The 72,089-nt window shown below is 44.0% G+C and overlaps 2 protein-coding genes and 2 pseudogenes across 3 annotated transcripts; 1 reads left to right on the forward strand and 3 right to left on the reverse strand.

Annotated features, from left to right (window-relative positions):
- Nucleotides 1–5,403: 5,403 nt before the first annotated feature.
- On the reverse strand, nt 5,404–19,391 carry LOC129670088 (zinc finger protein OZF-like). Of its 2 annotated transcripts, XM_055598511.1 has the most exons (5): nt 19,248–19,391; nt 12,981–13,107; nt 10,562–10,654; nt 8,987–9,096; nt 5,404–8,247 (listed from the first exon to the last, which is right to left on the reverse strand). In XM_055598511.1, exons 1-5 carry the CDS (start codon nt 19,248–19,250, stop codon nt 6,874–6,876), a joined length of 1,707 nt encoding a protein of 568 aa, XP_055454486.1. In that variant the 5' UTR covers nt 19,251–19,391; the 3' UTR covers nt 5,404–6,873. The 2 variants fall into 2 exon arrangements, with proteins under 2 accessions (XP_055454486.1, XP_055454487.1); XM_055598512.1 differs by lacking the exons at nt 10,562–10,654; nt 12,981–13,107; nt 19,248–19,391 and having other exon boundaries at nt 5,404–8,243; nt 8,987–9,045.
- Nucleotides 19,392–24,016: 4,625 nt separating this feature from the next.
- Nucleotides 24,017–24,624, reverse strand: LOC129670109 (cbp/p300-interacting transactivator 1-like; annotated as a pseudogene).
- A 2,111-nt stretch (nt 24,625–26,735) lies between these two features.
- Nucleotides 26,736–28,361, forward strand: LOC129670110 (olfactory receptor 7A17-like; annotated as a pseudogene).
- Nucleotides 28,362–44,389: 16,028 nt separating this feature from the next.
- On the reverse strand, nt 44,390–53,966 carry Anhx (anomalous homeobox). The gene is made up of 8 exons (XM_055598546.1): nt 53,718–53,966; nt 52,764–52,891; nt 50,692–50,815; nt 49,807–50,009; nt 48,347–48,537; nt 46,603–46,717; nt 44,754–44,834; nt 44,390–44,513 (listed from the first exon to the last, which is right to left on the reverse strand). Exons 1-8 carry the CDS (start codon nt 53,964–53,966, stop codon nt 44,390–44,392), a joined length of 1,215 nt encoding a protein of 404 aa, XP_055454521.1.
- Nucleotides 53,967–72,089: the final 18,123 nt, after the last annotated feature.

Genomic DNA, 72,089 nt, shown 5'->3' on the forward strand with positions numbered 1-72,089 from the left:
GTGCTAACTTCTCTGGGGGGATAGATCTTTCAGTTGTTCCAAGTATGTTAGAATTTTGTTTACATGTCCTTAGATCAATAGAGACTTTTAAAAAAATGATAAAGGAATGGATCTTTGTCACAAGATAGATGGGAGATACACAATTTGTGTACTCCAATTAGCAATTACCAGTTAAAGGAAACTCACTCCAATTCCAGTTAGGCATCAACTCACCCTGTAAAATACCCCATCAGATCTGTACAGGAGTAAAGGTCAATTTTGACCACTGTCTTATTACTAGTTTATTCTGAGGGAACACTGGAATTACACGACTGGCAAGAGATCTGGTACAAGGGAGTTTACTGTAGAAAGGGGAGGGAGAAAGGAAGAGACAGACAGTGCCAGAGAGCATAAGAGAGAAGAGAATGTCTGTGTTTTGGATGGTGGAAGTCAACCTGAAAATCAGAAAGAGAGGCAGGGAGAGAAAGGGGGAGAGAGACAACGGGGTGGCAGGTGGTTCTATCCTGAGCACCTGGTGCAGGTGATGACATAAAACACAGGTGGTGACATAGGACGTGGACAGGACTGCACACCAACGTAACACATATCTCTACTATGTTAACCATAGGTGATCATTAGTTCTGTCCCTACCAATCTCTATAGTCACAGCATGAAGATCATGAGTACAAACTAAACAGCTTTTAAGAATCTGTAACTTAATGGAGAAGTGTTCAAATACAGTGATGCATACCGAGGCAATTAAAACACTGAGATACTCCTGTACAATCACCATAATATAAAACCAATGTCCTCAAAGGTAAAATAAAACTAACAGATGAACAGCCACAATATTATGGTATTGGAACTATCAAATGACTGAGCTGCTGTAGAAAGCAGTTAGTTAGATCTATGCAGGCATCAATCTATGAGCCATCAATTTTTATTGGCAAATCAGAAATGCCCAAAAAGATGGTATCAGAATGTCTTATCATTATTACCTAGAAAATAAAATTGTTACCATTATGGAGAAGAATACAGACACAATATTGATGCTGAAAACCTATTAAAGTGTTTTCTGAATTGCAGTGAATTTTCAGCTTCTTGAAATAGGGTGTTAATTATATCATGTGTTCCTTTGTCCTATTTCATTGATCTATATAACTGTCACTTGTCCAACTTACTTGTTGGCATAAAGACAGTGAACTAGTACTGAAGTGCATGAAGGATTCTAAAAAGCTACTAGAAAAGTTTAGTGTGATGTATGTGTTAATTATATTGAGTGGCACTGACAACATATATAAAAATATAGAATATATAGATACTATGTTAAGTACAACTCCATAAATTTTAAAAAGCTGAATGCATATAAAGTAGCAGCAAACATATCAGTCTTTAATAGGTGAAATAAAAAATAAAATAATTCATTAGTTAATCATTAGTCTTAATAATTTAGACAAGAATTTCTTATAAAAATGAAATACAGTAAAGATAATCAATTTAAACAGCAAAATTTAATAAAATTGAAAATAAGCACATCACAAAAATAATCAGCAATACCAAATGTTGGTTAAGCAAATAATAGAACAGAAAGGGCTGTGATAAAGACAATTTTAAAATCTCACAGGATACTAAATAAGTGGAATGCATCCATGTAGATAAACACTCATGTTTTATGACATGAGTGCCCTATGAAAGAAACAGCCAACATAGTCATGACACCGTGAAAACATATTATTCGTATAGAAACCTGGATGGTGCAGTGCACTGTGCCTACATGCTAGGAGTTAAAATCCCGCCATATATGGAGTCCAGTGCTATCATATGAGCACGTTACGATGCTTTAACAACCTGCACAACCTTATTAAGATTTGAATTAATATATATCCTTACCTTTCACATAGAAAAATGAGGAGGGAGGGGATGCTGAGGCTAGAATGCACAACAGTTTGTTCCCTTTCAAAATGAAAATGCTGAGTCAATGGAGGATACTTGTGGCTAAAGTGTTGACCCTTCTTTACTTTTATAAAATGTATGTGAAGATAAATGAAAACTATAAAAATTGTTATGAAGATTTTCTTCCAAACTTGCCTAAAGCCATTATTAAAAAAAAAAAGTATTTAAAATGTAATAATATTAAAACTATTCATTAGATTATATAATTCACAATTCACAGGAAAAAGAGATTACACATCAGGAGAAACCACTTAGATTAATGACTGTGTTTTGTTTTATTCTCTATATAGTCCTGGCTGTTCTAGAACTCACTTTGTAGACCAGGCTGGACTGAAAATTACAGAGATCTGCCTGCCTCTGTCTCCTAAATGCTGGGATTAAAACACGGGCTACCATGCCCTTTCAATTACTTTGAAAATAAAAGGAAATACTAGACAGCCCAGAACAAAAAAATACGACAGAGATTTGAATGGCCACATGATAGAACACATTCATAGATAAGTGTTCAATATCGTAAGTTATACTCAACCTGTTTAGAGAAACAAAATCAGTGCAGCAGTACAAATTAACTAGAGGCATGGGCTGGAGAGATGGCTCAGTTAAGAGTGCTTGTTCCTGCACAAGAGCTAGGCTCCGTTCTTAGCATCCATGTTACTCACAACCATCTGAACTCTAGTTCCATGGGATCCAACATCTTCTGGTATCTGCAGGTAGCAAACACGTATGTGGTGTATGCACATAACGGCAAACAAAAAACACACACACACACACACATTTTATGATCTTTTCTAAAAGGATAGTATCAACAGACATACTAACGGGGTGGGGTGATTCTCACAGGTCCCAATTTTGGACAGAGGATGACAGATAACTAAGAAATGCTGAGAACAGGAGAAATAGTCTTCCCTAATGAGAACGTACCAATTGGTTATTTAATGCCCTGAAATCACACTCCTACACGTAACGCTACGCAGACTGAACAGGTTGTATTTATGTATTTAGGAATATATTCACATACATCAACAGCAAAAATTAAGGAAAAAGAGACCATGAATTTTGGAGAGCAAGGAGTACATGGGAAGGGCTGGAGGCAGGAAAGGGAAGAGAGAAAATAATGTAATATTTTAACTTGGAAAATATCTTTAAAAACCCTACTTGAAAAGTTCGAGTAACTGAATATTCATGAATAAAAAATTAAATATAAAAATATTATCCATTTAGTAAAATTTGTGGATGAATAAATTTGATATTCTCTTACTACTGACACAACACATAAATTAGTATCCATGTGCATGATTATAATACAAGAGAATACAACAATGTTGGTTCAAAAAGTTAGAACCCCAGGAGTACAGAAAAAAAGTCACAAAATAAGTTCATGTTGATGATCCCAGGTATACACTGGCAGTGTTCAATGGAACATTTCAGTTTATTTACAAATTGTTCAACTAGACTGTAGGAATCAGTCCCACTTATCTACAATGTATTTCTTTCCAAGAGTTCCACCACAACTGCAAACTCCTCTCCCTGCAATTAAAATACCCGTGATTAAAATACTTCCCAACTGGAGTAGTTTGTACAGTCTGATATTTGGAGAAGAGCCAAAATCCTGCTTGTTACCTAACTCAGCACCTTCCAATACTTCTTTAATGGGTATGTCAGACAGATATGCTAATTTCTGATCATCTATCTATTCTGACTTTTTCAGAATACTGGTCCTTATTTAAAATTTGGAATAACATCCAGCACACTCATTTAAGTGGGTATTTGTTTAAAAATTCAGTTTTTAGTCACTTCAGTAAGTAGTGAGGTTTTTGTTCTCTGGGTAAGATAAGTGAATGCTTAATTTCAAAAGACCGTCTAAATATTTTGCGCATATCCTTGACTCTTATTAATCCTATGGGACTCACAGACTAACTAACTCTAATTCGCCTATCATAAAATTATTTTCGTTTCTACTTCATGCCTGTATTTTGCTGTTATGAACTGGAATATAAATATCTGTATTTTCCAATGGTCTTAGGAGTCCCCGTGAAAGGGTCATTCTATTTCTTTAAGTATAGCCTGCAATTTCCCTTTTAAGGCTCCGAGTTTGTTTACTCATGGCCCATGAGAATGTTACAGGACACACATGGATGGCAGGTGAATGGTGATGCTCTCTCAGAATTCTTGTTAAACCGAGCCAACTTCTTTCTTTAGTACAGATGTAAACCATGTTTAGTCTTGAGTTTACAGTGTGTGCACACAAAAACACACACCCACACATAATTGTCCATTCTTCTAGTCCCATCCAAAACCCTCTTCTGACCCAGATGTGTAATGTCTGCATCTTTGAAAACCTAAGAAGTCAACAGTGCAAGCTGTAGCGTAATGCAGTTCTAGCCCTGGGAGACAGTGACTCCTACCTCCCCATTCCTACTCTAAACTACATCAGTCTATCAAAACCCCCCTCACATCAATGCTGCCATACACTCAGCTACTTGTCCTATTTCCAGGACCTTCTGTAGTCAGATATGTGTGGAAACAGTGTGGTTATATGCCAAGCTCTGGCTCTAGAAGAAAAACATGGGGACTGGTCATAAACGCGAATCTATGAACACAGGCTGGAGACACGTGGGACACTTAGGACACTTGCTACCTTTCATCTACCCACACCTGAAACTAATGGCAAGCTAGGGAAAACCTCATGCTGCTGTGCAGTCAGGAACCTTAACAGCTGGGTGTTTTGAATCTTGTCAAGATTATGTCACTCTGATAAAGCAGAAGATATGCACCCAGCTCATAATTTCAGATTTGAGACGCTTCTGAAGGACTTTCTATGTGCTGAGACTTTGAGACTTCTTCTCAAGCCTCAGCCAGACTCTGTCCCAAGGATCTGACTCCACAATCACTCAACACCCACAGTCATTCACAAACATCCAGAGTAACCGGTGAGAAAGGCGAAACGTAATGGGATGGCAATGTGCCATCAGGTAGCAGTGATGAATGCATATGCCTGGGCACCCACCCAAGGCCCAGGAGGCTGCTGAACTGACAACTCATTAACTGGCTTCCAGGATGCTCTTGGGATGTCCCACTTAAGAGTTACTAGAACCCTTAGCTGTATCTCCCTGACCTTCTCACTCTACTGAGTCAGGGTGAATTACTAAGATTATTTTTTAATCAGTGTCTCCGAGCATGTAAGTTTCTTGCACTATCTACTTTCCTTAATGTAGTATCACTAAGTACCATGGGGAGGGGGAAATTCCAGGCTGGATTTAGAGGCTATACCAGCGAATGAGAATCACTCAAGTTCCTCGGGCTCCAACCTACCAGAACAACACTCACCTTGTGTGGCCACTGCCTCATCCTGACTGAGGGTTCATCTAAGGGTGACCCTATGTTGCTATAAATTCCTTCCCAGGGGGAGACATAAGCAATGTCTATCTCTTCTCCTAAGGTCCGAAGACAGAGACATGATTCCATCAAAGGTCACAAATAAACCAGTGAGTTTATTTGGCTTCTTACAGAGCTTGAGGGTTACTTACAAGGGTGTGGGTACTCTACCCGCAGTGGGCTGCATCTGGAAATCCTTACCCAATAGGAATGTGGCTTTTCCAAAACAGCACAGATGGAGGATGTGGCCCCTTCCCTAGTCTTCCCTGGCATCCACGTACACACACATATAAATATGTATGCATCAACACACACACACATCCATACACATACTCACTCTAAATCTTTTCCCCAGGCAGTCTGCAGAGCTTCCAGTTGTAGGGAGCAGTTGGACACTGGGAAGGGGAGAAGAGGGTGTAAACCATCAACAGGCTCAGCTGGGATGAGCTTTTGAAAGGGGCACAGCTGAATTCCCCGAAATGGCAGTTCCCTGGCTGAGAGAACAGTCACTCATGATAACATTATTAAGATTCTCTTCTGCCAGAGTCAGAAAATGGAAGTGAAGACTGTTCTCCCTTCGGCCACTAACAGCAGGGTATAAAGCTCACCAAGTAAAATGGTGCAGGAGCACTCATCACTGAGCTCAGATAGGATATTTGATCCTGGCTCTAACACTCACTTGATTTGTTATATTAGGCCTGGGTCTAGACTCCCTTCTGTATCTGCAAAGTGTGGTACAATCCTCATGTACCTGTCTCTCCTGTGCTCCTAAGCTGATATAATATCACTACTCTTAATTATCCCTTCTTTGAGGATGATCAGGAAATAAGCACTATTTCTTGACTCCTATGTCAGTGACTGTCAGATTAAACCGACCTTATCAGAAGATTCGCCATCTTTTCTCTTGCCAGATGAGAATCAGAGAACACAGATCACCAACGACTTTAGCAGTTCTACAAGATGCCAGTGCCTCCTACCAGGTACAAATGCCCTTACAACACTCTAGGCCCAACCAGAGCGGGAGAGGATCTGATGTTTCTAGTCTTGGATATCTATGTCTCAGTGAGCATGGACCATAAGCAAGTAGCAGTATACACGACAAATTTGTTATTTGCACAAAGTCTATGACTTTTCTGATGCGGAATGTGATCTGACTTATTAACATTTTCCTATGTTCTTTTCCTAGGTCCCTTAAATGTTTGTTTCCTAAGGTTAGCACATATACAGTATTCTACACTAGGACATGTTTTTGATTTTAAGCATTCTCAGGGTTCTTCAATGCAGATATACTCATGTCAACTGAGACTTGACTTACCATTAAAACCTTTTGGCTTTTAAATTCATAAGCTTCTTCACATGTATGAGTTACTTACTCTGAAATAACTATAGTAGAGCTTTCCTGTGCTCTTTCCAGATACAAATGTCTCACAATATGGGTTTTCTGATGTTGAAAAAGGTCTCCCTCATGGCAGTTTTCACGTGTCATCATTCTACAGGTACTCTTTAATGTCAAGTGATCCTGGCTGACTGCGAGCTTTCTTTCCTCTTCTACATTATTAGTGTGTCTCATCTGAGTTCACTCATATTGAACGATGTATGAGTTATGAAATCAAGTTTTCCTGCATTATGTATATCTATAGGACTTCTCAGCTCTAAGAAGTCCATGGTATGGAGTGAAGACTGATTTATAGTGGAGAGTTTTTCTTCATTCTTTATAGCCACAGGGTTCCTCACTTGCATGACATTTCTGATGTTGACTGGGCTGTGAGTTGCAGGAAAATGCTTTTCTCTACTCTTTGTATTAGTATCATGTGTATGAGTGCCCAAATGTCGGGCAAGTCCTGATTTGCAGAAAAAAGCTTTTCTGCAGTCTTTACACTCATAGGGCTTCTCACCTGTATGGATTCTATGATGGAGGGTTAAGTGGGACTTACGACAGAAACATTTGCCACATTCTTTACACTCATAGGGCTTCTCGCCAGTGTGAGTTCTATGATGAGCAGTGAGCTCTGACTTGGAGGAGAAAGCTTTCCTGCACTCTTCACACTCATAAGGCTTCTCACCTGTGTGAATTCTATGGTGGCGAGTTAACTGTGACTTATAGAAGAAAGCTTTACCACATTCTTTACATTCATAGGGCTTCTCACCTGTATGAGTTCTCTGATGTTCGGTCAAGGTTGACTTATAATAGAAAGATTTCAGACACTCCTTACACTCATAGGGCTTTTCACCTGTATGTATTTTTTGATGTACACGCAGGGTTGACTTGCAGTAAAAAGCTTTGCCACATTCTTCACACTGATAGGGCTTCTCCCCAGTGTGAGTTCTATGATGGGAAGTGAGCTCTGACTTGGAGGAGAACCCTTTCCTGCACTCTTCACACTCATAAGGCTTCTCACCTGTGTGAGTTCTATGGTGGCGAGTTAAGTTTGACTTGTAGAAGAAAGCTTTGCCACATTCTTTACACACATAAGGCTTCTCACCTGTATGAATTCGCTGATGTTCGGTGAGGGTTGACTTATAATAGAAAGCTTTCCAACATTCCTTACATTCGTATGGCTTCTCACCCCTGTGAGTTTTCTGATGTACTGTAAGGGTTGACTTACGATAGAAAGCTTTCCCACACTCTTCACATTCATGGGGTTTCTCCCCGGTATGAATTCTATGATGCACAGCGAGTTCTGACTTGGAGGGGAAAGCTTTCCTGCATTCTGTACACTGATAGATCTTCAATCTTGTACGAGTTCTCTGATGGTCAGAGAGCGCTGACTTAGAATGAAAAGCTCTCTGACATTCCTTCCATTCGTAGGGTTTCACACTTGAACAATACTCCTGCTGCTTGCCCGGCTGCTGCGATGTCAGAGTAACCATTTTCATACATGGTTTACATTCATAGGGTTTTGTACCTTGATGGAGTGCCAGTTGAACCTTCATTTCTGCCTTGAAACAAAAGAACTTGTCAAGGTTTTATATCAAAGGGTATTTTTTTTCTAGCATGTACTTACTAATGGTCTGTGAGGATAACCTCTTATCCTTACAAAAAAGTTTTACAGAAAGTACTTTCCCAATATTTTCCCCATTGTGCAATTTGCCACTTATAACAAACATTTTTTTCTACTATTTTTAATTGCACATATGTGTAGGGGTATGTGCATTCAGATGCAGGTGCCCACGGAGGCCAGTGGTGTCACGTTCCCCTGTAGCTGGAGTTCTAGGGGTTGCATGACGTGTGTTAGGAACCTAACTCGTCCTGGGTGAAAGCAGCTCATGTTCTTAATGGCTCAGCTACCTCTCAGCTCCATACGTTAGCATGTTCTTCTGAGTCTGTTACATGCAGTACTTTCCTTACACGAGATATGTTTTGCACAGTTGGTGTTACACAAAGATTTTCAATGCATGAAACTGTGAAACATTTTATGTATCAATAATATTGTTTTTGTAAAGATGTATATCCCTGGTCAAATACACTAAACATCATAATGTGAACTTTCAAGCTTGTTAGGGAAACTAAGGTGCTCAGAGTGCCAGAGAGGCTTACCAGTTATAGTATCAAGTTCTTTACTATTTGCACCACATTAGGCTCACTATGGAGGCGTTCTCCACAGGTTAAGCTCTGAAAAAACGTTTGTGAGCAGTTATAGTCCTTATGTCCAGGTTCAACATGTTCATGTTTACCTACTTCAAGCATCTCTTTGTTTGACAGATTCCCGCTGACACTTCCCAACGGCCAGATGTGACTCTCTGGATTTCCCAGGCAAGTTTTATCTGGAGCATACACTTCAAGAACACCTGAAACAATATTAAATACATCTAACACACTGTTTATCCAGTTAAAATATAATCGTGAAGTTTCTTCACAAGTCTTCAGCTTAAGGGAAGTTTTACAGGAACAGGTAAGTCAGTGCTAAGTCATGTTTCTCCGCTGCTTTTACTCTTATGAAATACATGGAAAAAAGTTATTCACCTACTTAATTTTTACTGCTTATGTTAACCTGAACTCCATCCCTCTATTACCTTAATTGTACACACACCATCTACAATCACATCTCTCTCATTAAGTGAGGTGGGAAGATTTTCTTTCTCTAGCTACTCACATGATACACTTTCTATATTCTGTGTTAGGAGCAAGACTCTGACACTGGGCATTCATGTATTAGCATAAAAAATTGATCTGCATCCCATCCTTAAACTTCCAATGCTTTCCTAATTAAAAAAATATTTTGCAGTTGTATTTTTAGGACACCAATTTTCAAATTTCTTTCTCCATCCTATTCACACTTTCAAGTGTTCAATTCACATTCACATATGTATTTAATTCATTTCTTCTTCTTCTTCTTCTTCTTCTTATTATTATTATTATTATTATTACTATTATTATTATTATTATTATATTTGAGGCAAGATTCCCTTGTGTAGCCCTGGCTGTCCTGGAACACAGAGATCTGCCTGCATCTGCCTCCTGAGTGCTGGGATCAAAGATGTGTATCACCATCACACAGCCCCAGTAAGTTCAAAATTTTTAAAAACAATAATCACAGCATTAAACTAAAATAAATGAATACTTTTTCCACAGATGTCTTTACCCTAATGAATTTTCTATAATAAAACTCCATCTGTTTTTTTCTTCCCCTCCTCAAGGTAAAAATTCCTCATGTCTCTTATCTCACTGTGGTATATTACATCACCATTTCACTTTTCTCTTACTGAATGTAAGCCCTTCAAGAAGAAATACATTTGAACATAAATTACTTCTAACAAACTTTCAGATCAAGACCAAGCACTGATCTACGGAAACCTTCAATATAAAAGAAAGTAGGAATGACAATTAAGAATTCAAATGAAATATTCAGGCAAAGTATCTAACTGACAAATGTACACAGAAGATGGGGTGGTGAGGCATGCCGGTTGTAGGAGGTGGGGAGAAAAGTGTAAGGAGCTTGACCCGGTCCTGTCTACAAAGCAAGTGTGAGGGAAGGCTGGGCAATGTTAGACAATATCTGAGAAACCTATAAAAGATCAGTTTCTCATGTTGGTTTTTGTTGTTGTTTTAGCAAACTTATGAAAAAAGACTTTAACAACAAAATGGAGATGGAGACAGAGACCCCATGTGAAACCGCATAAAGCCAATGACTGACAGACGAAGGAGCTGTCGCCTGGACTAATACTGCAATGTTGGTCAAGAAAGCTCAACACGAGCAGTTCACTGTGAGGAGTCATCCCTGCTGATGTCCCTCCCCAGTTCATGGTCACTGACCTGGGAGATTCCAGAGTGAAGCCTCTCCTATACTCCACGGCCCAAATCCATGCTCCAACCTGAAGATCAGCTCAGGTTTAGTAACACAGTGCCCTGTAAATGGAAAATGCACATAACTATTCCCAAGTAGGAAATCCATTTCACTGATGGAACATGGCTGCTCCATCTGAGCTGTGCTATGAAGGGTAAACGAAGCTACATAGAAAAAAACTGAAAGGACTTGTAGGGGAAGAAAAAGAACAACAAACACAACAATAACAATAGCAAAAACCTAGAAGAAAACTAGAGAACACGTAGAGAACAGAAAGTTAAAAAACTAAAATACCCTGTACACAATCAGGCAACTGGCACAAAAAGAGACACAGACACACTGCAACAGAATGGACAGCCCCAAACAAAATCACACCTACTTAAGCTTATACTGAGGACTGAATATGCATTAGAAAGAATGGCTGCTCAAGTCACAGTTACAGTCTTTGATAACATCAGCAGGTACAGTCTAGCAGAAGCAAAGGAGGTCACAGGGAGGTACAAAGAAGGGCTGCTGGCATGGCAGAACCTTTCTTTGCTTTCTGTCAGCAGTGAGGTAAGCGGCATATCTTAGTTCTGTGTTCCCTGCCATGATGCTCTTCCTCACTATAGGACCAAAGTGACAAAGCCAAGTAAAATCTTAGAAAACTATGCGCCAAAATGAACATTTAAAAAAACAAATTCCCTCAGGGATTCTTTCAGAGTGAATGGAAAGCTGACTAATACAACTGACTTTCAACAAAGGATTCAAGACCTTATAACCAGGAGGGAAGTTCTGTAAGTCTTGCAGAGAAAGATGGACTAGTCAGGATGATGAAAGACAACCAACTCTAAACTTTACACAGAAATCAACTAAAACAGATCAAGTTCTGAGTGTACTAGCATATACCTGAGATAGAGCCAAGAGAATCAGAAGGTCAAGATCATTCTCTGCTACAAAGGTGTTCAAAGACAGCCTGAGAAAGTGCATTCCAAATGCCTAACAATGATAAAGAAAAACCAAAAGAAATTCAAAGGTTTAAATGTAACACCTGACATAATGATGTCCCTGGAATATACAACAAACCTTTGGTTCACAACCTGTGGGTCTCAACCCCTTTGGCAGTAGACAAACCCTCCTACAGGAGTTGCATATCAGGTATCCTGCCTATCAGATATTTACATTATAATTCATAACAGTAGCAAAACTACAGTTATGAAGTAGCAACAAAAATAATTTTTGGTTGGGGGAATGGTATTAAATGGTTGCAGCATTAGGAAGACTGAGAACCACTACAGAAAACACTTCAGGACAGTAAGGCAGAGAAAGGGTATTCTGATGTCTGCCAGATGCACAGCCATCAAAGCAAAATCAGCAAATGAAAAAACACCAGACTCAAAATCATCACATAGAAAAGGCCACATTGGCTGAGCTATGTTCCTCACCTGACTGCAGCCAGAAAGCAAAGGAAGGAGGTGCTGACATCCTAACACTCTTTCTTGGGAATCGCCTCACAAACAGAAACATGTGCCCAGGGACAGAGCTGGAGAGACACTGTGAAGCTACATCACTCTTTCTGAGCCCACAAAGAACACGCTATCTTAAAGCGGAAATACTGTTGACCCACAGGAGTGCTTGATACACAAATAGAGCAAGTACCTAGGTCTCTGACCATGGTAATGATGCCACTAACATGCCCTCAGAAGATTGTCACGGACCTTTCAAGAGGGGTTCTAATCCAGACCCCTTCTGCCCAAATGCATGTACCATAGAGGGCAAAACTGAGAAGAATGTGGGGTTTTCAGGGCTACCACCGTCTGAGAGTTACCCTACTGGAATAGATGGACATTTTCTTGGGTTACTGACTTCCTCCATAATGGGAATAAACACATGATTTCTTATGTCTACACAAGGAAGACACAAGATAAATGAACCACATATGTCACAAAAAGCACAATCTCACACGTCCTCATCATACTTGCCAGCTGAAGGTGATGTCAACGAAGTAGAGAAAATGGCAGTTATATGAGCAGATCATAGACAGACAGGTAGACAGTGGACGATTAGTATTTGTTCTTGGTACACAGCCATGGGACACAAAACTTATGTTTTATGGTGTGGTAATAAATATATTTGACAACAATTAATTCTTTCAAAACAGCTCTCAGGGAGAACGTAAATGTTCCTACTACACGCGCATTGCATCCACACTGGCAGATTTGACAACAGGCTTCGTCTGATCATCACATATTATCTATGTGTGGTGCAAAGCCACAGTTCTTCATACCCGTTCAGCATTTACACGGGCCAGCGAAATTGTGTCTCAACTTAGTACTAACAGCAACAATCCCAGTAGTTCTCAACCAAGAGGATAGTAATTGCCGAGAGCTGCCAGGGAATGGGACTCACCCAAGGACACCAGACTGCTGTAGGTCTCCAGCATCACGTCCCTGTAGAGGGTCCTCTGAGTAGCATCCAGCTCCTGCCACTCCTGCCAGGTGAAGTCCACAGCTACGTCCTCAAATGACACCAGCCCCTGCAACGACACACTTCATGTCAACCCAGGGTCTCAGCGCTGGAAACAGAGTCCATTTCCCTAGGTGTTTGTGTCTTGCCAGTGTCACACAGATGCTGGGGCGTGACTTGGATTCTGTATAGCAGGACAGTTTAAAATCAATATAAGTATCTTACTTCTGTATTAATGTAGTGAATTGAAGAAATTACAATTAAAGAGCTCTCCAAGAAATTACAATAGAAATGAAATTTGTAGCTGAGTCTGTGTTTGTAAGGTTTGCATTAAGGTTTGCAGTGAATTCTGCAAGCTCAGTGGTAAAAACACAAGAGTACATCTGTCAGGTCGGAACAGCACAGTGAAAAGGCAGATGCTGGGCTGGCGGCGTAGCACTGGGCTACAGTGCAGAAGGTACAGGGGTCTGGGCTCAAGCCCACGCTCCTATACAACAGATCTCACTGTTAAAAGATAGAGTAGATGGCACACATGACATACAGAGGGTCTTAAAATTATTTTTGCAAGAGAGGCTTCCTAACTATGCCATGACCAAATTATAACTCAGAAAGTCATACAATGAAGCCCAGGTTTGGGGCAGCAATCTTTGGGCCAGCACTTAGCCATGCTGCACTGGGTGACTGCACTGCAGCCTTTGCTGTAAACACACACCACGCCACCACACCATTCGACTTCCAGGAACACGGCCTGGAAAGATACTTTATACTTCACTGCCACTTCTGTGCACAGTTTCTCACTCTTATTAAAAGAATGACGTAATCATGGAAATGAAAGATTTTAAATATCTTCCCAACGTCATCCCTTTCTTTGAAACAGCATGTGTTTGACTTTTGTATTATATAAGCAAGCACATGCGTTTTTACTTGTGTGCAAAGTTCATTTCATCTTTTGCAACTGTAAAATTGTAAGGAACTACTTTAAAGTAAGTGTGTAAAATTATTAAACACAAATGTTTGATTTGCATTTCTATTTTATTAACTTCTATATAAGGGTTCACACACAGTTTCTCAGGCAAAAAGGAATCATAAGCACAAAGCATTTATATGGATTATTTCTCTCTTAAAAGCATCAATGAGCTACCCTCCATACACTGGGCAACTGGGAAAAGTCACAGCGATGAGTTCAAAAATGCTTAGACACACGAGCAAGAATTCAACTTGGATCATATGCTATACATGAGGAAAATGATTCCACGCTCCTGAGGTCATCGAGAGGGGGAAAGATAATAAGCATGCAATGAATACGTGGACCCTCCCACCTCCCTAGAAAACTGAGAAAAATCATGGTTTCATATACTGATTTCATATGCTAATATGCAAATACAAATATTTCCACTGGCTTAGCACCTAGTGGAGTGCAGTGGCACATGCCTGTAATCCCAGAACTCAGGGAGACAGAGGCACATGGATCTCTGTGAGTTTGAGGCCAGCCTGTGAGTCTAGGACAGCCAAGGCTACACAGAGAAACCCTGTCTCAGAAAGAGAGAGAGAAAAAGAGTTTAAAACTCCACACCATGTTTCTCTGGAGGGAGTCCCCACCATGGTCTGCTGCTGTTCTGACAGCTGAGCTTTCACTTGTCCCTCAAGGATAACAGAGAAACATAACGTAGTACCGTACCCTGTGGTCCCTGAATGGGAGTTTAGGCTTCTGCACCCCCACTGCTCGCCACACATCTCCAGGTGCACTAGCTGCTGCTCATGGAAGGAGTCCGCACTCACAGAATGCCTCAGCTTTAATCTGGGTATATTTGTGGGAATATATGCTAAACTTCAATGGTCTATGAACAAAGTGATCTGGCACATGCAAATCTCTCTAGGGTCCAGAAAACAACTGTCTAAAATCAAGCAATAACACCAAGAAGGATGACAAGACAGACTGCTGTCTAGTCCCTTTCTTTTGTACAGTGCGAACTGTAACAAACCTGGTCCAGAGTTGGATGTAGCGAGCGCATACTTCCTGCAGCTACAGTAAAGCTAAGAGAATGACCACCCACATCAAAGCAATGACAAATCACAAGGGTCAAATTACGACGGACATGGCAAAGAGGGAACTCTAGAGCTCTTCTGTTGATGTGTAAAATCAGTATTTATTTTATGAAGTAGTATTCACGCTCTGCAAAAATGTAAACACAGATCTTCCATACTATCCAACCACCACCATGGCTGGTGGTTGGATACGCAAGAGAAGTCTACATGTGAAGAGATGGTTCCACAGCCACACTTACTGCCAAGAATGCTAACAACTAACTGTCAGGACATGGCAGGACATGGCAGGACATGGCCCCTGCAGCCACCTGCTCCCAAAAGACCTAAAGCCCATATGAGACCGCCTGCTCATAGAGAAATGCAGGGCTGACAGTCAGTAGATACTCCAAGTGATCAGACATACGGCTTCTGTGGGCACAGGAGACCAGCAAGAACAGATGGTGGGTGGGGTCCATCACACTCTAAAGCTTGCTAGGGGACAGCTCAACACAATGTCACCAGATAAAGTTTCTGCCTGCGGGCATGCAGGAGAGAAACACAAGATCATTTACGTGGGCTCAAGTGGATCTCTCAGTCTTCCTCTCTTGTGATATGTTTATGAACAAAATTAAATACTTCAAATATCCACTGCTCCCAGGACTCAGGAGAAGACAAAACATGTCTGTTTTTTAATAAATCCTGGATCATATGGAACAAATAGCTCTCATCATACTATAGAAAAGAGATGATGATGAAGCTGAAGAGATGCTCAGTAGTTAAGGAGCAGTCACTGCTCTTGCAGAGGACTCAAGTTTAGTTACCAGCACCCACACAGCAACTTCAGTTCCAAGGAACCAGATGTCCTCTCCTGGCTTCTTGAGACTACTGCATTCATGCCATGCATATAAATTCTTAACAAGCAAAAAGGGATGGTGCTATTTAGTAACACTTACAGAAAAAAGACTAGAAATTGGCTGCCAGAGACACAGGTGTTGGAGGTCCTAGACAGGGTTCTGGATTTTCAAACTTGCTTCCACACAACGGAAAGGCTCAGTTTACCCCCAGGGAAGAGGTGAGGCAAGAGTTGGCCATCCATATCCTACGTCCTTCATCCCAGACATGGCAGTTGAAGCTGCTATGGAAACTGGGTCTTTCATGAACAGAAGCATGCTCCAGAAAGGGACAGCTGCTGAACAGCTGGCCCCTTACTTCCCTTCACTTCCGACCATTCGGGTCATGCCAGGTCTCCAGACACCATCCTTTCATATCTGGAAGTGGCTTTTCCAGAGGTGCTCCTGCTATCACAGCTTTTGGGAAAAGGGCAATCCTACACTACTGCCTGTAGGAGGAATTCCCTTCAGAGACCTCCTCCCACAGACCCTCACTTCCTCTCAGACCCTGCCTTCCCCCTACAGGTTCTCTTCTCTCAGAACCATTAGTAAATCATCTGTCTGCAGCCACCAAAGAACACGCGCACCACTTCTGCCAGCCATTTGAGGCCGACTGAAGCCAATGCACATGCTGCCTTCTCCCGTCCTGGAGGGCCAAGTCACTGGCCCAGGGAGTTGGGCAGTGATAGAATCACTTCCTACATACTACCCTTAGCCTCAGCTTCATGATAGGGGGAACAGCTTCAGAGTGCCCTTCTCCTGGTCTCTGGGTCCCAGAATGGATGGTCTGTAGGCACTAAAGCATCCTCTGGCCTTTCACAGCAATCCCATTTTGCTCTTGCTATGGCTGCAGGACAACAAAAAGAGGGTGACATCATTCTACAGAACAAAATCTTAAGACAGGATTGGCTTCTCTGAAGTCTCACAGGGAGATGACTGGGAATGGAACCTACCACACACGTCACACATACAAACCACTGAACTGGCTTGTATCTTTTTAAGTTATGGTTTCACTAAATTGACCAAGACCACCATGAACTCACTTTATAGTCTTCAAACTTGTATATCATATACATTTATATAATTTTTAAATGACCCCTGACTTTAGGTGTACTGGAGAGGGTTATGATACATATACAATATATATATAACATTTACTGGCCTGTACCACCAACCCTGCTGGCTTAGAGGTGAGATGTGAACCTAGATCTAAGGCTCCCTCTCCTGTCTGTCCTTACCAGAGCATGGAAGGAGACATCTCGAGAAGAAAAGAGGGAAGAGGTGAAGCTTCTATACATGGTTGTTCTTAGAATCCCACATTAAAAAATCCTACCAAATGGGGTCAAAGTCAACCAAGCTACCTTTCAGAGCAGGGTTGTTTCAGAGACTGAGACACAATAAAGACACAGAGACAGAGGGATGAGGACACAGTAAGAGACAGGGAGTTGGATATGGTGGCTCATGGCTAAAAAATCCCTAGGGATCAGAAAGCTACAGCAGAAGGATCATCATATGCTTAAGACCAGACCGGACTACAGAGTAAGACCCTGTCTGACAGATCAAACACAAACAACAAAAGAATCGCACAAACAGGGTAGAAAAGGAGGCATAGGTCAGAGGGGCAGATTGACAGATATGCATAAAAAGAACTGAGACCCACATATGCAGTGCTCAGATTTAGGGGGCAGCCCCCATTTCCTGTACCCTGAATCTCCTAACCCTACTCCATCTCCCATGAAGAAGACCAGTACCCATGGAAAATCTGGAAAGCCCGGTGCCTCTCTGCAATCGCTCTCTGTACATGCGTGCATGAGCCATGTCTCCAAGTACCTGGCTGGTTCTCTCACCCCACCCTGAGATCTGTCTGCAGGTCTCTCTATCTGCTCCTCTGACTCCAGTCCTCTTCTGCTCTGTGTTCCTTAATTTCCCCAGCACCACACTGTGGTACATGAGCTATTCCTGAGTGCCAGGGGCCCACCAGAAGAGAAGCATTCTGAGTTTCTCCTCATGCCCAAGTGAACGGGGTGGGGGTGGGGGAAGGGGTGGTGGCAGAGGTAGAGTAAAGGAAGAAGGGCAGCTGGTACCTGGGCTCCTGCCAAGTATCAGTGCCTGCCTTGGGGCCCTCTCATTACTTCCACAAATAGTTTAGAAGGCTGGCCTGTGTTCCCAGCTTAGGGAAGAGAGCTCGAGGCCAACTTGTGCTGCAGTTAAAACTCTGTCTAAAAAACAATAATAATAAAATCATAAAAACAGAGAGAGGCGCACAAGGCCCCATTTCTCCTTTTGAGGATGTGTAGGCAATTAATGGTCGTCTTGGCATTCAGCAGTGTAGATAATGGTGAGGCCGAAGCTCCTGTACTAACTCTCCTCCAAAGCACCTGTAAAAGTCAGGGGGCTGAGAGATGGCTCGGAGACTTAAAAGCACTGGCTGTTCCTCCAAAGGTCCTGAGTTCAATTCCCAGCCACCGTGTGGTGGCTCATCACCCTCTATAGAAAAATCTGGTGCCCCCTTCTGGTGTGCTGGCATACATGCAAGCAGAATGCTGTATAAATGATAAAATTAATAAATCTTAAAGTTTTTTTTAAAGTCAGGTGTCATTTAAACAAAAGAAAACGACAACCAAGAATAAGGGGAAGTACTGGGAAAGAGAAAGGGCATCCGTGGGGGTGGGGAAGGGACTGGGAGGTAGAGAGGCTGGATGAAGAAAAAAACATGACATGCGGCTGCGCTGCGCCACTAACGCATGACACTAAAAACGTGGGCTCACGGCAGCGCACTACCTTGCTGAATTCTTGTGTTCCATCTCCAGAAGCACAAAGAGAGGCAGAGCCGAGGGAGGAAATACAGCTCAGAGAAGTACCTACTCCAGGCCACCCTCCGGAGCCCGAGTGAACGCCGCACGGAGGAGACGTGCTGAGAGACGCAGAGACACTAGGGAAAGATGGGCCACAAGGGCAGAGGCGGAGGCGCGGGGGAAGGGGTCCGGGACAGGCTCCCCACAGGGGGTTCCCGCAATCAGAGGTTCACGAGGAGGCCAGGGGCAGCAGGCTGCAGGCGAACCCCGGGCACCCGGTGGCCCCGAGAGCGCGCGGGCGGCGCCCCTCAGGCTGGCCGCAGCCCCGCCGGATCGGGAGGCTGCGGGCCGCTCCGGGCCGCCACGGGGTCCCCACCCGGGCGCCGCCGTCCCTGCGGCCCCGCGTGCGCCGACGCCACAGCCTCCCCGGGCTGCAGCCGGGCACGCACGGGGCCCCGACGCGGGGCTGGGCCCGGGGACGCTGCCGCGGGTACACGCACCATCTCGGGACTCCGGGTGAGCGGCCCCCTCGCGGTGGGCGTCCGGGCACCGGCGAGTCACACGGCGACAGAGACCAGGCGCAATCCAGAAGGCAGAGAGGCGAGAAGAAAAGCGGCCGCAGACGCCAAGATGGCGGGTCAGCAACAGCGGACACAGGGCTGAAGGCCCGCCCCCTCTTCTCCGTCCGTGTGTCTGATTGGATAGCCTTCAGCCCAGCGCCTCTGATTGGTTAGTGCTTCAGGTCCCCCCTGAGTGACAGTTCTTGCTTCAACCCATAGGTGGATGAAGCCAGAATGACAAGGCCTTGCTCTCAAAGGTAAATTAAGGCAGGGCTTAAGTTATTTGTCTACATTTAACCTTGCAAATGAAGTGTGATATTCATGAATTGTATATAAATCTGTATACATTGTCGTGTCCTATGTATTACTTAGAAGAGCAAATTTAAATTGTTTTTTAGTATTCACTTAAAAAAAAGCACAAGCATTTGAATTTGGTTGTAAAAACTACCAGTTAAGACACCAATGCCATGTTTTTTACTGCTTACTTCAGGAAAAATCTGAAAAATATGTGTAATGCATCCCACATGCCTGCAAATTATTTTCATTCATTCTTGGGCCCAGCATGGTGGCAAAGGCCTTTAATCCCAGAACTCTGGAGGCAAAGGCAAATAGATCTCTGTGAGTTCATGGCCAGCTACAAACTGAGCTCAAGAACAGCCAGGGCTGTTATACAGAGAAATTCTGTACCAAAAATAAATAAACAAATAAAAATTTAAAAGATATTTACATTCTTTTTGGGTTTACAGTATTTTTTTTTTCAACACAGACAATAATCAAATGTCTGTGCTTTAAGTCATCCCATGAAAGCACGGGGCACAGATGTGTGCAAAGAATGCATTTTCCCTTGCAGCAATGTAGCCGAACAAGGGCTGGGCAAAGCTGTTTTCTCCCATCTAGAACTCAGATGCTGCATCAGGAAAAGCCTCACAGCACTCATAGATGTCATGCATAGCTCAGGCTTCACAAACCACAGAACTTGTGGTTGTAACCTCTGACATTATAGCAAAGGTTTTCGGAGGAACTTTCCTGCCAAAGCCAATTTACAAAGGCCCAGTGAACTCAGAATCCAGAATGTAGGACCTGGGCAATTAATAATGTTTAAAGCTCTCCAGAGTAATTCAATGTGAGTCTGATCCCCAAAACAACTTCTTTCAAACATCAACGTAGTTGAATTCCTTCCTAGCGGTTTCTTAAATGTCTTATGAATTTTTCCTGAACAAATTTCTGTTCTCCCCAGACTGAACGAAGGCAACAGAGCAAAGAATCAGTTCCACTCGTGAAGAGCCTGGTGCACAGTCGTCGTCAGTGTTCTATTGCTGTGAAGAGACACCATGACCAAGGCAACTCTTCTAAAAGCAAGCATTTTACTGGGGCTTGCTGACAGCTGTGGAGGTTTGGTCTGTTATTGTCAAGGTGGGGGTCGTGGTGGCACACAGGCGTGCTGGAGAAGTGGCTGAGAGTTCTACATACAGATCAGCAGACAGAGGGGGAGAGACACTGAGCTTGTCTTGGGCTCTGAAGTCTCAAAGCCCATTGCCAGTGACACACCTCTAGGCTACCTCTACTCCAACAAGGCCACACCTCCTAATCCTAAATTGTGACACAACAACGGTTGATGACTAACCATTCAAATATATGATATGAGCCTATGGGAGCCATTCTTGCTCAAACCACCACGTGAGAACGCCATGACCTGAGAGTGTGAGGAGGCTACAAAAATCCAATGGTTTTTTGTTTTTTTTTTCCATAGCTCAGAATTCTCAGTCTTACAGTTCAGCAAAAACACATAGCCTTGGCAAAAAAGTCCAGAGGCTAAGCATTAACTCTCAGCTCAGAATTCCTGTTCTTTGTCAAAGTCTATAAAAAACGGGGCTCATTCCTCATCACAGACAAGGAGACAACTAAATCCCCCATCGTAGGAAGCAGATGAAGTCCTGAGTGACTGTGATTGTTGATATGAGCACAGCCACGTTAAAGGACATCAGCGCCTCAGGCCCATGAGAATGGAAGAGGCCAGGCTGAGTGGGATGGTAAAGCCTTCTATTCATCTAAGTGTAGAGAAATTTTCATTCAGAACACGGCTGCTCTGGCAAGAGATCACATCCAAAGACCTAGGTCTTGCAAAAATGACCATCTTGCCAAAGTTATGCTACAGATTCAGTGCAATCCTAATCAGCTTTCCAATGCTATTATTTAAAATCACAGGGAAGAAAATCCAAATTCTAGATGGAGGCAAAAAGACATAGTATAGCCAAAGCAACATTAAACAAAAATAACACTCCATAAGAGCACATTCAATTTTAAATTATACTATAGAGCCATAGTAATCAAAAAATGATCGTGGTACTAGGACAAACACCAGACACAGGGATAAATGCATTATATCCAGGAGTTCTCATCTATAAACCAGACGAAGAAACTTGGGTCCCCACAGGCTGAGTAAAGGTAACAGACCCTTCTCTCTAATTATACATATAAATCACCTAAAAGTATATTGATAAGTGAGTACAGTAACACACACCTAAAATCCTAGACCTCAGGAAATAGATTCAACAAGATCAGGAGATTGAGATTATTCTGAAATACAAAGGCAGTTCAATATCAGTGTGGAAACTCCTCCATTAAGAAGCCAAAAAGAAGAGAAGAAGTGGACTGAAGATTTTAATAGATGATGCAACATTGTGATGCTACTAGGAAATAGAGAAAACCTTTCAGGACAATGATGTGACAGAGTCTTTGATTATCTGCCAAAAGCACAATCAACAGAAGGAAAAATAAAGACATAGAATAGCACCAAACGCAAACTCATCTGCACAGAGAAGTAACTTACAGAGTGTTACAGGGGCTCAGACTCATCCAAGGACACTGGGCTGTTGTCCTTCTCCAGCACCACACCCTATAGAGGATTCTTTGAGCATCATCCAGAATCTGCCACACCCGCCATTCTCAGATGACACAGTCCTGTAATGGCAGGTTTCTCCTGAATCCAAGTTCCTCAGCTTTGGTAGTAGAAAACGGAATTCACTCTTGTCTCTTTTTCTTTCTCACCCCTTCTCTCCTGTCCCCTCCCCTTACTCCTTCCCTTCCTTCTCCTTCTCCCTCCCTCTCCCTCCCCTTTTCTCTCTCTCCCTCCCTCTCTCTCTGCTCCCCAACCCCTGTGTGTGTGTGTATCTTGCAGATTGTCTAACAGAAGGCATAGCCTGATGTTTATTCTGTATCATAGGACAAAATAATAAATATAATTAATTTATATTTAGTTAATTTAGTGATTCAAAAATACAGAAGAGTTCTCCAAGTTCGTATAACAGAAACCAAATTTACTGATTAATATATATGTTCGTTCCTTTTACATTATTATGAGCAAGAGTTCTTTGGGTCTGTGCTGAGGAGTAGTATGGCTTGGTCATATGATAGATTTTTAGCTTTTTAGCTGAGACCCCTAGTAACGAGGGTCCTGGAGACTGAGGAGGCCACTCTCTACCTAGACAGGACTCCTAGAGGACAGAGGTGGAACACCAAACTGCCCACAAAAACTTCAACTCAAAATTTATAGTCAGCACTGAAAGTCAGCCAATCCCTGGTCCAGCCTGAGACCCACCCCATGGGAGAGAGCCAACCCCGCACACTAATAACGACACTCTGCTATGCTTGCAGATGAGGAGTCTAGCATAGCTGTCTTCTAAGAGGCTCCACCCAGCACAGGATCGAAACAGATGCTGAGTCTCACAGCCAAAGATTGGGTGGAGCACAGGGAGCCCTGTGGAAGAGTTCGGGAAGGTTAGAAGGACACAGAGGGAACAGGAGCTTCACAAGAAGACCAACGGAGCCTGGGCCAGTGGATGGCGGGGCTGGGGAGGGGCTGCAGAAACCAAGGACCAACCAAGGACCATGCATGGACTGGATCTAGGCCCCTACACATATGTACCCGATGGGCAGCTTGGTCTTCTTGTGGGTATCCTAGTGAGGGGAGCAGGGGCTGTTTCTGACACGGACTCTGTTGCATGCTTTTAGATCACTTCCCTGCAGTGGGGCTGCCTTGCCAGGCCACCATGGAAGAGATCCTGATGCGACTTGAAGTGCTGGGGTGGGTTAGTGCTCCCCCTTCCTGAGGGGTAGGGAGGGGCTAGGAGGAGAGGAGGGTGTGGGCTACGACTGAGATGTAAAGTGAACATCTAAATAAATAAAGTGCAAAGTTAAAAAAAAAAAAGAATCTTCCACACTGAATTCCACAGTGGTTCCTCCGACAGTGAATAGGCGTTGTCCCTTTTCCGCGTCTTCATTGCACTTGTTAGGTTTTGTTGTTGCCCTTTGCTTTCTAACCTTATTCATTCTGACCAGGCTAAGAAGAAATCTCAAAGTGGTTTCAGTTTGCATTTCTCTAGTTGTTAAAGGTGCCGAACGCTTGCTCGGGTCTTGTTTGGCTAAATTCCCTGTCATTTCTGGGAGACTCGACCTCAGAGCACACTTCCTGGTTCATGCTCTTGGAATCTTTCCGCCCCCTCCTCTGAGATGCTTCCTTGGGTGTGAGGGCTGTGTTCCAGACAGCGTTGAAGCAGAGTCTGATGTGCTCGCGTTTTACCAGTTGTACCTCTTTGAAATGATCGTCATCTGCTGCAAAGAAAACAATCTTTTTTTTTTTTCTTTGCAAGTAATTTCTATTTACAACAGAATTGGTGGCTTTGTTCCTCAATTTTTAGGGATACTTGACATCAGCAGCCAGAGGTGAAATCCAGCTCATTCTGTCCCAGCCACAGCTTGGGAAGCTCACTGGCTCATTCTAGCCCCAGTTCTACCACCAGAGACATTAGCACCTCCCCATCCACTGGGTTAGAATCAATGATAGCAGAACTCTGGGCACAGGAGGAGAGGCTGACCCTGCTGTTCCTCCCTGGGCCCCCGGCTTCCATGGTTGGCCTGGAGGGGTCATGGCTGCCTCTGTGGCTCCTGATACTGACTAGCTTCTGCAGCTGCATGGTAGCCAGCCGGTGAGGGGCAGGGTCACACTGAAGGGTGAGGGCTTGGTAGCGGGGATGGGAGTAGAAGACCCTATTGGAGATGGTGATCTAGAGGGGCTAGGGGGAACCCCATTGGCTTTGGCTCCATTTGAGGTGGCTGCGCGGTAGTGAAGGATGGTCACTGCCTTGTGATCTTTCACCCCAAGGTCAGAGTAGGCCAGAGAGTGCATCTCCTGGTTGGCATCCTCCTTCCCAGAGGTGGTACCACCCTTGACATGAAGTACAGGCCTCGAAGGCCTCGACACAGTTGGCATCTCAGAGCCTGGGAAGAAGTCAGAGAAATTGGTGGGAACTGATGCTGCCAGCTGGTTCGCTTGGTGGAGAGCCTGAGTGGGTGCTCTGCCTTCCTCTGGTCCTTCTTGCCAGCCGCAGCTGCATGCCCTAAGCTGTGGGGGCAGTGGCCAGCGGAGGAGGAGCAGCCAGCGGAGGAGGAGCAGCCCGCGGAGGAGGAGCAGCCAGTTTTCTTTGTAGAGAAGTGCCACTTCCTTTATTTATTCCTAGATATATTTAAAGCGAAGGCGAATGAGAGCGCCCCAGTGGCCCTGCTCTCGGTGGCGTGCTCGCCATTGGAATACAGAGGTTACCGATTTTTGTAGTTTGCCCTCCCCCACTTGCTCCATTTAACCCTTCATGTTACATTATTCCTCTTTCCTCCTTTATATAGTTTCATTCTATTTTCCATCTTGAAAACCTATCGCCCTTGAAATCTTCCCTTCCCATGGCCACCTAACTAACTTTCTGACCTTTCTGGTAATTCCCAATAGGACATGCTTCTGAAGATTCAAAGATAACAGCCCCCAAACTAGAGAAAACATGATCTATTCATCTTTCTAGGTCTGAGTTACCTCACTCAGGATGATTGTCTCTAGCTCCACTGATTTACCTCTGGTTTTCACTATTTCGTTTTTCTTAACAGTCGACAACATTCCATTTCATCTATTAATGGATATCAGGTTTTTAAATTTCCTGGATAATATGAATAAAGCAGCTAGAACATGGATGAGCAAATATCTCTGCAGTAAGATGTAGACCTTTTTTGGTTATATGATCTCCACAGGCATGCTTCAGAACCAACATCTGACACTCCTAAAAAAATAAATCTGTAAATGTACTAATTTGGTTTTGATGTTCTAAGAATAAGTGATGTTGGATTGTTCAGCCCTAAATGGCACGTCTATGTTTCCCTTCCAAGGTTCAGGGAACCTTGTGGCAGAAGGGCTGGAGAGGATGACAGAGCCAGAGGTTGGAGAGGATTGCTATAATACTATGCATTCTATATATGGGTGTGGCCGTTGCACTGCTGGCCTCACTGAAATTGTGATTATCTGGCCCACCACCGTTTCACCATACTCAGGAAAGAGGTTCACAAAGCTCTGTCACTGAGGGATTATGGGTAGTTAATGGGTGCTGGAGGGACTGATAAATTTCTCAGTCTTCTCAACCTTCACCCACACTCATGCAAGTGGCCCTAATTAAACTCAAAGGGTTAAGACTCAATAAAAGACATAAAAGCAGGAAGGAGAATTGCTGAGAAGAAGAGTAAGAGGGAGAAAGAAGATGAGAGAGGGTAATGGAGGATACAAATAACTAAAATTTATTGTATACGTATATGAAACTCAAATATAAATTAAAATAAAAGAAATGGTTACATTTAAGTTGTAAATATTTCTAAAATATTAAAATATTTAAAGAAATGGAAACACTAATTTTGTTACACACTTGTATTAGTGTTTGTCTTGTAAAAATGTAGCATGAACACATGCATTGTATATTCATGGTTTTCTATTGAGGAATCACAGATTAGTCCCTTGTAGAAAAGAAGAATATTAAAAAGTGGATTTATCAGTGGCTCTCTCCAAATGCAAATGAAGGCTTTGGGATACATGGGACCTACTAAAGATAAGTTCATTAATTATAAACCAGAGAAAACTTTAATTGATGATCTATGTACTGTGTTCAGACTGTAGATTTCTGGGCACTAGGAGAGTCCAGAGAGAAGTAACCGCACCAACAAAGGATTCACTTGACAATAGCCAGGCATCTCAGGGAAAAGGGAGTCAAGAAAGATATTGGTTCCTAAGAAGAGCCACACCCCATGGGGAAATGATTGGTTGAATTGTGGAATAATAGGATGGAAGTGTAGCTAATGAGCAGACATGCAGAACTGTAAATACTGTGGGTATTTGAAACATGTGCTGGGCAAACCAAACAGCCTAGTGCCTCAACTACAGTCCGTTCACATGGGAAGCTGCATGCTGCACGCAGGCATCTGTTACATAAGTCACAAACAGCCTCTGGGTTTTATGATCTTTATGAGCTCTTTTCCATGATGATTTCTGGGCTTTGGGAGGGGAGCATCGAAATAGATGTTCATTTAGAGCTAACTGCTCTTCAGCCTCTTATTCTCTGCACCATGACCAATCAGAGGTCTCTGTGTTCATTGTCTTCTACTGCAAAAGCCCAAGCTTCTCTAGTGAAGGTTGAGGTATGTGCTAATCTATGGGTACAATGAAAAGTTATTCTTGCCCAAACTCATGCCAAACAAAAATCTCATAATGATACAGAGGCTAGGCCATTAAAGTAATAGATGATAGCAACAAAGAGATGCGTTTCAGCTTATAAGAATATGGTGATGCTCCTTTAGGGAACAGCTCCCTTATTACCTTTCTAGAGGTCTCTTTTCACTTGCATATTGTTTTTTCTCCCCAAAATGCTTAGTACAAAATAACACTCCCAATATAACCGTATTCTGTGTAACTTTGTTTTCTTTCAGAGTAACTGTCACCTACTGACATCTTCCTTACATGATGACTTTAAATATTTGTTTGTTTTTATTTGCTTGTGTTATTTCACCCTTATTTGATTTTAGAAACATCTGCATTCTGAACAGATCAGTTCCTTCCTGGGCATTGCCTACTCCTGGATCAAAACTACTTTATATTTCTCAGATGCAGGAGAAAGTTAGCACTCAAAATTTCTGAGCTTTTGGGAAAAGGCTGAGTGTGATAAGAGTTTTTTAAGTCATACATGGAAGGTTATGGGCTATTGCGGGTCCCATTCATACGTAAAGTCTGGATTACAGGATGTGTGTGGTAGGGTTTCTCTAAGGTTGTACAATTGTGTGACAGATTTTCATGCCCTTTCTCTTCATTAGCCACGTGAATTAAACGGGGCCAGAGAACAACTCACAGATTATCCATTTTCTTCTTCTGGGAATTTTAAAGAACCCAAGACACCAGCCTTTCTTACTTGTGCTGTTCCTGGCCATGTACTTGGTCACCGTGCTTGGAATCCTGCCCATCATCCTGGCAACAATATTAGGCCACCACCTGCACACACCTATGTATTTATTCCTCTCCAACCTATTCTTTGTAGGTGTCTGCTTCATTTCTATGACGGTCCCAAAGATGTTGGTAAATATACACACAAAAAGTCATGTCGTCTCATATAAGAACTGCATTGCCCACATGCATTTCTTCATACTCTTTTCAGGGTTGGACATTTTTCTGCTGACTTTGATGGCCTATGACAGACATGTGGCCATTTGTCATGCCTTGCATTATCCTGCCATCATGAGCCCTCAGCTCTGTGTGCTGATGCTCCTAGAGTCCTGGATCATCAATATCCTCCACTCCACAACACAGAGCTTAATGACCTTGCGAATGTGCTTCACAGATTTGGAAACCCTACACTTTTCTGCAAACTTAACCAAGTAGTGCACCACGCTTAGCTGACTCTGATACCCTTCCCACTGGTGTGGTTATCTATTTTCCAGCTGTACTGTGGGCCTGCTGTCCCCTGATGGTCATCACTCGCTCTTGCTCCAAGATAGTTTCCTCCATTAGTGCAACCTCATCACTGCAGGGTACGTACAAAGCACCTTCCACCTGTGCATCTCACCTGTGGGTTGTCTCTATTTTATCACACAGGCTTGGGTGTTTACCTCAGTTCTGCTTCAACAGAAAATTCAGTCACCTGTCATGTGCAGTGTGGTCGCCCCATGCTCACCCCTTTCATCTACAGCCCCGGGAATAAATAGGTAAAGAAGGCTCTGAGAAAACGTTAATGGAAGGGATAGAAGAGTCCTTTACTGAGGTACTGAGCTCCACCACACAGCTCTGAGCTCTCTGATGCAATCTGAAATTAGATCGTGCTTCTTCTGTTTCACCACTGGAGTTTCTCATTTTCTGATTTCACCTCCTCCATACAATTCAGTTATGTGATCCACTTTATTAGCTTCTGCGCCTACTATGTCACTCACTCCTCTCCACCTTGGCCTTTCCCAACATTTAAAATTTTATTTTTGGATCAAGAAATACCCAGAAATCCCCACAACTCATCACAGAGAACCATGCTGAGAAATAATTTCACTGCAAAGAACATGTGTCGGATGGAGAATTTTTAAATTTTTATTTATGATTCATGGGTTACACGCTGACCTACGCAGTGGCAAGTTTGTGACAGTCAGAGGGCATCTTTGTGGAGTCACTTTTCATCTTCCACTTTTACATGTGTTCAAAAGATTAAACTCGAGTCATCAGGCTTTCCCAGCAACTGCCTTGACCTATTGAGGTATTTTTATATCCATAGACTCAGTAATTTTAAGTTGTAGTAAAAATAGTCATGGATTTTACTGCTATGAGGAAACACTGCGTTTCACAATTGTGATCCTATGTGTAAATTTGTAGTGGAGGGACATCAGACTAGAGAATTTCAGTGTTCTGTTTATCACTCCATGGTATCTCACTAGCCTAACCAACTTTCCTGATAATGTGAACAATAATGTATTGGCATGTTTAATGGTTTGTAATTTGTTTTTATTCATATGCTTCTAGGATCCTGTATCTATTTTGACTCAATGCTTATAGTTCTTATCATAATGCTTGGCAAAAGACCCAAGGATCATCTAATCCATGTCCTTTTCACGTGCATATGGGTGTTCCGGTCAGAATTTTAAGTAATAATATTTATATATAAATGGCAAACAGATTAGTTTTGTATTCTGTTTTTTATTATTCATTCATCCAATGAATACTCAGATGGATTCCTTATCTTAGTGATTGTGTTCATTGCTACAATAAGCATGTGCAGATAGGTGACCTTTTCCTTCATTGATTTTATTTCCTTCTTACCACACTTAACATCATAGATATAATATTGTATCATAATTTTTCTTGATGTTACAATTGAGAAGCTGAGTAAGGCGTTTCTCTCCGTCATTTCTTATTTCTGTACATTCAGCTGCCATTTTTGCAAAATAACAAAATATAATGTGATGCTCACCTGAGGCTAGAGGTGAGAGTGCTGTGCTTTTTATCCGAAGGAACACACCTCTCCGACTGCTTAAAACAGAGTGGCAATTTTCTAGAGACAGAAGGCAAACATGTGAATTTTCAAACTTTAATTGGCTCTAGTACTTGTTAGAAGAGAATAGATGATTCTTGAAGACAGAAAAGTGGGTGGAGAAGAAACAATATAAAAAGCAATTCCCTCTACTTTTATCCAGGTCGCCTGGGAACAGACTCCTCAAGAAACATTTTCATTGCTCACAGAACAATGTCCCACAGGGTGTGAGTGCCCAGGAGATGGTGTAACAAGAGAAATAAAATGTGCCCAGTGAGCAAGAGGAGCATCTGTCTCCTCAGTCCCTTAGAGGATGCAGCATGGTCCTGATAGGGCATAACTTTTCTCTTAACATCCTAATAGTGGTTTAGGGAACAACTTGGAGAAGTCAGTCCTCTCCTTCCGTCATGTGGCTGGAGCGTGGAGATCAAACTCAGGTCAGGCAGCAGGCATCTTTACCTGTTGAGGAAATTGTTTTTGTTTTTTTTTTTTTTTTCAGTTGGAGGGGATAGATTAAAGGTGTGTCTCTGTGACACCAGTGTCCTTCTTCCAACCAGCTGATGGGGTAGGTGGTGAAAGGCTGCAGGTCAGCTCTACTTCTCAATACTTCTCTGGACACATAAGGTTGAATGGGGAAACTGAGGGATAGGAGAACTGTAGTCATGAGTTTATTAGCACCTGCAGGGATCTGACAGAGGTCACACTCATATTACACCCAGGAACAAGGATGGGTGAACACATGGAGACAGTCTACCATTGCAGCCGAAAGGGGCAGATTTAGACCAGCTATTAACAGAGCAAGCAAGAGCTACTGGAAAGAGCTGGTATAGTCAGGAATAGATAGGAAAAGAGATACAGAGTCTAGATCAGGAAAAATTGGTCTAAGGCCAGACAGACTTCCATCTGGACTGCTGACTGGAAGTTGAACCTGGGCCCGGTGGTCACTCTGCTCGCCCAGGCTTCCCTGTCTCGCATGGTAAGTGCAGGCTGCTTCATGAAGCAATTCTTGTAACTTATGGTTCCTCCATCCTGGGATCTTAGCAGCTGCCTGGTTCCTAGTATGGCGCAGAATCAACTCACCTGGGACTCACCCACAAATGAACTTTCCCCATTTTTCCTTGTGCTGGGTCTACCCACAGGAGCTGAGTGAGAGCACTGTCACAACACACTTCCTCTGGGAACCTGTGACATTGATACTGTGCTCCATCATCAAGCTTGTAAGGAGGCTAGTCTCTGTCATCATGGAATAATGGGTATATCAGAAGGGCAGGTGCAGGATAGAAGGCCATGGAGGTCCTCTGTGACAGGGTAGGACACAGTGAGGTTATGTACCATGCAGCGTCAGAATCCTCAGCTACAAATGAGATATAAAAAAGAATTTAGAGCGAATCAAGTGTAAGAGCTCACACCTGTGATGTCCACACTCAAATGCTCACACCTGTGATGTCCACACTTGAATGCCTGATGCAGAAGAATCATGACATCAAGGCCACACAGGGATATAGACTGAGACTCTGTCCCAAAATTAAAATAAGTTTTTTGGCTCTTAATTCCATTTCTATTACTTAACAGCAATGTGATCTTTTCCAAGAGTCTTTCCCTTTCTGAGATACTATTTCCTTACCTACAAAATAGCTAGTAAAGTCCATGCTTCAGGAGGCAATTGTGAGGCTCAAAATTAGAGCTTGTTGACACAGATGGATGCCCTGTGGCACATGGCCTCACTGTGTGCTATCATGTTACAAAGGGCTTCTGTGACCTTCTTCCCTATGTCTAGCCTTCCAATTATCTCATTACTCCATAATGACAGATGCTAGCCTCCATACAAGCTTGATATGTCCCTCTGTCTTATCAATCATTTTGTCTTCAAATGCTGACATTCTGTTTTCCACAGGGTCCAGTCTGTTGGTGAGGCTTATCACTGAGTTTTTATTTGATTAATTTTTTTTACATTTTTATTTAAGTTTAGATTTTCTTCATTATTTACATGTTATTATTGAATTCTAAAAACTTTCTGGTTGCACAAGTGTGCAGGAATTTTCTGTAAAGTGAAGACAATTGGGATCAGTAGAGATTTATCTCTTTGCCCAAAGGAAAGACATGGTTGCCCAACCCATTGCCCTAGATCAGAGAGGTGGTGGCAGATTTAACACTTCTGTGGAGAATGGACTATTGCGATGTCACTATTCATTGTAGACATAACGGAGCATTATGACACCACAATTCTGTATGTGATAATCCAACAGACAGTTGTGTTATCAAGATCCAGCATCGTAAAGAGAATATCAGTATTGTGATGAAACAGCGAGCACTATGAGGTCACAATAGTGTTCTGCTATAAAGATAAGCACTGTAACATTAACACTGTGATGTTAAAGTCAGCAACATATCACACTCAGCAATGAGGAGCTAGAATGGAACAAATATGGATTTTAATGTCAAAATGTAATACTGTGATGATACCGTGATGACTGTGATACCACAATAGATCACTGTGGTGACGTCATAATGCTTCATTATGACATCACATTGGGCACTGTGAGGTCATAACATGCATTATCATGCTACATTGTGGCACTGTGTTATCAGGGTTGAGCATTGTGATGGCATAATGGGGAACTGTGAATGTACAATGGGTATTACGATCTCATAATAAGACTTTGTGATATTATCACATGGAAAATCCATATATTAAATGGAGAATTATGTCACAATGGATCATTGTGATTCCAGAATTGAATATGTGTTTTAAGTGGAGATTAATATTTGGTATTGATATATCTTTTAGTAATGCTGCTGTTAATCCTAAACAGCTGTATACCCAAATCAACACACAGACACTGGGATTTCTTTAGTTAACCTAGAACACAATGCTGGGCAATAGGTACTCCCTCCTAAACCTCCAAGCCCTCATAGTTTCCTAACATTTAGATTTCCCACATTATACTTGCTTTTTGTGAAATCTTAGGTCTGGTTCATGCTCCACATCCTCTAAGATCTCTCCTCCACTTCTGTTCTCCTAGCTCTCCTCTAGCCCTTTTTCCTCCCACTCATTTCCTGCCCTCTGGCTCCTCCCCTCTTTCCTGTCCTCTGGCTCCTCCCATTGTACAACATTGTGGCTAGTTGGTTTATTTTGGCCTGTTAACACAAAGTTGAGACAGGATGCTTAGAGTAAGTATCACAATGCAATATCTGGATTGAAACCAGAGAGTGGGGAGGGGGAGAAAGCAGCATTTGAATGAACAAGGGTAAGGTGTATACATTTCAAAAGAACATTATACCAACAAATATGTTTAAAATGAAGCTTTGTGATGTCATACTGGATATTGTGACTGGAAGACAATGGAATATTTTGATGTCACACTGAATATTTATGATGTCACAATAGTGTATTATGATGTCAAAGTGGGGTGTAATAGCACCAAAGTGGAGCATTAGGTTATCAAAATGGCAATGGTGTACTGTAATATGGAAATTATATACAGGTATTATAATGTGGCCGTCTGGTTTCACAATTGGGCTTGTGGGGTCAAATCGTAATGTCATGCTTTCTCAATGAAGTATTATAATGTCATAATGCAAACTGTGTTAGTACATTGCACTTGTGGTAAGAATTTTCACCTCCCTCAAAGAAAACCATTTTGTGTTATGTCAAATATCTTCTTTGACATATCAGAATGAGCTATTGTAATGTCTCAAGGGGGGCGGTGTGACACCACAGAGGCATTTTGTGGTGTCTTATAGAAGCAATGTGATGTCAAAATGGTGCATTGTGTTATTACACTGCAACATGCTGGTGCTGAAATTCAGCATTGTGCTAGTGCGGTAGAGCAGTGGCATATTCAATGAAGCCTTCTGATAACACAGTGGGGCACTTGATGCCATAATGAATATCTGAGATGGCACAAAGGAAAATTCTGCTGTCGCAAGGCCACATTGTGATATCACAGTTAGGAATATCCCGAACCTGGGAACGACCCAGATGTACCTCAACTGAGGAATGGATACAGAAGTTTGTGGTACATTTACAATAATGGAATACTACTCAGCAATTAAAAACAAAAAAAAATCATGAAATTTGCAGGCAAATGGTGGGAACTAGAAAAGATCATCCTGAGTGAGGTAACCCAGAAGCAGAAAGACACACATGGCATACACTCACTTATAAGTGGATATTAGACACTCAGTATAGGATAATCATACTAAAATGTGTACATCTAAAGAAGCTAAACAAGAAGGAGGACCCTGGGTAAGATGATCATTCCTCATTCAGAAAGGCAAACAGACGGACATCAGAAGAGGGAGGAAACAGGGAACAGGACAGGAGCCTACCACAGAGGCCCTCTGAAAAGCTCTAACCTGCAGGGTATCAAAGCAGATACTGAGACTCATAGCCAAACTTTGGGGCAGAGTGCAGGGAATCTTATGAATGAAGGGAATGATAGAAAGATCTGGAGGAGACAGAAGCTCCACAAGGAGAGAAAAAAAATTCTGAACTCAGGTGTCTTTTCTGAGACTGATAATCCAACTAAAGACCATGCATGAAGATAACCTAGAACTCCCGCACAGATGTAGCCCATGGCAGCTCAGTATCCAAGTGGGTTCTCTAGTAATGGGAACAGGGGCTGTCTCTGACATGAACTCAGTGGCTGGCTCTTTGATCACCTCCTCCTCAGGGGGGTGTAGCCTTACCAGGCCACAGAGGAAGACAATGCAGACAGTCCTGATGAAAACTGATAAACCAGAATCAGATGGAAGAGGAGGACCTCCCCTATCAGTGGACTGGGGGAGGGGCATTGGGGGAGAAAAGGGAGGGATGGTGGGATTGGGAGGGGATGAAGGAGGGGGCTACAGCTCGTATACAAAGTGAATAAACTCTAATTAATAAAAAATAAATAACTTTTAAAAAAGAATTTGGTTTGTCACTTTTAGAATTGTGACATCAGGCAATCTTATTATGGTAACGTAAATTCTAGTTATGATACAATGGAACACTGTAATGTCACATTTCAACATTTTCCTGGTTTAGTGGAACAGTATGACGGCACAGTGCAGCGCTGGTATGTCACAGTATAGTCATGCCTCAGCATAGCTTTGTGATGGCACAGGTCTAAGATGAAAGGGAAGGCAAGAGATGGCTTCACAATAGAGACAAGTCTATTTTGAATTAAACCAGATGAACGGCTCTCAACCAAAAAGCAAAGAAAGCAGACTTCTACAGGACTGGGTTTATCAGGACTGAGCTGGGTCAGCTCGGTGTCCAGGCAGGATTCATGATTAAAGTGTGCCATGCAGGGACAGTATGAGTGGTGTGGACCTCGGGAAAGTGGAAAATTGAAGCTGTTAGTTATGAGAGTAGGGGCTTTCCGAGCTGGAATGTGTTTCACAGGAGCTGAGGAGCTATCTAGGATGGAGCAGGATTGCCTGTAACTCATGCTCTTGTGTTTTCACAAGGGAGTTGTGGACCACAAAGCGTATGTTCATGGAATAATGGGGCACCGTGATAAAACACAGCATGGCGACTTCACAATTCAGCAATGTATCATAAAAATTTAGTGCTGAAGTGATGTAACAGGGGACTGTGTAGTACAATATAGCACTGCAAAATCACAATCCAGCCTCATGTCCGCACAACTGATTATTGAAGTGTCAACTTTGAACATTGTGATGTCACCGTGAAGTGTTGTTACAATGCAGCACTATGATGTCCTACCGGAATCCTGTTGTGTCACAAGAGCTACAATGACACAATCCAACATTTCATGGAGCGTTTTGATGTTTCAGTTCAGCAATGTGATGTCACGACGCAGCTCTCTGATGGTCTAGCAGAACACTGGCTGTCAACACTCATCACTGGAATACAACATGAAGCACAGCCATGGTGCCATATAGTCTACTGACCGCACAGTAGAGCATGTGGCAGTGTATGTTGCCACACTGAGATGTCAAAATTCAGGTTTGTGAAAGAATAAGGAAGGACCATGATGTCAGAATTAAGCATTGTTATGGCACAAGTGGGCATTGTGGTCACCAAAGAATGTTATAAAAGAACAGGACACGGTGACAGTACAGCACAGCAAAGTGTGCTCAGAATTTAGCACTGTGGCATTAGCAACATTGCAATGGGCAAATTAAGACATTGACCATTATCGGGTCACAATGCAACAGTGTAATGTCACAATGGTGCACTTTGTTGTCACAGTGGAGCACTGATAGATCATAATGGAACAGAGTGATGGCACAACAGAATAGTGTAATGGCACATGAACAAAATACATGTGACCACTTTTTGAAGACACAAGGGAGTATTGTGATATCTCAGCTGGGCATTGTGATGTCATAATACAGTTACGATGTCACTACTGTCATTGTGACATGAAACTAGCCATCGCAATACTATAATTTACATTGTGAGGACACTGTAACATTACAGCACTGGAGGTACAGTGGAACAATGGAACATTGCAATGGCACAATGGAGCATTGCAATTGACAAGTCTGCGTTTTGAGAGCACAATTCAACAGTGAGGTAACATCTCATTGTGGTTACACTGTAGATCACTGATACACTCTGTCTTAGAGTGATGACATGCAGCAGCATTGTGATGTCATGTGTCCACTTTGTGATTACAAACTGGAGCACTGTGAGGATAAAATGTAACACCGTGATGTCACAACCCAGCATCATGACATAATCCAGCACAGTGATGGCAGGAGGATCTTGAATGTAATGAAGCTTCCTTATTAATATCAAAATGTAGAGTTGGGATGTCATAAATCAGCATTATGATGATATAATGGAATACTGTGTTGACTTATCCTATTGTGATGGCATAATGCAGCATTATTAGGGTCTAATAAGGAGTTTAGTTTTCATAATTCAGGACTAAAATGATGGGGTGGAGCACTCTCATATCACAGGATGGCACTGTGGTAGCACAGTAGAGTGTGTGGTTATCCAGCACATTCTTCTGATAACTTCACAAAACGCCGAGGTCACTCATGAGCACTGTGGAGATAATGAGCACTCTATTTACATACATAGTATACTAGCACAATGCTTCTGTTTAGTTTGGGCTTTGTTGCTTTGAAGAGACAACGTGACCGAGCCAATTTTTATAAAGGCAAACATTGCATTGGGGCTGCCTTGCAGTTCCAGAGGTTTAGTCCATTATCATAACAGCAGGAAGCATGGCAACATGCAGGCAGATATGGTGTGGAAGAGCTGAGAAGAAGAGAATAGTAAGGAAGTACGGGACCAAATCAAGACTGAAAGTCATCTCAGCATACTCCAAACTCTTCATCTCATGTCTGATGTCAAAGTGCTCTTCAGATCTCCAACTCCATTCATCTTTGTTGACTGTAACACACTTCTTTCCCACAGCTCAGGCATCTTCAACATATTGGAGTCTCCAATGTAGTCCGGGCTTCAACTACACAGCTTTACAAAGTGTCCTCTCTGGGCTTCTGTGCAGAAATAACCTTGACACATTCCTGGCCTCAATGGTTTTCCACTGAGGGAAATTCCATTCTTTATTTTAATGCTAAAACCACATGGCCAAAGCTACCAAGTTCTGCTGTTTGTTGAGGCTGGAACATGGTGCCCTTGTTCAATTACATCTTCATCAGCTTTTTGCTTTCTATGATTTCCTTCATTGCCTAAGTTTAGATGTTCTGGAACTTGCTCTGTAGATCAGGCTGGCCTTTAATTTAGAGATCTGTATACCCCTGTCTCCTAAATTCTCTGATTAAAGGCATGTACCACCACACCGGGACCGCAGATTTTCTTTAATTATTTTTTATTGTAGATCATTATAAGCATGGCTGAGCCACAAGATCTGGATTAAAAGGCATCTGGATTAAAAGGTGAGATAACACACACCGAACAAAAGTGTGTGTTATCCCACCTCAAGATCCACACCAAAGGCCTGTTGTCTTCCTGCCTCAAGATCCACATCACAGGTGTGTTCTCCATTTCTGGACTGTAGTTTATTCCAGATACAGCCAAGTTCACAACCAAGAATAGCCATCACAATCTACCCCCTGACAACCTGACACACAGTCATATCTCCTTATGTCCAAATGAAAACAATAGCCAGGTCATAATAATGCTTAACATGATCTCTCATACAACCACAAAAGCATAAAAAATAACCAGGTCATAAGAATGCTGAACATGATATAAGTATCCCTTGTACAACCGCAAATGCATTGTAAATTTAGAATAAGTGGGATGTCCCTTGGGGAACATCTTTTTCACAAAGTGGATGCTTAGTGGGATGAGATCTTGCCCCAATGTCATCAGTTCCTTACTTCCATTTAATATCTTTAATCTGGTTATCTCCATATACACAGGATTTACCTCTATTCCACTTCCTGATGCCCCTTTAATCCTTGAGCCAGACATTTTGTATTTTTCCTTGCTCAGCTTGCAATGCTTGATCAAAACGCTCTTCATAAGAGTGAACCAGAGAACAGAGTCTGTATTACCCTGTTTTGAGATTTACTTTGTCACTTTAGTCCCAGGCAAACTCTTCAGACAAGTGAAAAAAAAATTCCACACCTCTACACTAAAGTATCACAAGAATAATCTCTAGGCAACATACTAAAATTCTTCTTCTCTAAAACCTCCTGAGCCAGGCCCCCACAGTTCAAATCACCCTCAGGCCCAATGTCTTCCATACTCCTACTAGGATAGCCCATTAAGCCCTCTTAAAGCCTTCCACTGTTTTCCTAACCCAAAGTCCCCAAATCCTCATTCTTCCAAACAAAAAACATGATCAGGCCTATAACAGCGATAGCCCAGTTTCTGGTACCAACTTCTTTCTTAGTTTGGGTTTTATTGTTGCGAAGAGACATTTTTATAAGGCAACGTTTATAAAGACAAACATTTAATTGAGGCTGGCTTTCGGTTTCAGAGGTTCAGTCCATTATCACCACGATAGGAAGCGTGGTGGCATGCAGGCAGACATGGTGCTGGAGGAGTCAAGAGTTCTACATCTTGATACAAAGGCATCCAAGAGAAGACTAGAATTTCACACTGGACACAGCTTGAATGTAGGAGACTTCCAAGCTTTCCGCCTCAGTGACACACTTTCTTCAACAAGATCACAATTACTCCAGCAAGGGCACACCTCCTAATAGTACCATTACATATTCAAACACATGAATTTATGGTAGCCAAACTTATTAAAACCACCACTCATAAAGTAAACTTTATCACTTTCATGTCAAAATTCAATATAGTGATGAGACAATGGAATTTTCTGGTATCACAAGGTCTCATACAAATATAACTGCAAGTAATAATCCCCAAACCTAGTGATAACCTTAACTAATAATGGTCTCAACCCCTAACTTCAGCCTTAATCCTAACCTTAACCTTGTAGTTAATGCTGGCACAAATTCTGAAACTAACACCAGGCCTAAGCTATAATCAAAACATCCAAAAACCCTTCCATTTAGCCATTAACGTGACTCAGATATTTCTACATAAACTCTACATAAGACTAGTCTTAAATGTAACCTGTTATTTGTATCCTAACCCAAACACTATGCTCTAATCTGAATTCTAACCGTAACACCTAACCAATACCCTAATCTTATCCTCTAACTTCAAAAATAACCCTCCTAACCACTGACTCTAACCCTATCCCCATTACTAGACCTTAACAAAAAGTCTATCTTAACCTTAATCATAGCTTCTAAATGAAAACCCCCAAGATAACCCTTCCTGGTGAGCAAAAGCCTAACCATGATCCCTAACCCTGTGTTTACCTCCAACCCTAAAGTTAGTTCTAATGCTGTGCTACCAATGTAACTCTAACTTTAATATTACCTAACTTTAATGTAACTCTAACTTTAATATAACCTAACTCCAACCCTGTTAATCTACCCACTTACACTTACCTATCACTAATTTCCAATTACCTAACATTAATCTGTCCCTAACATTAATTCTAAAAATAAGTGGAACTTCTAACCCTTTATCCAATACACTAAACCCCAGCTTAACACTCATTTTAATGCTAATCCCACCCCACTGGTTTCTCCCAATAGGGATATCCTAAAGGCGTCAAGGCCTTATAGCCTACATCCTATAACCTGTAACAAAACCCTCAACTTAACCGTAAGTTAATCCACAACCTTTACCTATCCCATAACCCTGTCACTAACCTAACTTCTAACCCTAGCTTTATCCTAAAAGCTAGCCCTAATGACTAATTCAAACCCTAACAGTCCTCATCCATAACCCTGAGGCTTCTAGATTTTCAGGGGCAATAGGGAAGTTCCACAACATTCGATTCTCTCCTAAGCACTTGGCCTAACAGGAACAGGTATTCAGGAGCAGAGCTTGAGGAGTATCTAGCCAGCTACTGGGTTGTGGGCTGACTTCTGGGAAAAGCAGCTATAGGCTTTGTGATCTAATATTTCCAGAAGAGGATACCCAGACTGATGACAGCGTGGTCAGAGTCAAATGTCTCCAAGTTGTTCGATTCTTATTCAAGGAATTGATACAAAAGTCCATACAGATTTTCAAAAGTAGCAAGATAACTTTATTTAAAGCAAAACAATAGAGAAATAAGATTATATTGCAAGGAAACACTGAGTGATGAATCTTCAGGGCGCCCATTTTTGGGGGGACTTCGTTTTATGTGGTTCCAGGTAAAAGGAGTTAGGCTATTAAAGGGTACGATGAAGACAGTTCTCTAATTTTATAATCATCTTTCTATTGCTCATGTTCTTTACCATAAGGCATCTGACTTTAATTATATGCACTCATAACTAAGGAAAAAAACCTTTCCTCCTCAACTTCCTTTGGTCATGGTGTTTCATCCCTGACTAGGACAGAAGTTGTTACCAGAGAGGGGTATTTCTATGACAGACCTAACAGTGCTACCTGTTGGCAGAAAGTAGACTTTGGGATGCTGTACTACAAAAGGGGATGAACACTTTCAGCAGGGTATACAGGGTACTCCTAGTGTCCCTGGAGGAACACGGAAGGCAGTAGTGTTGAGAGCAATGTGACTTATGGGGCCTCAGCTCAAAAGGTTTCAGAGGAAAGAAAGTGAGAAAGTGGCATAGAAACCATTCTTGTGATATTTTGGTGAAGCAAATGGCTGCTTTCTTTACTTGTGCAAAAAAAAAATAATAATAATCTGAGGCTAATTTGAAGAGTATTTGGATAAATGGGCTGGGCAGAGGAGCTTTCAAAACAGCCTAGTATTGACCTCATCATGCAGTAATTAATAATCACTCTTATAATGAAAAGGAGCAAGCTGGATTAAAAAATACAAAATGTAGTTTGAGGAGAAAAAAAGAGTACCAGGAAGTGTAATAGAGCTAAAATGTTTAACAGTATGCTAACGGGAATAAATGGAGTAATGACCTCAGGGTAAGACCCCACCCTACCACGCTTCCAACTTGTGAAAGAGAAATTAAAACAAACAAACAAAAACCACTTAAGCAGTAAAGAAAGACATGAGCTTTCCACTGAGCAGCGGAAGTTGGCAATTTTAGCTACGTGGTTCTGGCTTTATTTAAATCCAAGGATACAAAAGGGACTGTGGAACCTCCCTTCCCTGCTAAGGAAAGCCAATCAGGCATGGAGAGGCAGAATTTGGAATTGCCCTGCTGTTTCTTTGCTTTGGTCCAGCATTTCTTCACATGTTCCTTTTTCTCCCTTCTGGAATGGTAACGTATATTCTGTGCCATTTTGTGTTTTAAGTATGCCATCTGCTCTGTGACTTTGATTTTACAGCTAATTACAGTTAAGCAATTGCCCTGAGTCTCAGAAGCGACTTCGAACTTTTAACAACTGTTAAAGACCTCAGGGACTGTAGGAAGTCAGACTAAAGGCATTTTGCATTATGATAAGGCTCCAAGGGTGGAATGTGGTAGTTTGAATAAGAATGGCCTCCAAAAGGTACACACTTTTGAACCTTAGTCACAGGGAGTGGCACTACCTGAGAAGGATTAGACAGATTAGGAGGTGTGGCCTTGTTAGAGTAGGTACAGTCTAATGGAGGAGTCTAACTGGGGTTAGGTGGGTTTGAAGATTCAACCCCCCCTCCTGTTTCCCTCTTCTCTCCTTCCCCTCCTCTCCCCTTTTCTCTCTCCTCTCTCTGTCCCCCCTCCTCTCCCTCCCTTCCTCCCCATTTCTCTGCCTCCACACCAGGATGTAGCACTCACCACCGTAGCACTTTCTATGGTACCAGGCGCCCTACCATAATGGTAATGAAAGAAACCCCTAAAATTGTGAGCAAGCTAGTAAGCAGCACCCGCCATGGTCTCTGCGCTATCTCCCGCCTCCAGCTTCCTGACCTGTTTGAGTTCCTTTCGGGACTTTCTTCAGGGATTGACTAGGCTGTTGAAGTGTAAAGCAAATAAAACCTTCCCTCCCCAATTTGCCTTGGTCATGGTGTTCCATTCCAGGAACAGTAACCCTGACTAAGGCAGTGGTATATAGAAGGGTCTCACTAACGGTTCACTTGAGAAAACTGTCCATCTTGCCTCACATGAATGCAAAGCAGTTCAGGTTGGACAACGTCTCCCCATCTCGGTACTTGGACGTAGCTTGAAATGAGTTTGAATGGTTATTGATGGTTATTAAGACACACATTCCACTGTGCAGAGGAGCACACATGTAGCTCAATAAGGTTCTAAGACTGCCAAGCACAGTATGATAAACGGAATGTGTATGCAGCCCAGACTAAGGGTCTCTAAACTATTCCCTGTGCCTAACCTGCCTCAGCTTTGCTCCAAGTTTCAGAAGGCAACATGGATTCTATCAGCAATTAGGACAGATATAATTCAAGATAATTTTGGCAAGAATCTGGTTTTCTGCTTGTGCCTTGGTAACCTGAGCGAATCTGAATTTGAATGTAATGGAATCATTTCTTCCATAGAGAAAAATCTCAAGATGCTAGCACATCACGCTGGTGCCAAGAAACCAGCTGTAATTTTGAGATATCAGGACCCCTAAAGAGAAACTTTCCGTGCTGTTAGGGGACAATGGGGACAGTGGGGACAGTGGGGAGGGTATGCTAAGGGCAATCCAGTGGATGCTCCCTCCTGTGAAGGTCCAAGTTCATTTGAAGAAAGAATAACCTGAACTGGAAAGATTCTCTGCCCCTCTAAGCCAACCGCTGAGGAGATTACCTCCCCAGGGTCAGCACAGCTTGGAAGCATCATCCTTGTGGTACTGCTGTGAAAGCATGATAAGATTCAGGATTGAGGGGTTCAGGAAGTACCAGCCCACAGGTTCAGGGAGCAGCTGAAGTCAGGCAATTTGTGCTGGAGTTGTGGTGGGGAGACCCCGAGGAACAACTAAGACATGTTATTCCCTGTACACAAAGTAGAGGCCAGGGAAGAGAGGGCGAGCCTCCTGAGGGCACAATGGCCCTCGGCAGCAACCAAGGCGTAGCAATCACTGCTACCAGCACCCCCGAATCTAGGGGAGTCAGCCTGGTGAGGGAGGCCAGAGGCTCGGCTCTCTATGGCTGTGCCCATCCAGCAGACAGAACAGATCCTCTGAATTAGATCCTAAAAGGCCATTATCGGCACCCGTGCCTGCCTCCTCTCCTAGGACTGAGGACTGTCTGATTCCCAGCTGAAGACTGTAATAAGCTTCGTCCACAGTTCCAAGGTACCTGCTCCATTTGATGAGCACTTCAGTCCACCCCCCAATAATACCATCCTTTACTTTTGGTTAAGAATCTCCTGCTCTGTGGACACAGCCTTCATCTACCCCAGAAGTGGCTCTTCATTCTTGTACCCACACCCTGTGAGTACAAGAGAAGACCCTAAGTGCCTGCCTCCACAGACTTGGAAGCTTTTGACCTCAGGACTAGCATGTGGGGCTCAGTTCCCATTCTTAGGATTTCCCAGCCCATACATAGTTTCCACTCTGCAACAGACTTGGGCAGACTTCACAGAAAATCACACAGACAGCAACAACTCAGAGGAAATGCAGCTTCTAGGAATTTATAACAAAGAAAGAACCAACTAAAGGGGAACAAACTAAAAGGAGAGAGGGATGCAAGCCAAAGTCTATCTAGGAAACAGTCAGCATCTATTGGGGGGGGGGGGTTACGTGGCATCAGTTAACACCACCCCACCAAGAAAAAATGGTGTTAATTTCTTTGCATTGATATAAACATGTCAGGATACAGCATAAAGTGGGGATTCTGAAACAAAAACCTTCACTTAGTTTAAAAAAAACACTATTTGCAGAAGCATAAAGGATACCAGGTGGCAAGGAAACTCACTCTGTTGCCCTCTGTCTGGGCCATCTTCAGTCAACTATGTTGCTCCAAACTCTAGGAGCAAGGACCATGAGCAAAAGAATGCCGGATCATTCTCCATATCCACTCACAGAGTCAATGAGTCAAAGAGAGCGAGCGGCCCTGTGCGTAGGTGGGCAGAAAGGCTCAACAGTGAGCGTTCTCCCTTGCCGTGGGCACCCTTCCTGTCCAGCAGGTGTCAGGGGCCTCAACTCACATTTGTCTTGCCTGCACGGAGCAGGCTTAGACTTAGGCTATCACAAACATTTCTCAAAAACTTTGCCAACACAGAGAACTCCCAGCCAAACTCCTCCAACAGTGTGGTACGGCAAGCCCTGGAAGCCTCACAGAAGACTCTGGGGGAACTCTAGGAACATGATCGTTGTTTGAAGTAAATCTCTGTAACTTGTGTGGAACTGACACACAACCCGCAACTTGCTCATTCCATTCGCAGGCCCGTCTCCACACGAACAGCCCCACCCAGGCTGGACTCAGGAAACTCAACGGCTTGGTCTCCCCCGAAGGCATCCCAGGAAGGAGGCTTGGCTGGAAAGCTGTTGCACCTGGAAAGGCAGCTCAGCATCACACACAGAGGCACGTTCTTGGGCTTTGGGACATTTGCCTTCCCACGTGGGTGCCTCCTGGCCCCATCAGACTCATTCTGGACTTCAGAGAGGGATCTGTGATCCCCATAGCCCAGCCCAGTTCTACGTCTAGAAACATCCAACACAGGTCACTTCTTAAGTCACCACCCAGCAGCACTAGCTCTAAAGAGAAAACAGGCAAACCTCAGAAGGCCTCACCTGGAGAGCAAGGGCTGGCTCAGCTCCATGGTGGACACGGGTGCTGGCACGGCAGCTGCGGCAGGCATCACCTCCAAAGAACTGAAAGGGAAGATCTCTGTCCTGTACACTGCCGATTCTCACATCAGAACAGATTCAGTTTCAAGGGGACACTGAGTGGCATGATCCCCATAGTCCCATATACATCCACGCCGTTCTGAGTAACTGACAGAACCGTGAACACTGTTCAGACAAGGAACTCTGCAGAGCTAGCCAGAGGGAAGCATGCTAATGTGAGCAGGCTCATTGGCAGGTCAGAGAGAGCAACTGACAAGGCCATCACTGACACTAGCCCAGGCCTGGCAGGACAAATCTCACAGTGGCTATGCTAAACACTGGACACCAGAGCAAAGCAAAGGCAAAGGCCGGGCATGGGGCCAACATCCGCAATCACACCCCTCCACAGGCTAAGGCAGGTGGACAGCTGGGAGTCTGAGGACAGACAGATCTGCACAAATAGACTGTATCACAAAGCAAACAGAAAGTGAGTATACAGTACCTGTTTCTATTTACTCAGAATTCTACAGAATTTTCATGGAGTCATTGCCTCTAAGTTTGAACGCTCCCTCCAGGAAGAAGGAGGGAGGTGTATGAGACTTGGGAATTACCCAAACTTCATGTCTTGGAAAGCTGAATTTTTTAAGATTGACAAAGATCCCTCCCCAATGCTACAGAAGCAGCAAGCAACTGCTGGGGGTGGGACTCTGACCAGCCAAGCCTCTGAAGGAGCTTCCCTCTCTTTCTCCCTCTCCTCTCTCCTTCCCATTGCCTAGGGAGGAGCCCACACTTGCCAAGCTACTTGGCAGAGAGCTTCAGGGTTCCAGATTTTGAGGTGGGCTTTTGGTGATGGGGCCGTCTTTGGCCATTCCTGCTCTGCAAGTGACCCCTTAGACTCATCCATTCATGAAGATGGACTTCGGTGATATTGTTAGTCTGATTTGTCATCAATTCCCTCTCCAAAAGGAGTAGGCATTTATTCCTCTCTCTCCCAGAAACAGTGTCACACAGAAAAATGGAGCTTGTCATTACAAGGGAAGAATATTCCTAGGCCTGGAGTGTCAGAGCCTGGTGGGTGAGATGAAGTAGGTTCCACCATGACCTGGAAACACTAGACAAGCCGGTGTCCACTGAAGCAGGACATGGCAACCCAGTTACCATCAGAGGACCCCAGAACATACTTCTAGCCTTCTGGAGATATCCTCCAATCTTGTGGGGTTTGTTACTCTTTCTCTACTGAAGACCTCCCTCTGATCACTCCATACACTGCCTTACTGTCAGCTGTTTGAGAACCTTGTGCCTCTTCTCTCAGTTACAGAACCCTGGCCCACCCTGGACACTCTCCATCTTCATCTCTTTATGTCCTTGTGATGTTGGATACTATCACTTTACCACAAGACCCTCTACCGCCCTGTACACCCATGTCTCCTAAGTCCTCCCAGAGTCCTGTCATCTCTCCATGTCTCGTCATGGGTTAGGCTTTTTGATCCATCTCAAACAGCAATTTGAAATATTAAAGGTATATGTAACCTTGCTAATTCTCAGAGACCAGCAGCCTTAGTCTAAGGAACAAACATGAGGAGAAGCTGGTAAGAGCAAGGATGATCACTGGCCAGGGGCACACCATCCAAAGCGCAGGATGTACGTGTGTGTGCCAAAGTTTAGGGTATTCTTTTGGTGACAGAAGGAATGCTGACATTTTGAGAAACACATAAGGAAGAACCTGATCCTCAAGCTCTGAGATGGTGATTCTGTAAACTAAGCCCTACTCTGCCCTGTGACCCACAGACAGCCAAGAACTGTCCTGGCTTACCTGTGAGGATGATGAAGTTTCAAGCCTGCGGTCGAAGCTGCCTGTCCAGCACTTGGTCCTCGACCCTCCTGTGGGAACATGCTCTGGAAACAATTACTGTGCAGATCAGCGAATCCTGCAGATAAAGAAATTCCACAAGCCACAGGTGAAAGGAAAGTGCACAGCACACGGTGGTGCAGCCACTTTTCCTGGGGGCAGGCTGGCCCAAAAGAAGCCATTTCACCACCCCAAGGCCCTAGCCTCTCACTCCAGAAAAGGAAGGACAGATCCTCCACCTCTGTGACCCATCAGACCTCCAGGGACAAAGCCAAAGTCCACTTCTCTTGACTTTACCCTGGGCTTTTCCACTATGGACTTCACACAGTCCAGTCTCCATCTGCTTCACACATGTTCCTGTTCTTGGTCATGACAAGCAATTTGCACTTGAGGATTCTGCCACATGCCTGATTCACTGTTTCCATGTTTTACCTCTTTTCTCAAATTTCAATGCTATTTCCTTAAGAAGGAAGCTGTTGCTACCTCATCATGCCATTGGCTTTCTCTCCTGCTGTGCCAGACAGTGACCTATCAAAATACCTCTCTCTCTTAAAAGGACAGGCTAGTAGCCTTAGTCATCTCTGGAAGGTCACACAGGTAGGTCAGGAGCCTGAAAGGCAGCCTCCTTCTTCCCTGAGTCCATGTGGTAGTCAGCAGCATTAATAGAGCTTGGTTTCAGATCAGAACCAGAGGTCTGGGGCAAGGCTTGCTCTAGCCTCCGGCCTGAACACCACATGAGAGGTAAAGACAAGGAACATCTGAAGGACCACAGGCCAGCGAGCCTGCTGTGTGCAGTGTCAATGGAGAGAGACAGACATAATGTGGAGCTTGTGATGCTTTGGATGGGAAACGTCTCCCATAGCTCAGGTATTTGGTATAGTCAGGTGTCAGGTATACCTGAGTGACTGACGGAACTGTGAACGCTGTTCAGACAAGGAACTCTGCAGAGCTAGCAGAGGGAAGCATGCTAATGTGAGCAGGCTCATTGGCAGGTCAGACAGAGCAACTGACGAGGCCATCACTGACACTACCCTAGGCCTGGCAGGACAAATCTCACAGTGAATGTGCTTGGGGGCACTTTGTGAGGAAGGGGCTATGGAACCTTCAGGTGATGAAGGGCTGCTGGGGTGAGTATGTTTTTTAAGACATACTGTTTCCTAAAGTGACAATTAGAAGTTGCAAGAAAAAAATACATTATACTCAAAGAATGCTACAAAACCCAGGCAAATCAACAAGGTCTTGACACGATGGAAAGCTGCGTATCTCTGCTGTGTTATACATGCAAAAATGCAATTTAAAGGCACTCAGAATGACAGTGATAATTAACAAACAAACGCCTACACTTCTACCCTAGAGCAATGCGTAGGGCAGGAAGGAGCAGGTTCTCACACATAAGGCAAGGGCAGTTTGGGGCGTAGGAGATGACACATGGGAGGGTATGTCATCACGCAGCGATTCCCTCCCTTTTTACTTCTTTCCTAAATGCCTTGTTTTCCATTTATATTTTTTTCTATAGGCATAAATGAGAAATAATGTGGGAAATTTGTGGAAAGAACCTGTTCTGACTCAAGTAGTTCCGGGTTTTGTGAACTTCACAGATCCAAGCAGATGGTGTCACACCTACGCGTCCATCCCAGCACAGGACTATGGACTTAGGTAGTTGAGGGGTCGAGACAAGAATTTCACAGTCTGTGCAGTGTGGACGCACCTGCATGACAGGGATCGCTGACGGTAGAAATGGCCCTCAACACAGTGGCATCTTCAGGATCCATCCCAGCCTCTTTCTGGTTTCTATGTTCTGGCTGCCCCGTGTGGAGGAAAACTCCCCCGGAGGATGATGGTGCAGGGGGCATTGTCCATGATTCACGGTTAGCCACAGAGGAAACAGACAGGTCGTCGCTGGCAGCCAGAGAGCAGAGGTCAGGGGCAGGGTATATGGAGGTTAGGCTGACAGGATGGTAACCTGGTCCCTCCTGGTACCTGTCACATCCATAGAGTGACCTGGGCGACATAAGCAAACAATAAACCTTGGTGGGGAGGAGCAGGGGATTGGTGGTTGGAAGGGAACTCAAGCTGATGAAGCTGACGAACCTGGCACAACAGTAGTCATCCTGCCCACCTTTCCCTGAGTCTGCCAAGGTCACGGCTTTGTGCCCAGAGTCCCAGACCCTTAATAAAGTCTACTGCATAGAACCAGAAAACAGGAAGTGATTTGCAAGACACTAATCCCAAGTGAATAAATGATGGTTAATATTAAAGGAACAGTAGTCAGAATATTCCATCACGGCTACTGTGCCTCAGACGTGATCAAAGCTTTTATTGAGCCACAGCCTGTACGGCAGGCCCTACCACACCCTCATTCTGTGGGAGAGGGGTCACATGAACCTGAGGTCAGGGTCCAGCCTGGCACTGCCCCATTGACTGAGTAGCACTGGGGTCAGGCAGATGGCTCATGCCTTGCCAGGGCCTCAGAGCTGGTGGAGGATCTCAGGCAGTGAGATACACACCAGTTGCTGCTTAAACCACGAAAAAAAAAAAAAAAAAAAAAAACCCTGACCAAAGAGCTGAAAAAAGAAAACAAAAACAACCCACAATGTCATGACCCAGCACAGGCAGTGCTGAGGTTAAGGTTAAGGTTAAGGTTAAATTGCACTCTGGTCTCCACCGAAAGAAGGAGGGGACCATGGAAGACATGTGTTCCATGCCTTGAAATGACAGTACCTGAAAGCCAGCATCTGTGAGGCTGTGTTGTCTCCAGGAAAACTCAAATCCATGCACTGCGGCCTCTGTGATCCCTGCATGGTCTCTGGGGACTGTAAAGTTCTACTTGGTTCAGATCGAGCTAACAGATGAGAGAGAGAGAAAGAGAGAGAGAGAGAGAGAGAGAACATTAGGTCCTAGCCTCTTTCCCAGCTGACAGCAGCTCCACAGATTAGAATCATACATGGTCTTCAGTCATCCAAATATCCTTGTGACCTTGGTTGACTTGAGCGCAAACCAACAGTTTCAAACGCGGAGATTGAGTCACTTCCCAAATCAATTCGTTGTCCCCTCTTTCTGGCAGTATCATTCCCACTTCCAGACCTACACAGCCATGCTGGGGTCAACCCAAGCCAGCTAGATCTTGGAGAAATCAGCCCCTAGAAGCCAGTGTGCTGCTCACCTGACCACATAGATGCAGCCACAGGCTCTTGACGGTCTCCTGAGGGCTGCAGCGGTTCAGGACCCCACTCCTTTGCACTGGAGGCTCCTGACCTGGTCTTGAGGGCTCTCTGAACGTGCAGGGGAAGAGCCTTCTGACGTCGCCGATAATTGGCAAACCAGTTGTACACCTGCTCAGGAGTCAAGCTGGTCTCTGACGCCAGTTTCTCCTGGCCCCAAAATAAAACAAGTCTTGAGTTACAGGGTTACATAGAGGTGGCCCGGACAGCTCATGTCTACTGAGGAAGAAGAGTGCAGCTGGATCCCTGTGATGGGGACAGAGACGGTCATCAGTGAACTGGTACCCTGGGAAACACTGTCTGTACTGAGGAAGTCGAGAGCAAGACAACCATGCCCGCCTTCTGTCCCCACTCCACTCCAGGCCAGATGAGACCACCATGGACCCTTGGCTCAATGCCTGCACAGCCGCCGACCAGGAGCTTTGTCATTGCCCCATTGTGCCCTGTAGATTGGATCGCACGGTAGAGGACTGAGAAGCACTGGGGAATTAATCAAGGTAAGAAGTGAGTAGTCCCACGTGAGAAAGCAAAGCGTGTCAAAGGTCAAGAAAAGCTGGCTACCACTCAGAGGCTGAGAGGAGGCTGTGTACCCCACCAAGCAGAGGAGAAGGAAATAAAGACAGCACAAAGAGCTACAGAGTGGAGGGGGAGCCACCTAAAAGGAAGGGGACCTGTCTATGAGGAAGACAAGGGAGACCACGGGGAAGATGGAGAGCAGCTGGCTGCATAGAAGAGAGAGGCCTTCCTTGGAAGGAGGTGGGAGGCTCTGAGGCTGGACAGGGGAAAGCTCCTGAAGTGTGGCAGAGAAACCCCTGCTGTGGACTGTTCTTACCAACTGGGCCTTCTTGGGAAAAACACCCACACTTGTGGCAAAGTTGTGCAGGTGGCGCCGAATCTCTGGGAGGAAGTTCCGGCTCTTAGGGCCCTCGGGGCAAAGGGTTGTGGGTGGTGGGTTCCTGGATAAGGAGGGACAGGAAGAGTTATAACATAAGCTTCATCCTCTGGAGGAGGCCCTGGAGTCCCAGGTGGGGTCCATTTGTATGTTGTTAGATGAGGGGCCCTTGGGATGTTCCTCCATGCCTCACATCTAGATGTCACCTGTTCCACAGACAGGTGACCTCTATACATGCCATATGCCCTTTATGAAGAAATTCAAGGATACAGCAGATAAAAAATCAGCCTAGGCACATGAGGAAGATGGCTACAGGGTCGCTTCAGTGACTCTAAAATCTCCATGCAGTGTAGAGAGGAGAGAGAAACGGCTCTGGGCCTCTCGCATAGTATAAGGACCAACACAACAGAGCAGAAAAGGAGAAGAGATGCATGAGGAGGAGAATGGAGGGCCTGAGAAGCTGAGTGTAGGGGATGAGTGGGGGAGGGGCCAAGGGAAACCAGCATCGATGTACGGATGTTTGGGGCAGCAATCTTGCTTATTCTCTGAGAAGTTGTGCTGAAAGGGAGCAAGTCAGGAGGGGCAGCCGAAGGAGCCAGCGTACAATGCTCCCAGTTTTCCCAGCTCATGGAGCTGACCCTGCTCCTGGAAGTTCCCACTCAGCAGAGTTCCTCCCTCCCAGACTTTAGTTCTGGACCATAGCCGGCCTCCAAGACACTACAGGGCTGGCCAGCACTGTTACAGCACAGCCCATGTTCTGGCCACTACCCCACACGGCCCTGAGGTTGACGGACAGCCTCCCTGGAGACCCTTGGAAATGGCAGGTAAAACAATCCACCACCTTTTCCTATGGCTGCAGGCTGAAAACAGATCTGTACCTTCAAAGGGTTGGAAACAAACTTTTCTTTGATGTCTGCTATTGCTACAGAACGTCTGGAGCCTCAGTCTCTGGCATCTTACCTTGCCATCTTTCTGCCTGGAAATGTTGTCTGTGTGGTTTCCCTACTCTCATCCACGGCTTGGCAAGGCTTGCACCAATGACCTGGTCAAAAGTAACCCCTTCCTCACAGCAAAGGCCTAATCTGTCTTGGTCTTCTTACTGTCTGAGCCCCACATGAAGAAACCCATTTTATTATTCTGTGTTGTCCCTTGAACTTTTCCATGGGACAACTGTAGGAAATCAGGGGGTGCTCTGTACCCACAAGCTCCAAGCACCTAGCACGTAGGACACACTTCACCATCAAATGGAAAAGACACCATGATTGCTTAGCTGCAGTCTGCTGGCTAGCAGCCCATGGGGATGTGATCATATCCCCTGTTTCGAGGCTCATTATCTGCTGAGCTTCAGAGGACCTGCCTCACACTGTCAACATTTGCAAGACCCTGGCCAATGCACAAAAAGCATCTTCAACCTGCCGAGGGTGGAGTCCGTGACTCAGGGAGTCTGCATTACTTGGAGCATCAAACAGAATCTTTCATCCTTCCTTCTGTGGTGAGTCGCCCCAGATAAAGAACAACGCTCCAAGGTCTCAGCGTTCAGGGAGCCCTGGCCTTGTATCTCCCCTGCAAAACCTCAGCCATGTGACCAGACTTTCTCATGTAACGCTTCTCGTCCATAAATGAGGAAGATGAGACTAACGCTAACAGAATTCTCTTCCTGTAGCCCCAGTGTCTAGCCTGGAACCGAGACATGTGGATCAGATACTCTGAGAAACAGCTGAGCAAAACCCAATTGCCCTTCACACTTGCTATCCTCAACAATATCCTTCTTGTCTTGTGATGATGGGATGGAGAGACAGTCAGAAGGCCAGAAGCGTCCACTCCCAGCCACCAGCCACTGGAGTGTCAGGCAGAGTGGTGGCTTAGTGCTGGACACACAAGGACTAACGTCAGTGATGTTCTCCTGAGGTGACTTCCCGGCCTTGCTTCCCTATCTCCCCTGGGGATGGGATGCTACATCCAGCCATGGAGACCCACGGAGCCAGCCAGCATGGGGGAGAATCAGCAAGTACCTCTTCCTGCAACGAAACTTCTGCACTGGGCTCAGCGTGGTGACCCCCAGCTTCCTCATGGTCAGGTGGTAGTGAATGTCATTCCAGAGCTGTACCAGCTCCTGGCTGCCTCCTGGCACCTTACACCCCTGTGGAGAAAACCTGATGAAACCCAGTCATTCCTATAGTCCCTGGAGTGTTTGGGAATCTATCATCCACACCAACTCAGCCTGTGGGAAAGGCAAACAGGTGAGAAGTGGGAGCACAGCAGTCTCCACCCACAAACCACTAATGTTAGATAAGCATATAAGCCTAGTTCCCACTAGGCCTCAACCCGGGGCCACCCAGCTACCTCATGGGCTACAGCGGACATCTCATGTCTGTTGTGAAGAGATTGGAGGCCTGGTTTCTGATCTAAAACCCTCCAAAAAATAAGTACGCCCAGCCCTTCACTGAAGTACACCCATACAGAAAGCAAAGCACAGCAACTTCACTATGCCTTGCTCCCGTTAGCTGGCTTCGGGCAATAACTTTCCAAATGAGTTTCCAGTCTCATTTCAGGGACTTTAATCACTGATGCCACTAATTGCTAGTCACCTCAGTCACAACCACACCCTCCCCTGTCTTTTCACTCCATTTTTCTGGACTGTTGTGTGTCATCATTTTGACACAGGCTGGCCTGCAACCTGCCATTGACTTTACTTTGTCTTCTGAGTACTGAGGTCACAGGTGTGTACCACTCTGACAAAGCTGTCCGTGCCCAGCATGTTACCATGTCACAGCCACACATTTTCTCACCACCAGGCAGAGGATCACTATGCAATAAGAGTCTTCTAAAAGGTACTGGCTGATGTTACCAAAGTCTCACTTGGCTTAGTGGAAGTGGGCCATCCTGCCTGAGCTTATGACACTTTGGGGACAGTGGACACTGCTCTAGTCCCACTCCTCTCTGTACCCCCCCCACCACTCTCATACCTCTAAAATCTGGAGGGCTGAAAGGTGCTGCTCCTGCCGGACCAGGACCTGGGCACACGCGAGCACCACGTCTGCATTATGGAGCAGGTGCTGAAGATGCCGGCTCTCCAGAATGGCTTTCACCAAAGACAGCACCTGAACAAGGTTGTGCTGGAAGTCCCGACACAGCTTGCCTGCGAGAATCACCAGGTCTTGTGGGAGACAGTGGGTGTCCCCATGCTCCCGCAGCAGCCTCAGGAAGTTCTGCATCCTGTCGACACAGAATATTCAAAGAAACACTGATACCAACCGTGTTTTATCTAAGAGTCTTCAGATCAGTTCCAAAAGGCAGGCAGTATGTGAGCCTCAGCCTGTATCACTTCCAAGGGAGGATAACTCACCTGAGAAAAGGTAGGCCTCAAAGGTCCTCCTAATTTCCCCAATAGCTGTGTCCTTAAGAAAGGCAGCTATGCACCAATAATTGAGCAGGACATTCTGCAACTACCCAATCACACTTTTTTCAGTCTTAACCCTTTCTTCTGCCCTTTTTTCCTTTCCTATGCCCCAGGCACTGACATAAGCTATGATCTGCTTTCTTTCTGGTCTTTGTTGTGTCCTGTGTGGGTTTCCCAGAGACCCTGGCATCTGCCACACGACTGGCGAGACCGTCACCTAACCATGGGCATTCAGTCTTTTCACAGACCAGGGACGCAGATTTCAAGGATGAAATGCTGGGCCCCGGAGCCTCTGACAACAGGAGGAACCGGGAGAGCGATCACAGTGACTTCTCAGCGAAGTCACAGGCTTGAAGAGCTCCTGCCTTAACGTACTGGGGCCGCATGCTGATGATAGATTTTCAGGCAACACCCTAATCTCAGATATTCTATTTCTGTGGGACACAAGGGGAAAGTGTGGCCGAGGACAGGCTGTGCCCGCCAGCAAGAACCCCAGGCTGGTTCCTGCGCACACTGGAGTCTACATCACCAGCCCCCAAAAGAAAGTTCAGAGATCACACAGGCCAGGAGGAGAGCTGTCTTAGGATTCCGGTTTTGTCTAGTACCGTAAACTCTGTGCTGGCTGGTGTGGGTCTGATGCGACCCTTATCTAGGAATAAAGTGGCTCCTGCTGAATCCTCCACCCAGGCTGGCCCAAAAGGCCAGCAACATGCAGCTCAGTACCTTTCCAAAACACTGTTCTTTTCTAGGTAGAGGCTGGGGAATGCTAAACTCCAAACACCAGAAGAGGAGCCGGAAACGCACGGTGCTCAGCAGCACAGGCCCCCTGCCTTTCTGGACACCCCCACCCACATGCTCACCGGAGGCGCTTCCTTACCACACCCTCCCATCCTCTCCTCTTCCGCCCGAGCCTCCTTGAGGCCCTCCCCCGCCCATCTACTTTTGAAGCTAGTACAACTGGCGCTCCTGGGCTAGAAGGTATAGTTACAAAGTATACAAACCTCAGTCTCTGCAACCCTTGGGAATACTGGATGTCGGAGCTAGACACCAAGACCCCTGCTTTGTCAGGGTGTGATAAAGTTGACTTAGGACACTCCCTGAAACATCCTCCCAGTGCCTTAGCAAACGTGGGTCACATGGGAATTTGGATATTCCTGACACAAACTCTGAGGACAAACACCTTTGGGGCCTGGCAGGGCTAGAACAGGACCCATATTAGGGTTCCCATATACTCAGAGGGTGGGCATTAACCATCTATAGCTGTGGAGAGAGTTTGGGGGTTCTGGGAAAATGTGACTCCTGGTAGCTGGTTTGAAGAGTGACTAAGCCTGTGGGGAGAAGAAAAATAGTTTAGCAAGTACAAATGTAGTATTCAAAAGCAAGGAGGAGAACAATGTTCTATCCAGCTCCCTGGAGATTGTAGCCCAGGCACACTGGGCTCACAGCCTCAGGAGAGTTTCCCTAACCCAAGTTGTGCGTTGGATTTGCTTCACAGAATTCTAAGGTTGGGCTCCTGGGTATAAGAAACCGTGATCAGAGTGCTTGACCATGTCACCTGCTACAGTCAAATGTGTGAGTGCTGCACACCCATCTGGAAAGCGAATACGTACAGCACATAAAATCACAGTTGCTGCTGGAGGAGAATTTGTATTGTTTGTTATTCTAGTTTAGTTTCTGGCTTGCTCATGTTTTGGATTTGTGTTTTTTGAGATAAGACCTCATGTAGACGAGCTCCAACTAACTGCAGCCCTTGAATTCGGTACGTAGACAACAGAGCCTTGAACTCCAATCCTCCTGTCGCTATTTTCCAAGTGCTGGGATTGCAAAGGAGTGAACTCATCCCTGGATTTATTATTCCTGGGATTATAATCCTGGAACAAGGATTCCGTGGTGGTCATTGCTGTGGTTCATACATATCGCAGCTGGATAGGACTATTAATTTTTCCCTCCCTTGGCACCTTCTGGGGCTATGAATACCATTCCCTGGAACTAATTATTCCTCCTCAGTAGTCATTAGTTTCCTCTATTTTTTAATTTTTTTTTAATTTAATTTTATTAATTACACTTTGTATCCCCCCATAAGCCCCTCTCTCCTCCCCTCCCAGTCTCACCCTTCCTCCCCCTTCTTCACGAATGCCCCTCCCCAAGTCCGCTGATAGGGGAGGTCCTCCTCTCCTTCCTTCTGATCTTAGTCTGTCAGATCACATCAGGAGTGGCTGCATTGTCATCTTTTGTAGTTATTATTTAGGGTTGTGGTCCTGTGACATTTCTCCCCTTCATGTTTGTTGATTATTAATGATAGTACCAATTTTCACATCTCATTTCGGTGCCCACACTGTTGAAGCATCCAGTGGATAGAACCTTGCTGTCGTTTCTAGACGGCACAGTCTAACAGTAGATGTCCTGGTCCTGTGAGCTAGGGCTGCAGAAGTTGTGTTGCATAATATTCATTAGACTGTGCACCCCACAATCAATTGATATATGTATTTTGACAAGTTGTAGGGTTGTTGTTTTTTTTTTGTAATCACCTCACTTTGTTGCAAAATAAGCTTCTTTGTTGTGGGGTGAACCTACGCTAACTGTGGATATAAAGACAAGGTTTAGAATGCAGCTACGGAATACGTGCGTCTAATGCAATGACCGTCTCGGTCTCTCCTGAGATTCATGAGCACACTAGCCATGGGTAGCCTAGGCTTCCGATACCAGATATCATCTTCTTCCTGTTAAGCAGGACTTGGATCCAATCAGACAGACATTGGTAACCCCGAAGCCATGAGTGTCATTGTTTCACCCTTAGGGTTAGCGAGCCCCGCTGGTCACTGTTATGGTTTATAAGCACCTCTGCTGGATAGGACTATTCATTTACCCTCCCTCAGCGTCTTGTACAGCACCTCTGGTTATGAAAGCTAGATCTCAGGGAGGAGGATTTTAGGTTACATCCATCTCACATCATCCTAGTCCTGGGCCCGAAGTTTGTGATATCTTGACCAACAGGAAAACAAAACGTTATGGTATATTTTCAGTATGAAGTGCACTTACTGCAGAGAGTCACAGACCAGAAGAGGAGTGGGTCTCTTTCTGTTCTAGTTGGGAGTTTAACACCTGAAGAAACGAGGATCCTGGCTTTCTTCCTGAAACCCACATGGGTACCAATTCAATTTACCTTTCCACTTATTGCATGTTCTAGTTCACCATCTTGTTTTCAAGCTCAAATAGTCTGTCTTGATAAATTTCTTGTCAAGGCTCCACAAACCCTTTATTATGCTCAATGTGTTCTCTTCCAACACTGCCATTGTTCTTCACTGAATTCTTCTTTCATGTTTTTAAAATTAAAATTAATTTTCTTCTTTTCATTTAACTGTCTCTTTGTGTCATCATGTGATTTATTGGCAATTTTTTTCTTATATAATTTTGTTGAGAAGACATATAATTATTCTCTTGAGTTCTTTGGTATTTCATCTAGTTCAACCTAATAGAAGATCATTGAGGGATAGGTAATTTTTAGAGTAATCTCTTATGGTATTTGCTTCTCCTCTCATTCTGGGTTTCATCACTTTTCTTTTTCTGAATTTCTGATGATGAAATTCCTCTGTTGCAAGACCTCAGAGGTGTTTGACCACCTCCCCTTCATGAGCTCTTGAGCCCAGATAACCCATGGTTTTTAATGTATTTTTATTCTTCTCTCATATATTGCTTCCCTGCCAGTTCCCCCTCTCTCCCCTCCCCAGCCTCTCCTCCCCAGCACACCCGTATCTACTGGAAATGCAACAGTCATGAAGCCAGAATAACTGCTTGACACAGCTCCAGCAAAGCTGAGAGGATTGTTGCAATCACGGCCATTCTATCTCTAACTTTTGGGGTTTGGTCTCTGTTGCATTGTGGGGGGGATTTTCTGCATTATGATTCATTTAATGTCTTTTCCTGAGAAAATTATGTCTGAGTCTTTTTAGGAAAATTCTAAAATTTACTTTATCTGGCCACTATTTAGAAGTTTTCTTTATTCCCTGGAGATCATTAACCACAGATAAGCACATAGCTGGATGGGACCATTACTCAGGAATCTTCTTAGGGTAACTGCCTCTGCACAAACTCAAACAGTATAATTGGCACAGAGTAAACAGACAATTAAACCATGGCTAGACAGGAGATAGGCAAGAGATTAACGGTCTTGTCTTATCATAGGCTTAGAGCTCTGACTCTGAAAATGTAGTTTAAAGATAGAGGGTCATGCAGGGTACATCTCTTGAGGAATAGAAATTAGTGAGTAAGATAGATTAATTAAAATAACTGTGTTCTACTTCATAGCATAGATGATGAAATATATAGTAAAAGAGGTTAGGTACGTTAGCATTTGCTATTCACCAAAAGACTGGTTCAGATATTTTCTGTTTTTCTGGAGTGTTCTCAAACTACAAACAATTTTCTGGAGTGCTCTTGAAGTACAAATACTGTTTTTAGGCCATCATATAATACATGTGCTTGATTTGGAGAAGACATTCTTTAGATTCTTTAAATTGGAGTTATAGGCCTAATAATGATAATAAAATCTGTCCTGTTTGTTCTAATTGTGACTGAACTTGTAACCCTGGACATGTAATGAAAAATCAATCATATAATCTGTACTAGTGGATAACCATTAGTCTATCTGTGTCCTGTGAAACTCATATAAATGAAGAAACACCTGATGGCTAGTAAGTCAGAGCTGCAAATTCTGACCATAGCACTGAACTCCCTCCCTCCCCTCACTTACTGCTTATCACTTCTGTGGGCTACCCTGTCATGGAGGAACTTCCCACCCTAGGACAGAGGAAACTGCCCTCCCAAAGGGCCCCCAGCATTCACCTCTGCATCTCCCCTCTGCATCTCCCCCCATGCTGCCCTACCCCACCACCACTCCCTGCCTTCCCTCAGAAAAGAGTTGGCCTCCCAGAGACATCAACCAATCATAACAGTAAAAGTGACAACAAGACCAGGCATAGAATATATAATCAAGGCAGGGCAAGGCAACCCAGTAGGCTGAAAAGGTGTCCCTCAAATATGCAAAAGAGTCATGGACAGCCTGCATCCCACTGTTAGGATGGCCACCTGAACACCAAGCTACTCAGACATAACATATATGCAGAAGACCTACGTCAGGCACTTGAATGTTCTCTGGTCTCTCAAGTTCCCATGAGTCCCAGTCAGATGATTCTTAGGGTCTTGTTCTCATGGTATGTCCTTCACCACTCTGATTCTTCCAATCCTTCCTCCCCCCATCCCGACCCCTCTGCAGGACTCCCCAAGCTCTATCTAATGTTTGGCTGTGGTACTCTGCAGCATCTTCAGCAAACGGTGCTGTTCTAACTGAATCTTGGTATGTAGAATAATGCAAATAGATCCGTATATATCACCCTGCACAAAACTCAAGTCCAAGTGGATCAAAGACCCCAACATAAAACCAGATGGACTGAACCTGATAGAAGAGAAAATGAGAAACAATCTTGAATGCCTTGGCACAGGAGACAACTTCCACAACAACAGCACAGGACCCTAGGGAAGATGCTTAATCCTCATACAGAAGGGCAAACAGGATAAACTTTGGCAGTGGGAGAAGACAGAGAACAGGACAGGAGCCTACCTCTGAGGACCTCTGAAAGACTATCAAGCAGGGTATTGAAGCAGATGAGAGTCATAGCCAAACTTTGGGCAGACTGCAGAGAATCTTATGGAAGAAGGAGGAGATAGAAAGATGTTGGTATAATGTTCTTGTGGAATGTACACAATTTACCTTTGTTCATTCAAATGCTGATTTCTCTACCCCACTAACCAGTTTCAATCTGGACACTGCACTGTGATGTTTATTCTAAGCATCACCTGCCTCAAGTTTGTGTAAGCATGCCACCATTTGTTCTCTGTATTTAGAATAAAACAACCAGCTAATGTTGAGCAATGGAGAGAACAGGGTGGGAAATCCTGGTCTGGAGGGGAGGAGAAGGAAGCAAGTGAAAGGAGTCCGAGAGGAGAGAACAGCAGGAGAGGAGTTGGAATCATGAGGAGAGTGAACCAGATATAAGATATGACTAAAAGCGAGTATAATGTGCGAAATCTGAATGGGAAGAAACTATGCAGGCTTGGAGGTTTAGGATGGAGTAACTATTGCCCAGCATTGTGCTCAAGGTTAATTAAATAAATTCTAGTCTCTGTGTGTGCCCGGCCAGTGGGGTGTTCAACAGGTACCTGAGGAGGGGCAAAATGAATGCAGAGACAAAGGACACGAAGAAGGAGAGCAAGTCTGAAGTCTGATCTAGCTCTCAGTTTATTTGAAAAATTTCACACAACTTTATAGGGAGAAGGCTGGGAGGGGGAAGGGTCAGCGAGGTAGTTTTATGGCTGCAGGAAATAGCAGGGTGGTTTCTGGGACAGGAGATAGCAGGGGTGGTTTATGGTACAGGAGATAGCACAAGAATGTTAGCTAAGATATCTCAAGATGCTCTAGCCTAACAAGCAGATGTTCTCACAAGTCTCTGGAACATAAATCTCTCACCCATGGCCTTAAAGTCCTGGTGCAGCTGTCGATAACTTTCCACTAATTGGCTTTGGCTCCCAGCATGTGTGGTGATTTGGCTAGGCAACTGGTTTAGGAATAACCACTGTTTAACTAAAAGATAAATCAATAATAAATATTAATAATCAACAACAAAAAGACCTGGAGAGGATAGGAGCTCCACAAGGAGACCAACAGAGACAAAAATTCTGGGCCCAGGGGACCCTGCAGAGACTGATACTCCAACCAAGGCCCTTGGATGGAAAGGACCTAAACCTCTACTCATATGTAGCCAGTAGGCAGCTCAGTCTCCGTGTGGGTGCCCTAGTAATGGGAACAGGGACTGTCTCTGACATGGACTCAGTGGCTGGCTCTTTGATCTCCTCACCCTGTGGGGTGCAGCCTTACCAGGCCATAGAGGAAGACAATGCAGCCATTCCTGATGAGATCTGATAAGCTAGGGTCAGAGAGAAGGGGAGGAGGACCTCCCCTACCAGGGGGCTAGGGGAGGGGCATAGGAGGAGATGAGGAAGGGAAGGTGGAGTTGGGAGAAGACCAGGGAGGGGATTGCAGCGGGGATACAAAGTGAACCGACTGTAATAAATAATAAATAAAAATTAAAAAAATTAACCTAGCACCTACATGGCCGTTTCTCAGAAAGCTGGAAATTTATCTAACCCTAGATTTTGTAAAGGCTCTGCTGTGAACACGTTGGTTTTGTGGACACAATCTGTTTGTAATGATTTTAATGTATCGGTAGCATTTGGACAGAGTACAAGTGACATCTGTCTTGTAGAGCTCTCATGCATCAAAGGGCTGCACTTCTGAACCCCGGAAGATAAGCCCGTTTTCAGTGCTGGAGTTCAGACTTGACAGTGCTCCCCCTCGTCTGGTCTTTACAGCTTTGTCATTTGTAAAAGCTTCTTCCATATGTCTCCATTTCCACATCTTTAAAATGAAAATGAAAATGACAGCAGAACTGCTTATCCCGTAGGTGTGATATGAAGAACTCCTTTTTTAAATTCTCCAATTCATAAAGACATAATTATATTTCTTTAAAAACTGAGCGCAGGTGTCCATGTGTAGGTGCACACAGGTATGCAGGTGCCCACAGAAGCCAGAGGTGACTCTTCCAGAAGCTGGAGTACAAGCAGACATAAACCGCTTGACGTGTGTGCTGGGAACCAAACTTTGGGTCCACTACGAGAGCAGAACACACTCTTAGCCACTAAATTTCTCTCCAGCCCCCTTACTTTCTTTTTTATTTAGTATTCATACATACTTTGTAAAGTGTTTTAGTCAAGCCCACACCATATTCCCTCCCCTCCAATTTTTCTACTATTCTCTTCATCGCCTGTCCCTCCTAACTTCATGTGTTGTGTTGTTGTTATTGTGGTTCTTGCTTAATATCCACTGATTCCATCCAGGGCTGGCAGTATGTGCATGAATGTGTGACCATGGGTAGCCCTTCAGGACTCCACAGTTTTAGAGAACCACATCCCCCTAAGGCTCAAAATGCATGAAGGAAGAGCAGCTTGAGAGACTGTAAGAGAGAGCACCATCTGCAGAGACACAGACAGGAGAGTGTCGTTACACACAGGAGCTGTGACCTAAGAACAAGCATGCTAACAGCACACCATGATAAAAAAGGGCTCGTGCAATCCTGCTTCTACGCGAGGAGCTCTGGCAATTGATGACTGCTGTGGAAACGAGACTATGCTCTCATCAAAACTTCTTAAAGTGATGAAAAACCACAGGACACTCTGTGAGGTGCTAGAAACATGTTGGCTGCTTGATCAGGAAAGAGAGAGACTGTGGGATGCAGAGGTGAGTGAGGATTCCTGATATATTTCATCTCTTCTTTGCTGTAAGAGTGACTGAAGGTTTTGTCTCTCAAGTCCTGGAGGGCAGAGTGGATGTCCCTTCTTATCACCGTAACACTTGTCAATGAGCTTTCCGGGAATTATCACTTCAGCTCTATGAAGCAGGCCAAGTTTGGGGTACTGTGTATTCAGTAGGTCTAGGCTGCGATGCCATTCTCCCAGTAAGCCTGTGTGGTCTTGGATGAAGATCAGACCGGGGCTAGAATGTGCAAACTGCAATGCTAGCTCTACCTGCACTTAGTGCTGTAGTCTTGAGTCACAGACTAATGACTCTTGGACTAAGTAGACCAATCTTTGACAAAAGTTCTGAAAGGTTTTTTTTTGTTTTTTGTTTTTTTTTTTTTAAAGAAGACATATTCCATAAGACTCTTGGTTGAATTACAACTGTCTTTGTATCAAAGTACTTAGGACAATAAACCTTATCTTTCATTTCTGGAGTGTTTCTTTCTCTGTCTCTTTTTGTTTCTATGTCTCTGTCTCCCTCTGTGTTTCCGTCTTTTTCTGTTTCTCTGTCTGTCTCTATCCCTATTCTCTGTGTCTTTGTCTCTCTCTCTCTCTGTCTCTCTCTCACACACACAAACATATTCTCTCTCTCTGCAGGACCACTTGATAAACTACTGTATAATTCACCTTTTCCTGAGTCCATTTCTCTCCAGACTTTATTCTTTTTTGTCCTCAGAACTCTTGTTTTCCAATGAAATTGGGGGATCTTTGACACTCCAAATGAAACAGGACAGGAGAATAACAGGGGTGGAGTGTGTGTGATAGAAACTCCTAGAAAAGCACAGACATGAGGGTAAGGACAATCCTGAGGAGATATTTTGATTGAGTAAACAGAATTTCGACCTTCTCTAAAAATTTTTTTATTAATTACACTTTATTCACTTTGTATCCCCCCTGTGGTTTCCTCCCTCCTCCCGTCCCAATCCCTCCCTTCCTCCCCCTTCTGCACGCATGCCCCTCCCAAAGTCCACGGGTAGGGAGGTCTTCTTTTCCTTCCAGTTTCGGTTTAAGCCAGTTTCAGTCAGTATTTTTACAGACAGATGGAGAAAACAGACCCAGGCATGCACAAGACCTCATTCTTCAATCCTTCCATTCCAAGTGATTCTTTCATATTCATATTCTTCTGAGGAGGGTGACGTTAAAAGGAGGAACAAGGGGCACAGCCCTTAAATACCACTGAGGTGTGCCCAGAGGGCTCTTTCACTCTGTGGCAAATATCCCGGCTTGAAATTCAATAATAATTATGCGCTCACGTGATTCCTGTTCTCTTTCATATGTACAATGAGAACCTTCATGAGGAGAAGAATGTTATGAGCATGTGCTGCCAGGAACAGGGGGCACATTGGCATCTCTCTACAAGACTATTTATTTATTTATTTATTTTTACTGAAAGAATAAATTCACAAGTTGCAGTGGTTGCAATCAATGGCAAGGACTTACAGATATTTTCACATAATTTGGCAGTCTGTCTAAGGCAAATGTGTTCTCTTCATTCACTCAGCAGAGATTCAATGCATCCATATGTCTATGTGTGTTCCTGTATGCAGTTTACAGAATATAGCAGAGTTCAAGAGACCTAAGTTGTGGGCTGAAAGAGATACATGTAGATTCTGTATCAACAAGATACTGAACCCAGAATCAGCATCAAGGAAGACTCTGCTGTTGAGGCCATGGGAGAGCCAGGGGTGATAGCAAAGCCGCAGAACTGAGTCCAGCTACCATTAATATCATTAAATCGATTAAGAATGTCAAGGTTGTGGTACAAACAGCCAACCAGTGAATTAGCAGATTGTAGATGAGTAGGTCATGTCAACAGCAGGACATTGACTTGAGCTGAAGGCCTTGGAATTTCTCTGCCAGTCGGTCTTTGAACACGCACACTGCTTAGGTAATATATTAGTGTGACCTCATCACAGACACATAAGCATCTGCTACTTTATAGGATGCAGGTGATAATTTATACCTTTCCCCTGGTCTGGCATGTTTGGTAAGTTCTTGGGTCTGGTTTCTCTGATTGAATTTTAAGATGCCCATGTGCCCCTATAATCTCAATTTCTCATGATAAATTTATAGGTGGCACCATATTCCCATGAATATGTCATTTATTAGTCTGTGCCACATGGATGGTGCCCAGTAGATGGTGTTATCTGAAGTGTCATATTTGGATATAATCATCCTCTACCTATAAACTATAATGAAAAGCTATTTACAAAATGGAGTGTCTCAGGGCAAGGCAGTAGAATAGCATAGCTAATCTCAATAAAGAATTCTTAAGTCTCATAATTCATTGTGTGCACTGTGTCCCAAATCTAGCAGCCTTAAGGTCTATGTTAGTTTCTTCATTGTTGTGATCAAATTGCTGACTAGAAGCAACCTAAAAAAGTGAAGATTCAGGGAGGTCCAAGATGGCAGCACTGAGAGGACACAGTGTCTAACTAGCAGGACAGAAGTGACTGCACAGCGACAAACACAGAACTGTGGGACCTAAAACACCAGAGATTGTGTTCCCCAGATGAGAAGAAACCCCAAGTAATCGGGTCCAATCTCAGGTCACCCAGCTAACCTCCAGAAGAGTTCCCAGGTCCCGGCAGGCTCTTGGTCAAGAGCTCAGAGCCACACACCTGTGTGCTCTGATCATCATCCCATAGTGAACTGTGGGCCCCACAACAGCAAAGACTGGCTTTTCCAGTCAAGAGAAAACCCCATGATGAAGAGGAAGGAAGCAATCAGGACTGACCGACCTCAGGTCACCCAACAATCCCTGGAGAAGGTCTTGGGCTCCAGCAGGCACTCAGCTGTCAGCCGAGAGCCACACTCCTGGGAATGCTATTCACTATCCCAGACAGAACTGTGGGCTCCAAAGCACCAGAGTCTGGAGGAAACCCCACGGTGAAGGAAACATCAGCTCAGGGTACCCAGCCCCTCACCCCTGTCCGAAAAGTTCTATGCTTCCTGCAGGCACTCAGTCACCAGTGTGAAGCAACACGCCTGCACCTGCGTGCTCTACTCACCACCCCAGACTGAACTGTGAACCTCCAAACACCACAGACTGGGCCTCCCTTTCAGGAGGAAACCCAAGGTGGGGGTATACATCAGGTCCGACCTCAGGACACACAGCTAATCCCTGGAAAAGTTCCTGAGTTCCCTCAGGCTCTGGGGCTTTCACTCAAGCCACACTCCCAAGCAAGGTACAAAGCCTGCTGAAAACAGGCATATTTATTGTTATTACTTCTGTTTAGTTTACTTTGTCTGTACAGTATGCATTTATTATTTCTATTACTTCATTTTTGTTCAAGGTTATGATATAATTGCACCCTTTCTCCCACCTTTTTTCTTCCTTCAAATATATGCTCTGTATATGTAAATCCATTTATTTTTATACTCACAACCTACCCATTCTGTAGTGTTAATTGTATGTATGTTTTAAGGGCTGGTCACATAGAATTGGTGTGTTCTTCCCTGGGGAAGACCATTTCTCTCATTCTCAGCATTCCTTGCTTGTGTGTACTTCTTTCCATAGGTCTGAGGTATCCTGGGCTATCCCCCCAATGATTTTCCTGAGACCAAGTCTCAATATATCCAAGGATAGGCCTCTAAACTGCTTGTAATCCCATATTGGCTCGTAAGTCACTGTTTTCCATGTCTGTCTCCTGGCTACTGCTCTTAGAGGTCTGTGACATCACACTTTGCTGAATTTTCTTTGAATGTTCGTTCCTTATTACATCTTATACAAGAAAATGACTATTTAAGAAGAATTTATATGGATGTTTTCTCTCAACACACACTGCTCACTCTGAAGAACAGGTGTAGGCTGCCGCCTTCTAGGCTTGTTTCATTAATTACTTTGTGTGATGGTTGAGCCAGCAGCACCAGATCTATATCAGAGGTGCTAGAAATTTGGCTAGGTGTCATCACTGTGCTATGTGCCACAAGCATGGTAGAGGAGATTCTGTGTCTTTGTCTCTTCTTATCTATTGTCAGAAACCACAGTAGTAATTACAGGGTCAGCGGAGGAGACATGGCCAGTAACAACCATGTGACTCAGAGCCAAGGGCACACTGTGCTGTGTTTTCCTGTTTTTTCTTTGTACCTTTTCAGTGCTTCTTTGTGAATTTGACATCATACAAACCAATCCCGCTTATCACCACTTCCCCTTGTACCCACCTCCCGCCCTTACAACCTCCTCTCCCAAAAGAGAAAAAAAAAAAGGCAAAATGTTGTTGTGGAAGCTGTGTTCTGTAGCAGTGTGTCCCACAGTATAGCCTTTTGTCCATACTTCTTTGCTTGCAAATGTTCATTGCCAGGAGTCCTCGGTCTGGTACTAAGCCTCTGGGTTCTGCTACACTAGCAATACTGCATCCCTTCTGGGATAGGTCTTGGATATCCTGTTATTGCCCATGTCATGGTGATGCTGCAGTTTTTGATCTGTAGGACTGGCGCCTTCATAAACTCCCTTAGATCATTGATGGGGTAGATGTTGGTGTGGGCCAATTCAAAGCCCTGGATCTGGGCCTGAGAGGTACTTGGGCTGGTTAGTTCACCAGCTCTTCCACACTCATACCACCACCAGGGCGAGCTATCCAGCTCTGCCCTGCCACAGCCAGCAAGTGTCAGAGGTGCAGGACGCGCTTTCAGGAGTGCTGCTGCAGGCGAGGCAATGGGACAGCTCTCTAGTTCTTAGGACCCTAGTGGGACCAGTGCTCTTGCTCACCTCAGGTGGTAATGGCAGAAGGAAGGGGGAGGGAGTCTCTCTCTGATGCCACTGAGCTGTGGTCCTGTAGGAGGAGTTCCTTGCAACATTACTGTTTGTCAGTTATTACCAGTTTGATGTTAAAAGTTGTAGAGTGGCTCAGCAGTGCAGAACAATTGCTGTTCTTAGAAAAGACCACGGTTCAGTTCACAGCTCAGGAGCAAAATGTAATCATCTATTTTCCCACTGCAGGCTATATGAGGATGTGTACCTTATCCTGGTCATCAAAGAGCCAGACACAATCAGGAAGGTGTTAGTGAAAGCATTTTATTTGATCTTCACAAGTCACCAGGTAAGTATTTCACTTTCAAAAATGTGAGCATTACACACTGAACAGGTTATATTTAGGAATATATATGTGTATACATAAGCATACATGCATGCAATAACCATTATTGAAAGAAAGAGCATGACTATAAGAAAGAGGAGGAAGGGCTATATGGAAGTATCTGGAAGGAGAAATGTTGCCATTATAACATATTCTCAAAAATAAAAATGATAGGAGTTCCACAAGGACCAAATATATCTGGGCACAGGGTCTTTTCTGAGACTGACACTCAACCAAAGACTGTGAGTGGATATAACCTAGAACCTCTGCTCGGATGTGGCCTGTGATAGCTCAGTAACCAATTGGTTTCCCATAGTGAGGGGAACAAGGACTATTTCTAACAGAAACTCAATGGCTGGCTCTTTGACCTCCCCACATTCCAAGGGAGGAGCAGTACTGTTAGGCCACAGAGGAGGACTTTGCAGCTAGTCCTGAAGATACCTGATAAAACAGGGTCAGATGAAAGGGGAGGAGGTCCCCCCTATCAGTGGACTTGGAAAGGGGCAGGGAGGAGATGAGGGAGGGAGGGTGGGATTGGGAGGGAATGAGGGAGCGGGTACAGCTGGGATACAGAGTTAACAAAATGTAACTAATAAAAATAAAAGAAAAGAAAAAAATGAAAATGAGTATTCATTTATTTTTTTTTTTACCTTTTATTTTATTTTATTAATTCTGCACGGTGGTGTGTTCAAGCTACCCACACCATGTGTCTCACAAAGGCCAGGGCTTGCTTCTGTACTACATAATCATGGATAACACAGCACACATTTTGTCTCACTTAGGTTCTTCGTCACTATGCTCCATAGGTGACAGGGTACCCCTCTAACTACGTTCCAGACATTGGTAGATTTCTTCACTCAAAAATGGAAAAATGTAGATTTGGTTTTATCCACACTGGTAGGAGATTCTTTTCACACTACACACGAAGAAATCCCTGGTTATAGCTCCTCAGGAATGGACTACACAAAGGGAGAATGTCCTGGTCCTCCGCCTGTAGGACATGACCCCTTTGGGGGAGGGAGTGTCACATGTTAGATACTCCGCCTATCAGATATTTACAATACAACTCATAACAGCAGCAGGTTATGCTCATGAAGGAACAATGATATAATTTTCTGATTGAGGGTCACTGAAACTTGAAGAACTGTATCAAAGGGTTGCAGCATTAGGAAGGCTGAGAACCACTGAGTAAAAAGCCTGTGAGTTGGCTGAAATGGAGTAGATTTTATTGGCCTGGCCTGGCTTGATCAGATCATTCTGTTGCTTGCATCCTTCTGACTCAGACTGTCCCATCTTAGTTTTGCCAGCTAGAAATAAATGTGTTCATTCTTTCTTTCACAGTCTCAAGTCCCAAGAAAAAAATTGAAAAAAAGACAGAGAATGAATAAATCTGCTATGAACAAAGTTGAGCAACTGTCCTTGCTGTATGACTTTGCATATTTTAGATATATGCCCAGTAGTGGTATAGCTGGATCTTGAGGTAGCACTATTCTTATTTGTCTAGGAAAGTGCCAGATTGATTTCCAAAATGGTTGTACAAGTTTACTTTCCCACCAGTAATGGAGGAGGGTTCATCTTTCTACACATCCTCTCCAGTGTGTGTAGTCACTTTGAGTTTTTGATCTTAGCCATTCTGATGGGTGTAAGGTGAAAACTCAGTTTTGCATTTTGTGTTTTGGTTTACATTTCCCTGATGACTAAGAACATTAAACATTTCTTTTTTTAATTTTATTTTTTATATTAATTACAGTTTATTCACTCTGTATCACAGCTGTAGTTCTCATTTCCTCCCAATTCTACCCTCCCTCCCTCATCTGCTCCCAAGCCTCTCTCCAAGTCCTCTGAGAGCAGACATCCTCCTCCCCTTCCATCTGACCCTAGCTTATCAGGTCTCATCAGGACTGGCTACATTGTCTTCCTCTGTGGCCCAGCAAGGCTGTTCCCCCCTCAGGGGGAGGTGATCAAAGAGCCAGCCATTGAGTTCAGAGACAGTCTCTGTTCCCATTACTAGGGAACTCACTTGGATACTGAGCTGCCATGGGCTACATCTGAGCAGGGGTTCTAGGTTATATCCATGAATGTTCCTTGGTTAGAGTATCAGTCTCAGAAAAGACCCCTGTGTCCAGATACTTTGGTACTGTTGCTCTCTTTGTGGCGCTCCTGTCCTCTCCAGGTCTTACTATCTCCCCCTTCTTTTCTAAGATTCCCTGCACTCTGCCCAAAGTTTGGTTATGAGTCTCAGAATCTGCTTTGATATCCTGCTGGGTGGAATCTTTCAGAGGGCCTCTGTGGTAGGCTTCTGTCCTGTTTCCTGTTTTCTCCTTCTTCCAATGTCCATCCCTTTTGTCTTTCTGAGTGAGGATTGATCATCTTACCCAGGGTCCTCCTTCTTGCTTGGCTTCTTTAGGTGTACAGATTTTTGTAGGGTTTTCTTATGTTATATGTCTAGTATCCACTTGTAAGTCAGTATATACTGTGTGTGTCTTTCTGCTTCCAGGATACCTCACTCAGGATGATCTTCTCTAGTTTCCAGCATTTGCCTGCAAATTTCATGATTTCCTCATTTTTAATTGCTGAGTAGTATTCCATTGTGTAAATGTACCATAATTTCTCTATCCATTCCTCAGTTGAGGGACATCTTGGTTGTTTTCAGGTTCTGGCTGTTACGAATAAAGCTGCTATGAACATGGTTGAAAAAAATCTCCTTCTTGTGTACTTGAGCATATTTTGGATATATGCCTAGGAGTGGTATAGCTGGATCTTGAAGTAGCACTATTCCTAATTGTTTGAGAAAGCACCAGATTGATTTCCAAAGTGGTTGTACAAGTTTACATTCCCACCAACAATTGAGGAGGCTTCCCCTTTCTCCACATCCTCTCCAGCATGTGTTGTCACTTGAGTTTTTGATCTTAGCTATTCTGATGGGTGTAAGATGAAATCTCAGGGTGGTTTTGATTTGTTTTTCCCTGATGAGTAAGGACTTGAGATTTCTTTAAGTGTTTCTCTGCCATTCTATATTTCTCTACAGAGAATTCTCTAGCTCTGTACACCATTTTTTAATTGGATTATTTGATTTGTTACTTTTTAACACACAGTACCAAGTTCTGCAGCTGCAGTACCACTGAGCTGACTTATTGCCTACACCTGCATTTGCCCCAGCAGGATCAAATTGGAGAGTAGAGGACAAGGGAAACCCCTGTGCTTTCTCCTTCTAGAGAGTGAGTGCGCCTTCAAGTTAGTGCTTGCAGAGCCCCAGATCCAGAGTCCTTCTATGCAAGCAGCCAGACATCAGATCCCTACCACCCACACCCCCATTGTGGGCAACATAGGGATTCTTGGGACAGCATTCTCAACATTGAAGCCCCTGATCTGTGGGTCTACCAGTCAATTCCAGGCAAACAACGCCTGACGCCCAGACAGATATTCATTCCAGTGGCCTGTAGGCCACTGAGGTATTCAGGGAATTTGCACCTGGGAACAGTGCCAGTGTCACATTCCTCCTTTAGGTACAGCTGAAACACCAATGCACACTCTCAAACCAGTGAACCTCTCTCATATTCCTGAAAAATAGTCCAAAAACCATAGAAAGAGGTACCCAATCTGAAGTACAGACTCCAGGAACAAACAGTGAGGGTTTCAGATAAGCAGATAGCCAGAGGCCTGCCTAAGAGCACACCCAACAAAAATCAGGACATTATGGCTTCACCAGCAACCTCCAAAATCAATGGACATTTCAATTCATCGGAAACACAGGAAAACAACTTTAAACAATGCTTATCCAGTTATTAGAGACACATAAAGAGGAAATGAACAACTCTCTCAAAGAAACAGCCACACAAGTGGAGGCAAATAAAGAGGAAATGAACAAAGCACTCAAAGAAATACAGGCAAATACAGCCAACCAAACAGAGGCACAGTTAGTGGCATATAGAGAAAAAAATGAACAAAAAAAATAGAAGCCATCATAGAAAGACAGGAATCCACATTAAATCAGATGAAGGAAATAGTGCAAGACATGAAAACAGAATTAGAATCAATAAAAAAAAACACAAATAGAAAATCCTGGAGCTGGAGAACTTAGAGAAAAGATCAGGAATCACAAAGGTAATCATCACCAGTATAATACAAGAGATGGAAGAGAGAATCTCAGGTGTTGAAGATACACTTGCAGAAATTAATACGTCTCTCAAAGAAAAAGTAAAATCAGAAAAGTTCCAAAAACAAAACATCCAAGAAATCAAGGATGCCATGAAAAGACAAAATCTAAGAATAATAGGACCAGATGAAAAAGAAGATACCAGGCTCCAAGGTCCGGAAAATATTTTCAAGAAAATCATAGAAGAAAATTTTCCCAACTTAAAGAAAGAGATGTCCATAAACATACAAGAGGCCTATAGAACACCAAATAGACTAGAACAGAAAAGAAACTCTTCACATCACATCATAGTCAA

This window comes from Psammomys obesus, unplaced genomic scaffold, assembly GCF_907164565.1.
Source record: "Psammomys obesus unplaced genomic scaffold, mPsaObe1.curated_primary_1811, whole genome shotgun sequence".
Classification (NCBI taxonomy): domain Eukaryota; kingdom Metazoa; phylum Chordata; class Mammalia; order Rodentia; family Muridae; genus Psammomys; species Psammomys obesus.

Excerpts from the sequence above, each read along its gene's own strand:
- Anhx (XM_055598546.1), bottom strand. The coding sequence starts at position 53,966 with ATGCAGAACTTCCTGAGGCTGCTGCGGGAGCATGGGGACACCCACTGT. Across the intron at positions 52,892-53,717 it reads CAGCCCTCCAGATTTTAGAG|GGGTGTAAGGTGCCAGGAGG; the intron begins GTATGAGAGTGG and ends TTTTCTCCACAG. Across the intron at positions 46,718-48,346 it reads CAGCGATCCCTGTCATGCAG|GATTCGCTGATCTGCACAGT; the intron begins GTGCGTCCACAC and ends CTTTATCTGCAG.
- LOC129670088 (XM_055598511.1), bottom strand. Across the intron at positions 10,655-12,980 it reads CAGCAGTCTGGTGTCCTTGG|GGCACTGTGTTACTAAACCT; the intron begins GTGAGTCCCATT and ends TTCCATTTACAG. Across the intron at positions 8,248-8,986 it reads CAAACAAAGAGATGCTTGAA|GCAGAAATGAAGGTTCAACT; the intron begins GTAGGTAAACAT and ends TTTTGTTTCAAG.